At 44.6% G+C, this 71,697-nt stretch overlaps 3 protein-coding genes, 1 long non-coding RNA gene and 1 pseudogene across 8 annotated transcripts; 1 reads left to right on the top strand and 4 right to left on the bottom strand.

Annotated features, from left to right (window-relative positions):
* Window positions 1-2,673: 2,673 nt before the first annotated feature.
* Window positions 2,674-4,536, bottom strand: LOC117838595 (3-oxo-Delta(4,5)-steroid 5-beta-reductase). The gene has a single exon (XM_072290660.1). The coding sequence runs from the start codon at window positions 4,053-4,055 to the stop codon at window positions 2,853-2,855; it is 1,203 nt and encodes a 400-aa protein (XP_072146761.1). The 5' UTR covers window positions 4,056-4,536; the 3' UTR covers window positions 2,674-2,852.
* A 20,751-nt stretch (window positions 4,537-25,287) lies between these two features.
* On the bottom strand, window positions 25,288-26,845 carry LOC117838596 ((S)-8-oxocitronellyl enol synthase ISY1). Its single transcript, XM_034718679.2, has one exon. The coding sequence runs from the start codon at window positions 26,682-26,684 to the stop codon at window positions 25,494-25,496; it is 1,191 nt and encodes a 396-aa protein (XP_034574570.1). The 5' UTR covers window positions 26,685-26,845; the 3' UTR covers window positions 25,288-25,493.
* Window positions 26,846-48,362: 21,517 nt separating this feature from the next.
* Window positions 48,363-52,345, bottom strand: LOC117838717 (uncharacterized). 3 transcript variants are annotated; one of them, XR_011897059.1, is made up of 4 exons: window positions 51,840-52,345; window positions 51,596-51,684; window positions 50,630-50,958; window positions 48,363-50,558 (listed from the first exon to the last, which is right to left on the bottom strand). It is a non-coding gene; the product is annotated as an uncharacterized lncRNA (long non-coding RNA). The 3 variants fall into 3 exon arrangements; XR_004636686.2 differs by having other exon boundaries at window positions 48,363-48,677; window positions 50,482-50,958; window positions 51,840-52,344; XR_004636685.2 differs by having other exon boundaries at window positions 48,363-50,958; window positions 51,840-52,344.
* A 2,025-nt stretch (window positions 52,346-54,370) lies between these two features.
* On the bottom strand, window positions 54,371-54,502 carry LOC117841138 (small nucleolar RNA Z247; annotated as a pseudogene).
* A 10,607-nt stretch (window positions 54,503-65,109) lies between these two features.
* LOC117840847 (uncharacterized) lies at window positions 65,110-69,973 on the top strand. 3 transcript variants are annotated; one of them, XM_034721381.2, is made up of 16 exons: window positions 65,111-65,308; window positions 65,644-65,720; window positions 65,806-65,925; window positions 66,026-66,153; window positions 66,247-66,284; window positions 66,858-66,982; window positions 67,071-67,091; window positions 67,423-67,512; window positions 67,629-67,667; window positions 67,742-67,807; window positions 67,905-68,024; window positions 68,117-68,241; window positions 68,317-68,598; window positions 68,732-68,862; window positions 69,389-69,430; window positions 69,524-69,973. In XM_034721381.2, the coding sequence occupies exons 2-16, from the start codon at window positions 65,654-65,656 to the stop codon at window positions 69,600-69,602; spliced, it is 1,473 nt and encodes a 490-aa protein (XP_034577272.1). In that variant the 5' UTR covers window positions 65,111-65,308; window positions 65,644-65,653; the 3' UTR covers window positions 69,603-69,973. The 3 variants fall into 3 exon arrangements, with proteins under 3 accessions (XP_034577273.1, XP_034577272.1, XP_034577274.1); XM_034721382.2 differs by lacking the exon at window positions 67,071-67,091 and having other exon boundaries at window positions 65,110-65,308; XM_034721383.2 differs by lacking the exon at window positions 66,026-66,153 and having other exon boundaries at window positions 65,115-65,308; window positions 65,806-65,861.
* The last annotated feature ends 1,724 nt before the right edge of the window (window positions 69,974-71,697 follow it).

Raw genomic sequence — 71,697 nt, 5'->3', positions numbered from 1 at the left:
TCTACAGCGCTTGCAACATCCAAGAATCCCTACTGCAACATCGTAAGATACCTATTGCAACATGGCCGCCGCCCGATCCTTCCCCGCTCGGATCTCGCCAGGGTCGGGGAGAGGGCCACCGGATCCGGGGGCGTTGGGCGCTCCCAGTTGGTTGAGGACGCTGGAGTGGGGGGAGGGGCACCGCCAGGGTGGGGGACGAGGTTCCCGGAGTGGAGGAGCGCGCCGCCGTCAGGGTGGGGGACGAGCCTGCCGGGGTTGGGGAGCGTGCCGCCGCCAGGATGGATGAGGAATACGTCGGGATGGAAGGTTGAAGAAGAAAAGGGATGGGGAAGGAAAAAACGGTAGAAACAGATAAGGAACGGAGCGGTGGGGAGCGTCCGACCGTCCGGACATCCTGACCATAGCGTTTCTGAAAAAAATTCGGAGGGTTGCATTCTCAATCGCTGTCACTAGGAATCAATCATAGCATCTCCAGAGAGAAGTTGAAAGCAAACCAACCTTCGTACGACGTGGTGCGCGCATAGACTCCCATGCTGCAGAAATCGAGCCATATCGAGGAAAGGGATAACAATCTACTCCCTCCGTTCCAAATTACTATTTATTTTGACTTTTTAGATATATAGCACTTGACATGCACCTATATATATATTATGTCTAGATACATAGCAAAAATTATGTATCTAGAAAAGTCAAAATGAATAGTAATTTAGGATCGAGGGAGTATCTATTTATCTTAACTACTGCATCACCCCGTGTAGTTAAAAGCTATTATATTTGAAAATTATTTAGAAATTAAACTCTAACTAATAATCAAAATTTTTACCCACTACTCTCTCATTTTTTCAATACTTCGACATAATACTCATATAGATTTTTGTCCAATTATAATTGATTTTTAATAAATAATTACTCTATACACCTTTTCATCCATATTCACACTTTTTTCATTTTATATTGCACCTCCATAAATTGGTGTTTAGCATAAAAATCAATATTTTTCATCACTTCCTCACATAAATGTATAAATGGTACGGTCTACATGGTGACACTATTATACCTATATACCATAACTTAGTATTTTCATATTAACAATGACATAAATAGGTAATTTAGAATTATATATTGGTTTACTTTTGAACATTTCTGTATGATGCACATAAAGATAATTAGATTAAGATTTAGGTGTTTACTTTCGATTATTTTTAATAACAACATACATGGGTAACTTAGATATAAATTTAGATATAAATTTAGAATGGTATTTTAAATTATGCTTTATAATCATATGCATGAGTAAATGAGTGAAGATTATGGGGATTACTTTAGATTATTTTTTATAATAGCAGAGTTCGGTAATTTAGATATAAGCTTAGGGTTTATTTTAGAATATTTTCATAATGCTAGTGATGGATAACTTCTTGGAAACTATAATAGACCAATGTCTATGATTATTAGAGTTCATAGAATTGATGTATCTGATTTTTATAAGAATTTTTAAGATTTGTCTTTTTTTTTCTAATGTGTCTTGTGAGAACTAATACGGAATCTTTAATGGAAAAAAATGAAGCCACATTGCTACAAAACTATTACCTTGAGCAACTTCTCATTTGTTAAATATTCAAACACAATACTTATATAGATATATACTTAGTATCTTCATCTGATTGTGATAGATTTTAATTAGTAATTACTCTATAACGTTTTCAATCATATTTATAATATTTAACTTTTCACTTTGCATCGCAGATATGCACTTGAATTTGTTTAATGGACCCTAAGTTTGAGTTATAATTTTAACATACAAATTTATATTCCCATCACTTCCTTTATATCTTTATAAATGGTGACACACATCATTCCTATATACCTTAATTATTGTATCATACACCAATATTGTAAGAAATAGACGATTTAGAATCATATATTGGTGTATATTTTTAATTAAGGTGATTTGGATTCAAATGTAGGGTTACCTCATGCTATTTTTAATAATGACATATGTGGGTAATATGAGTACAAATTTAAGAGGTTATTTTAAGTTATTTTTTAAGTATTAGTGGTGGGCAATTTAGTTGCAAATTTAGGGGTTATTTTATTATTTTTTATAATGGCAGAGGTGGGTAATTTAGTTATAGATTTGGGATGTTACTTTATACTATTTTCATGAGGGTAATGGTAATGTGAATCTTTTGTAGGGCAATAAGGGTGGGACTCACTGCAGATGGTAGTAACTATGGTCAATCCTAGCATGGTTAAGGCTCCTGAGGAAATAAGGTGGGTCCGGCTGGTGTAAAAAAAGAAATTATTTTCTCCTCCTACGCGAACAGTGAATTGGCAAAAATATTTTTTTATTGTCTTGTTGCCCACGTTAAGCTTAAGGTTCATTCTTGCCTGACTTTGCTTGTGGTGTGGTCCCACAATGATAAAGGTACTGTAGCTGCATTAAATGCTTAATGCTACCTTTTTAATCATAGTGTGGCTACGGCAATGATATAGGTGGGTAATTTTTGAGAAAATGTAATAGATTTAATGGTTATTATGATTAGAATCTACCGATTGATGGTAAGATGTTTTGCTTTTTTTTTGAATTTCTAGTATTTCTCTATTTGTAAGTGTTTATGTTTATATTAGATCTTAAGTGGCTTTATTTGGAGGTTTCAAAAGGAGCTTCAATTAGTAATATCTTTTGACTTTATTTATTTGAAAAAAAAAAGTAGTACTAACAGCAAACAACGACAGCTAGCGCCCAACAGGTCATGACGAACTGCTGTTAGCAAAGGTAATTCACGAGATGCCAGTATGCCACAGCAGCATGACCAAAACCCAACGTGATAAACAGGTAGCTCGAGGCATCATGGAACAATCTTGTGAGCCTTTAACCTGTCGATGCATGTGTTGAAGGACCTGAACGTGTTCCGGAAGCCGAGGAATCCATGCTCCTTGCTCTTGTTCATGCTGTCAAGGATATCCCACTCGAGGCCATACCGATCAAGCGACTTGTCGACGACCCACCAGTTGGCGACCTCGGAGACGTGCGTCGCCACGAGCTCGTTCTCCTCGACGATCTCCGCCCACAGCGCCTCCTTCCCGGCCATGGCCTCCGCCAGCTTCAACCGCTTCTCCTCGCCCTCGTACCCGACCCACTCCAGCCCGAAGCGTCCTGCGAGTATCGGCCACAGCTTCTTCCACGTGCAGACATCGCCATTGCTGCAATTGAACGCCTCGTTCTTGGCCATGGGATCAAAGCCCGCCCAGATGTGATGCTCCGCGACGAGGTCGGCGTCGGAGGGGGTGATGAAGCCCTCCCAGCCGCCACGGGACCCCGGCCACCGCAGCGGGGTTCCCTCCTTGCAGCAGACTGCGGCGTAGACGCAGAGGCTGCAGACGAGGTTGATGGCGCAGCGTGGGGAGAAGCCGAATATGATGTTGGGGCGGTGCACAGACCAGCTAACGGCCCCGCCGCCGCGCCGCGCGACGGCGTCGATGAGGACGTCCTCCTGGTCGTAGTAGAAGACGGGCATGTCGAGTCTCGGCATGTCCTCGGTGTAGGGCGGGTAGTGGACGCAGTTCTCGGAGTCGAGGCGGCCGAAGTAGTGCCTGGTCCCCGTCTGAAGGCTGACGTGGACGAGCGCCGGGCAGTTGGGGACGACGACGGAGAGCACGTTGCGGAGCATGGCAGAGTTGGCCTCGCAGTTCTCCTCCTCCGTGGCGCGCCAGGTCCAGGCGACGTAGAAGACGTGGGTGATGTCGATGAGCGGCGTGAGGACCTCGGCGGCGGCGGCGGAGTCGGTGAGGTCAACGTGTATGTGAGTCACGGAGGAAGACGACGGCAGGGACCAAGGAGGGAGCGGACGGCGGGAGATTGCATATACCTTCCATGGCCCGCCTGGGGTGTCCGGCAGCAGGAGGATGTCGACGAGGGAGGCGCCCACGATGCCGGTGGAGCCGACGACGAGCGCCACGCTCTCGAAGGCCTGCTCGGACTGGGACACGGCGGCGAGGTCGTCCTGGCGCTTCCTGACCGTGCCGACAGCGCCCGCCCACCACCAGCTCATGCTTGCCTGCACGTGTAGTCACAATTCACAAAGAGCGCGTTCGGTTGCCTTGCTAGCTTGCCTAGCTTTGCCAGGCGAGGCGAGCGAATCCTTGCTCAGCCAGGCTAGCGAAAACCACTCTCCTGCATGAAAACTTGCTCGCACATGCACCGATACAACCTTGCCCACTTTTCAAACGTGTAGCTCTTCTCGTTATCCTCGGAGCAAGGCTACATAAGTAGCTGGTAAAGGTTCCAAACAGCCCCAAACTTTTGGGCTTGTTTGCTTGCTGCCTGCCAGGCAGCTCAGCACCCAGCAGCAACGACAGCCGCAAGCAGACGAAATCCAACGCCTGGGATGCTTGCCTGCACGAGGCAGCTTTCCCAGGATCGTAAGCAAACAAGCCCGAGTCAAGCCTTCAACCTACGGATAAGCAGGAACTGTAAACGCAGTTGCAGACGAGATATGAAGATTTGTTTGCTTGTTCGTAGAGAGAAATTGATTTGTTTGCTTGTTTCGTCGGGTCTGGCAACAAGGTGTTAAAGTTTAACACCTGTCACATCGGATGTTTGGATGCTAATTAGGAGTATTAAATATAGACTAATTACAAAACTAATTGCATAGATGGAGTGTAATTCGCGAGACGAATCTATTAAGCCTAATTAGTCCATAATTTGATAATGTGGTACTACAGTAACCATTTGCTAATGATGGATTAATTAGGCTTAATAGATTCGTCTCGCAAATTAGCACAGGGTTCTACAATTAGTTTTATAATTAGCTCATGTTTAGTTCTCCTAATAATTAGCATCCAAATATTCGATGTGAAACTGTTAAAGTTTAACACCTCGTATCCAAACAAGATGAGATTGATTTGGTTGCTTGTAACGAAGTTCGCTAAGAAGTCTCACTCCGTACGGTGACCTTTCAATTCAGCTTTGGAAAAACGAGGCCATTTTTGAAAAGAGACGGAGGGGGTGTTTGATACCGACCGCTAAAGTTTGGCACCTGTCATATCGGATGTTCGATACTAATTAGAAGTATTAAACATAAGGTAATTATAAAACTAATTGCACAGATGGAGTGTAATTCGCGAGACGAATCTATTAAACCTAATTAGTTCATGATTTGACAATGTGGTACTACAGTAACCATTTGCTAATGATGGATTAATTAGACTTAATAGATTCGTCTCGCGAATTAGCACAGGGGTTATGCAATTAGTTTTATAATTAGCTCATATTTAGTCTTTCTAATTAGTATCCGAACATCTGACATGACATTGCTAAAGTTTATACATATAGTATCAGCCACCCTCTGATTTTGGTTGCTTGTAACGCAGTTCGCGGAGAAGTCTCACTCCGTACGGTGACCTTTCAATTCAGCTTTGAAAAACGGGGCCGGGCTGCAAGAGCACATGGGAACGAGGGGGAAAAACGAATACATCCATCACTTTTCGTTTCGAAAAAAAAAAGGAAGTTTGGGTCACCTTGCAAAAATTTTCAAAGACCAAACTGGCTGCCAGTTCATATACACCGGGCATGATACACACAGGGATGCTTGGTTCCCTTTGCCTATCAGTCTATCACTGTGTTGCAATGCTCAGCTGCCTTGTTTAGTTGGCTAAATTGGAAGATACAAAATTACTGTGTTAGCACTGTAGCACACTGTAGCGTTTCGTTTGTATTTGTGAATTATTGTCCAAATATTGACTAATTAGGCTCAAAAGATTCGTCTCGCAAAGTACAACAAAACTGTGCAATTAGTTTTTAATTCCGTTTACATTTAGTACTCCATGCATGTCCCGCAAGTTTGATGTGACGGGGAATCTTCTTTTTGCATAGTGTCAAAGTTGGGAGTTGGGGGTAATTGGAGAGAAAAGTGAAGAGTTGGGAGTTTGGATGAGGTGCAAGACCACCTGGGAGCCTGTGCTGGCAAGTTTTGACCTTGCTTCCTTGAGACAGCTAACTGGCTCTCCTAGAGAGCTCATCGATGCTTGTGCTGACTAGGCTAGGCGAGGCAAGGCGAGGAAAGCTTCGCTTAGGAGCAGACCCACAAGTTCCATTCAGATAGGATTGGGCTGGTTTTGCTAACAAAAAAATATTCCGTGAAGTGACGGAAGAAAGCGCGAAGGGAGGGAAGAAAGTTTAACTGCATGCAGCATGCCGTAATTTCAGTCTCATCTTCGTATTTGGAAATTCATCGTTTCCGACAGCTTTTTACCGTGCGATCTTATTACAGTAATTTAAAAGAAGACCTACTAGAAATAAAATAGTTAAGTGAACGTGATCACTGCGCATTGCTAGAGTAGGTATGAAAAGAGAAACTGTATTTGTAGGTAGGATTGCAATGCCATTTTCATGATAAAGTTTCATGTTTATATTTCTAAGAGTACCACGTAAGCAAAAGTGCATTTAGTTCATAGATGAAATACCTCACACAATGAATTATTTCATCTTTTGTTGTTTTCAAGTGTGGCAGAATCGACCAATTTAAAGTGCGCCTAATCACTGCCGAAGTAGTAATTATTTAAATCCGGCAATCCGTCGAGTGTCCTCAGGATAACCCGAATCATCCACGAACAGCTTGAATCTTAGCCATACATCAGGATTGCTTTCGCGATGGGAAAGCCTCAACAAACATTCTTTTTTTTTGCATAAATAGCTCAAGGGAACGAATTATTACATACTATAGGTTGAAACAAACTTAAGTACATGTCAAACCATTCTAAAGAGTTTTAAACATAAACAAGTCAGGGATAGTACTGTTATAAACTTAAATATACATCTAAGGTTTTGTTCTAGAGCATTTGAGACTTATAAAATGCCCTAGTTCTTCTGGTTCTCCTCCTTAGCATACTGCTGCTAAGCTTCTGAAAACAAATAACAAGAATCCCCTGGGTACGAAGGTACTCAGCAAGACTGATCCATCTAACCAGTATAAAATAATTAAGACCTCAAGGAATATGAAAGCTTCTTGGTGGACTTGCTGACTCAACATTTTATGAAAAGCTTACTACTCGTGAATCCTTAGTTTTATTATTTTAACCACAATTAGTTCTTACCTAACAAGTCTAGGTGAATAAATCATTTGCTCAAATGAGTGGTACTAAACATCATACAACAATATTAATTCAAGGAAAATATAATATTCAACTTGTTTCATCTACGATGCTTAACAGTAATCAAGTGCATTTATAACCAAGAATTGCGGCAATCCGGACCGATTTACAACCTGCAGGAGATACCTAACCACACGCCACGCACAATCTAGTCGGACTGCACGCAACGACCTTTCAATTCGTTGTACCCAAAGACTGGAAATATAATTACCCAAAACCAGGAACACACCCTGTCTTACATACATCAATGGACCCACGAGAAGGTTTGGACAGTCCTAAATATAGAGCTGGACACTGAGACGTATCTGACAAGGATGCTATGGCGCAAGATGGCGTAGTCTATGTGGCAAGACAGGAACTAGTCAAGGATTATGAAAAGTACTCGTAGCAATCAGAGTAGGACTCGCCTAGTCGAATTCGACTAGTATTCTTGTAATTCAACCGACCTATAACCCTACCCCCGGCAATATAAGGTGAGGTAAGGACCTCCTCCAAAGCAATTCAATCCAACCAACATATAGGACGTAGGGTATTGTGCAATATAGCGGCCCGAACCTATCTAAATTGTGTGTCTATTTTTACCTTCGAGTTCCTCATCTCGGCGAGCCCTACTAACCAAAACACTACCTCGGGCACTCCCTCGGTAGGTTGCCAGGTCTAAACACAACACCTGGCGCGCCAGGTAGGGCCTCTCACTGAAAATCCACTAGAGAACTCGATGGTCCAAGTCGTCATCAAGCTGTTCATCTTCAGCTCCTGGGCTTGCATCGTAGACAGCACTGAAAATTTCCACCACCACATTGCGACAACCCTGAAGAAGAAGCATCACACCATGAAGCTCCAACGTCAAGCTCTGGAGGATCTCGTCAAGAATTTTAGCGAATTTTCAATTTCTGACTTAGTCACAGGCTGGGGGACAAGTCCGAGTACAACTCGACTTCTCCCCCTAGTCGGATTGACTTTCACAAGCCGGCACATAAGCCATCGTGCGAGACAAACTACAACCCGAGTCCATTCCCGTTAGGACTCCGCAACACGGCTACTATCTATCAGGCTACCCTGTCCAGATCGCAATCCGATACGGATACGATCGAGGACTTCAAGTACTACTCGGACCCAGACGAGGACACCCCTTTATCAGGTCCGCAGCAGGGCCTGGTGATCACAACGAGTCGCCAAGGTAGATTCATCTACTGGCTCAACATGAAGCCACCTGCTCTTGCTAAGAACGACGATTCATGCCTCAACGCCTACCTTGACACCCTCTCGTACCAGGATGGACCGCCTCTGTCACCCATCTGCGATGAAGGAGGCACCACATAGGTCATCACTTCAAGCTCGGGGAGCTACTCTCTAGAACGATAACTTTTTGCTCTCGTTGCTGGACAAGAGGGTGAAGAAAAAGAGCAGTCGGATAGAAATCCACGACACGAGAGTCACCCAGATGATGTTTCGCAGGATGAGCTCATAGCCAACGTTGCTGGAGAAGAGACCGAAGCTCAAAGAACTCAACGGCGAGCTAGAAACACCACAAGAGCAGAGCGCCGCCGCCGCCTTGCAGCAAACCTACCAATTATGAACCTGGATAACGCGTTTGAAGCAGTTCAATCGCATCACCATCGTAGTCCCCTCGCCACCATCATGTCCATTGATCTCATTACCCGTGCAATGCCACATGATAAGTACACTAGGCAATTGGCTGAACTGGCAGAGTGCACATATGAACAACTCGATCAGCAGAACCCGATACATTCAGTTAGTACACATGGCTGTAGCCGTAGAGGCCCTCCATCTAGATCAAGTCAAATTGGAGGCGCTAGATCAAGCCAAGCTGGAGCAGAGGGTAGTCGGTAGGACCATCAGGAGGCTGTGGCCACCATGGGGCCAACCCAGAGGTTGAACGCCTAGTAAAAGATCTTCACAATAAGATCAATGCTGGCTGCGATGCCCATACTATCATTGATGGATGGCGCCGCAAGCGTGAGTAAGAAGTCGAACACCTAGGGGATGATTCTAACGAGTTCCCCGCCTTCTCGAGACGTGTGAAGAGGACAATTCTTCCCGAAAACTTCAAACCTCTAGGTATCACCAAGTATGATGGTAAGACGGACCCAGTCCAATGGCTCCGGTGCTACTCGCTGTCAGTACAAGCAGCTAGGGGAAACGACTACACCAAAGTAATCTACTTCCCCATCTGCATGGAGGCGGCGCCACTCACATGGCTCGAATCGTGAGTAAGTGATAAAAATATTGATTTTTTATGCTAAACATAATGTATGGAGGTGCAATATAAAATGTATGGAGGCGCTACTTATCAACGAGCAATCCAAGAGTGCTTCAAGAAGCAGCTACATCGCAATGTGGAGGCGTACATGGATGACATGGTCGTAAAGACTAGAAATCCCAACGACCTAATTGCGGATTTGGAAGAAACCTTCGCAAGCTTGCGAGAATTCCGGTGGAAATTAAACCCAACAAAGTGCATTTTCGGCGTACCCTCTGGGAAACTACTCGGGTTCATCATTATTCAACGAGGAATTGAAGCTAACCCCAAGAAGATCTCTGCCATCGCTGACATGCATGCCCCATCATGCATCAAGGATGTCCAGAAGCTGACTGGATGCATGGTGGCCCTCAACAGATTCATCTCAAGGTATTGAAAATGGGGACTACCCTTCTTCAAACTACTCAGTGGATCGAGGAGGCAGATCAAACCCTGCAACAATTAAAGTACTTCCTATCAAAGCCACCGGTCCTCATGGTGCCAAACCCCAATGAAGACTTGCTACTTTACATCGCCGTGACTACCAATGTCGTTAGCACAACGATCGTGGTTGAAAGACCAGAATCCAGCCATGTATATAAAGTACAGAGGCCCGTTTACTTTGTTAGTGAGGTGTTATCAGAATTCCAAGGCCAGATACCCGCCAGTCCAGAAATTGCTATACGCAATACTACTTACCTCGCGGTAGCTACGACGCCACTTCCAGGAACACAACAACTCCGTCGTCACAGACTTCCCCCTGGGAGAAATCCTCCACAATGGGGATGCAACAAGAAAAATATCTAAGTGGGCGGTAGAACTCGAAGCATTGTCCCCGGAATTCAAGTCGAGGATTGGGATCAAATCCCAGGCACTAGTCGATTTCATGGCAGAATGGTGGGAGAATCAACTAGCAATGCCAGCAGAGTGTCAAGAGCATTAGGTCATGTATTTCGACGCATCACTCAAACTCGAGGGTGCCGGCGCAGGAGTACTCCTGATATCCCCAAAGGCGAACAACTCAAATATGTCTTACAAATCTTCTTGGAAGTATCCAACAACAAAGTTGAATACGAAGCGCTTCTACACGGGCTCTGCTTGGCAATCTCGTTGGGAATCAAGCGATTATTGGTCTACGGCGACTCACTGGTAGTAATCACTCAAGTCAACGATGAGTGGGACCGCCACAAGGAGAACATGGATGTGTACTACTTGGAAGTACGCAAGCTAGAGAACAAATTCTCCGGTCTTAGGTTCCACCACGTAGCTCGCGACAACAATGTTGCCGCGAACATCGTATCCAAGCTTGGATCTACTCGTGCCCAAGTTCCAGCAGGGGTTTTCATCTATGAACTACACAAGCCATCCATAACAGAGCTGGTACCATCAACAACCACCAATCAAGGTCATGACGCACCAGATCGAGAGGTTATGATGATCGATGTAGACTAGAGAAATCCCTTCATAGACTACATCAAAGAGCACAGGTTACCTCCATACTAGAAAGAAGCAGGACAAGTCTCAAGATGTTGCAAGAACTATGTTCTAGTCGGATACATGCTCTATAGAAGAGGCGCATCTTCAGGAGTACTCATGAAGTGCGTCCCATGGCAAGACGGTGAGGACATACTAGAGGAAATTTACAAAGGCATTTGCTGCAACTACGCATCCTCATGAACGATCTTAGGAAAAGCTTTCAGAGCAGGGTTCTATTGGTCTACAGCTCTCGCTGACACTGAGAAACTAGTCTGCAGATGCCAAGGATGCTAATTCTTCGTTAACCAATAGCACGTCCCTACCTACAAGTTGATCACCATACCACCCTCTTCGCCTTTCGCATGCTAAGGGCTCGACATGATTGGTCCACTGAGTACTAGTGGAAATTGATAAGTTTACTAAATGGATCAAGGTGAAGCCAATAACCTGCCTCAAGGCAGATAGAGTACTCGACTTCCTCAATGACATCATCCACTGCTACAGCTTCCCCAATCGCATTATCATAAACTTGGGCTGCAACTTTAATAATCACGAGTTCTGGGAATATTGTGAGAACAGCGGGATCGACGTCCGGTACATTTCTGTCACTCATCCGCAGGCCAATGGCCAGGTTGAGCGCGCCAATGGCGTGATACTAGAAGCTCTCAAGAAGAGGTTGCATGACATCAAAAATATGAAAGGGGGCAAGTGGCTCAAAGAACTACCCCATGTCCTTTGGGGCTCCGTACCTAGCCATGCAAGCCTACAGGGTGTTGGTGTTTAGACCCAGCAACCTACCGAGGGGGTACTCGAGGTAGTGTTTTATGCGTAGGGCTCGCCAAGATCAGGAACTCGAAAGTGAACTCGAACACACGATTTAGATAGGTTCGGGCCACTTATGTCGCGTAATACCCTACATCATGTGTGTTAGTTGTGTTGATTGAACTTGTTTGGAGGGGGTCCCTGCCTCGCCTTATATTGCTGGGGGTAGGGTTACAGGTCAGTTGTTTACAAGAATACTAGTTGGATTCGACTAGAGAGTCCTATTCTAATTTCTACGAGTAGTTTTCTAATCCTCGACTAGTTCTTGACCTCCATGTAGACCACGTCGTCCTGCACCGTAGTCTTCATGTCTGACACGTATCGTTGTGCAACCCCGTATCTAGGACTGTCCAAACCTTTTGGTGGGCCCATAGATGTATGGACAACATAGGGCAATCACCCTACTTCCTTGTCTACGAATATGAAGTTGTCCTCCCTGTCGATGTCATGTGGAAATCTCTAGTAGTCGAGTAGTACGAGGAGGGTGCAGCAGAGGAAACAAGGTATCTAGACTTAGACAACCATGAAGAAGCTCGTTATGCAGCACTCGTCCAGTCTGTAAGGTACCTTGAAGGAATATGCTGCTATCATGATCACAACGTCAAAGAACGTTCGTTGAATATAGGTGATATGATCCTCAAGTGTATCCAAAACACCAAGGGGCTGCACAAGCTAAATTCACCATGGGAGGGTTCGTTCATCGTCTCCAAGGTCACTGGACCTGGGTCGTATAGGCTCCAACACCTCTCTGGTGAAGACGTCAATAACTCATGGAATATCAAGCAACTCTGTCAATTTTATCCCTAACTTACATATTCATGTACACCGGCTGTCGGCCTTAGTTGTAGAAGTACAACTCAATAAAAGCAAACTTATTTTTTTTATCGTAATACGACTACTCATTTCTGCCAAATTATGGCTTGCAGAAGCAAGTTCACAAAGCTATTCAGCTCCCTGGGCAAAATCGCCCAACTTGCAGCTTGTTATAACAAGTTTGCACAACTACAGCAAGCTATTCAGCTCCTTGGGTAAAATTGCCCACATACGGCTTGTAATAACAAATCTGCAAAAATTTGAAGGAGTTTACTTGACCCACTGGACGAATCTATCCCTCAACGGTGTGCTACTTCGGGGCTTAACTAAACTACCTGAGATATTTTCTACTAGACAAGTCTGTCTAGTCACGACTTGTAATAACAAGTTTGTAGTTCCAGAGTTTTTAGGAGCACAACATCAATACAACCCAGAGAGGTTGTAAAGATAGTCTCTAGTCGAAGAAACCCTAAAGAGACTACTCGCCCAAGAGGTCTAAGTACCCAGATGCCTTGAGTACCCATACTCTGCCGAGAGGAGTCGCATCCTAAGGTACTCTACATCGCGTATCTGAAGAGGCTCATCAAAGAGGCCTTGTGCGTAGACACTTACATCTACCGTACGAGCAATTATCAGGGTAGACCGTAAGAGGCACTAAAAACACACAAGTCAAAAGCAACAAAATTTCAATAAGACTTAGAATTATTTACATTTCAGAGCATTCATATCATGTTTATAGTACAAGCACTAATGTTTGCTTTCTGCACAAGACTACTCAAGGTCTAAATGATTTGCTACTTCTTCCACGATAGGGTCCACCTCTTGCAGGTACTGCTAAAAGAGCTCATCCGAGCAGTCCTTCGCTATTCCTTCCGTAACAGGAGCTAGATCAGCCTGCGGGTAGAAAGACTTCATGAAGCTCAGCAGCTGCTTGGAGACAGACTTCTCTATCTTATGGACGTAGCCGGTGAACTTTGCTGCCACATTCTTGAGTATCTTGGACAAAGGGCGGGGCTCTACTATGTCAACTGGGGGCTCCACCATATCCGCTATCGGCTAGGCTGCTTTAGAGATTTCCTTCAAAGCAAGTCTTGCAGCTTCCAGCTCGGTTTCACGCTCCTAGAGGGTCTTCATGGCATTGACCAAGTTGACCTCCCCGTCTTCGCGCATCTTCTTCTCCATTTTCAGGTGATGGTCCAGGTTCTCATACAATGCAGTCAGCTTATCATGCTAATCCATCACCCGATAGTAGGAGTTCTTCCAATCAATGACTTAGCCCTAGAGATCTTCTTTCAATTTCTCAAGCACTGTAGGAATAATACACAAGAAGATCAGTATTATAGACAAAATCAGTACTTGAAGACCAAGGGAGAAAAGAAATTACCTTTCATCTACTAGATTAATGACTTGTTTTGACCTTTGAGACGGTCCTTCTCCTCCTCCAACTGATAGATACAATTCCGATACTCGGTGGCTTGTCCGTCGTACTTCATCAACAGTCGGGAGGAGTAATTCCTCTCCTTCGCTAGTTCCTTTGCAAGGGCCTTAGCACGGAGTACTGAGTCCGTATAGCCTTGCAACATTTGGGACTTCTGGTAGGAGCGTCTGATGACATCCTGCACCACAGGGTAAGTACTCAAATCAGTGCGCGGGTATTAATTAATGATTACAAAGTGATGGAAAGGAGTCAGATCAAAGCATACGTCTGCATATACACCAACGTGGCGGTACATCTCCATCATTCCAGCTACCATATCCATGTCTAGCAGCGGGTCGTCGATCAACTGAATGTCTTCAAGATTAAGTTCTCTAGTCGCCAGTAGGTCCTCATGTGTTTCAGAATCTGCCACGCTGAGTGGAATTATGGCACAACTTGTTGATGGACCCGGCTCAGAAGATGGGACGACCGCCATGACTTCCAACCCTTTCACTACTTCAATTTCTACCTCCGGCTCGGAGGCTACAAGAGTAGACTCGATACCAGAGGTAGTCACCACTGTGGCTTCAGGCACTGGTTGCTCAGGGACTAACACTACAGTGCCAGTCAACGAAGATATTAAATCCTGCATCAACACTGCTACAAGAGATATGCACTTGGGTTACTTATCGGCGCAGGATGTTCTTCTAGCTGCAGACTTGTTCACGCCGTGGCAATGTCCTGGACCAAGTGGCTACTGCCATCGATCACAAGCTTCAATCTCAGCCCTCCAAGTTCCACACTAGAAGATTTCCTACATAAGACAAGTTTTTCAGAGACATACAACAAGGTGATGACAAGCTGCAATTAGTACTCAAAAGAGTAGCAAGACTTACTTTGAAGATCTCCTCAACTTTAGAGAAGGCTTCCCTGTCAGCCATAGTGGCTTGACGGTCAGAGACGGCTTCTTTGGCGTGGCTTGTTGCATCGCAGTGTGCTCATTGCTAGCCTTTGTTACCACCTCTGTTCTCTGAGTACCCCTCGTGCTAGCAGGGTCCACCTCAGAGACAAGAGGCTCTGGATTGTCTTCGATCTCGATCACCTCCTCGATGACTGGCAGTTTATGTTGAGCGACCTCAACGACCACCTTCTCCGCCTCGGTCACCTCCCAGACTACCTGCAAACCACCAATGCCATATTGAGTAGACATGGTGGTATTGGATTTACTTACTGAGAGTACTCAATCCTTAGGATCTTGCCCTTTCTCATAAGTTATTACCGCTGGGGGTATGTCTTCTGTAGTGATAGGCTTCCTCACGACCCGCTTCGCAGCAACGAACCATTTCTTCCTCGGCGGTGGAGCAAGCGCAGCTTCAAGATCATCTTCAGCTACGTGTTTCGACGGTCCAGACGATGACCCAACTTTGTCAGATGGCCGGGCCTTAATTTCAAAGTCCCCCACAGCTTCAGAATCAGAGTTGCTAGAGGCCTCGACTACTTCTTCTTCCTCTTCCTCGACTTCACTCCCCACACTTTCTATTGTGTGGATGCAAGGAGCAGCTTCGCAAATGTCTTTTGATATGGGAAAAGGAGGAGCATAGCAGTACAAATGCACATCTTCCTACATGGACATACAAGTTAGTACACTCAAACATTAATAAAATAAGTACTCGGGGGTTGTGGTCATGGGTACTTACAGCTTTTGGCAGATTGGCAGCGCAGAACTCTCACACAATTGTGGGGCTTTCACTTGCGTTCTTGAATTTTTGGGTAGAATTGTCCTCCTCACATGTTTGTAGAAGGCGGGGAACCCGTCGGAATCATCCCCTGGGTATTCAACTTCTTCCTCGCGCTCGCGGTGCTGTCCATCAATGATGGTACGGGCGTCGCGGCCGGCGTTGATCTTGTTGTGAAGATCTTGAACTGGGCATTCAATCTCTGGGTTGGCCCCATGGTGGCCACAGCCTCCCGAGGGTCCTGCCCGACTACCCTCTGCTCCAGCTTGGTTTGGTCTGGCGCCTCCAATTTGACTTGGTCTGGATGGAGGGCCTCTATGGCTACAGCCATATTGACTATGCTAGGATGGGGAGCATTAAAATGAATGTATTGGGTTCTGCTCATCGAGTACGCGCGCTCTGCCAGTTCAGCCAATTGCCTAGTGTACTTGTCTTGTGGCATTGCGCGGGTAATGAGATCAATGGATGCGATGGTTGTGCGGGGAGTACGATGGTGACGTGATTGAACTACTTCAAAAGTGTTATCCAGGTTATTGGTAGGTTTGATGCAAGACGGCAATGGCGTTCTACTCTTGCGGCGTTTCTACCTCACCGTTGAGTTCTTTGAGCTTCGGTCTCTTCTCGAGCAACGTTGGCTGTGAGCTCATCCTGCAAAACATCATCTGGGTGACACTCATGTCATGTATTTTTGTTCGGCTGCTCTTTTTCTTTGCCCTCTTGTCTAGCAACGAGAGCGAAGAGTTCTCATTCTGAAGAGTAGCTCCCCGAGCTTGAAGTGATGACCTCTGTGGTGCCACCTTCCTCGTAGATGGGCGATAGAGGAGCTCCCTCCTAGTATAGGAGGGTGTTGAGATAGGCGATGAGGCATGAATCGTCGTCCTTGGCGAGAGCAGGTGGCTTCATGTTGGGCCAATAAACGAATCTGCCTTGGGGAGTCGATGTGATCACCAGACCCTGCTGTGGACCTGATAAAGCGATTCCTCATCCAGGTTCGAGTAGTAGTCGAAGTCCTCGATCGTATCCATATTTGATTGTGATCTGGACAGGGTAGCCTGATAGATAGTAGCTGTGTTGTAGAGTCCGAACGGGAATCAACTCGGGTTGTAGTTCGACTCACACGATGGCTTATGTGCCGGCTCGTGAAAGTCAATCCGACTGAGGGGAGAAGTCGAGTTGTACTCGGACTTATCCCCCAGCCTCTGACTAAGTCAAAAATTGAAAATTTGCTGAAATTCTCGATGAGATCCTCGAGAGCTCGACGTTGGAGCTTCATGGTTTGATGCTTCTTCTCCGAGGTTGTCACAATGTGGCGGTGGAAATTTCTAGCGCTGTTTGTGATACAAACCCAGGAGCCGAAGATGAACATCGCGCCTACTTCAAACGCGACGATCGGCTTGATGACGACTTGGGCCATCGAGTTCTCCAATAGATTCTCAGCCAGAGGTCCTACCTGGCGCGCCAGCTGTCGGTGTTTAGACCCGGCAACCTACTGAGGGGGGTGCCCGAGGTAGTGTTTTGGTTAGTGGGGCTCGCCGAGATCAAAAACTCGAAGGTAAACACAGACACACGATTTAGACAGGTTCGAGCCGCTAGATTGTGTAATACCGTACCTCCTGTGTGTTGGTTGGATTGAATTGCCTTGGAGGGGGTCCCCTACCTCACCTTGTATTGCCAGGGGTAGGGTTATAGGTTGGTTGATTTACAAGAATACTAGTCGGATCGACTAGGCGAGTCCGACTCTAATTGCTACGAGTTAGACCTCAGATGTTCGGATTGCATAGCTAGCTGGATGAAGCATTGTTTTTGTTAGGCATTGGAACTGAGTCCCTTAATCTAACAATATATACAATGCAACTTGTGCTAAACATACCAAATGCCTATTTTTTGCATACCAGATAAGTATGCACCGGAAAAATTATTCTTTGTGCCTTATCATCTTTTGCTCACCCTTTCATCTAGTAGATATAGGAGTATGCAGGAACCTCATCTCCCTAAGGAATCAACTCTCGCAAGTGATCTACGCTCTTCTACACAAAGGCTACTCACTTTCGACAATGGGGCCAACTAAGGCCCAACTAAGTGAAAGCCGCATGTTTTTTCTGTTGGCATCAAAATCTACGACTTTCTATTTAGTGGTGAGTCTCTCACCTAGGACTTTGAAATACTAAAGTTCCGTTGAACTATATTCATGCATCAAGTTACAAACCCTTCGGGTATCATGAATATGTCACTTATTCTTGAGCTGAGGCTCTAAAAATGCACTTCATGTGCAAGAAACTAACATTGCATGCCGAGAAATGGCACTTGGTCTCAGTTGCATTTCACATGCGCTAAGCTTCTCACTCTTTGCTTGTGGGCAAAGAGGCAATAATCATACTCCTTGTTTTTGCTTTTCTCACTAACATGCAGGTTCGACCAATCACTGTAAGTATCTCTACACCATCATAGCTAACCCTTCACATGAAGTATTTTGTTTCTTGATGCAGAACCAACTAGCGCATTTAAGTATCTTAATATCACCTCGGTTTTATTTATGCATAATCGGTTTTCATTCTTACCCTTCATTTTGGGAGCCTTTACTTAATCTAGCGCTCACACTAACCCTTCATATGGAAGGATATAACATCTCTTTTTTAGGATGACCCTTCTCACCAAGGTAAGGAATTCTAGCGTTTTTTGCCCTCTGTTTTCATATGTTCATATACCCTCATCTCAAATGCGCTACATGATATTCTTAATTCTACTTTGTATCCCATTCACATGGAGGGGATGCATGGAACTATCATGTTTTGCATGCGCACTTCGTCACATTTCTTGCAGGATATTGCTTTTGGGTAATCGGTTTTCTCCCCGAAGCTAATGGTTTCGTGGTTATCTTATTCCATTATTGATTTAAAAATGGTTGTGCCATTTCAATTATTTTTCTATATCCATTAGACTTCATCAATTGGTCTCCGGGCATTCTATTTGGACTTCGGTATCATTGGATTTTAGTTATCTCACGAAGCTTTCATCACACAAAGACGAGAGACTAAAGTTAAGGGTGTCCTTCACGTTAACTTTGTAACCCTTCATTCTAACCCTCACGCACAAGCATTCATTCATTCATACATTCATTTCATACATGCAAGCTTTGCATGGTATTGCATTACATTGCACCGAAGCGGGAAGCCTAGAGTGCTCACGGTAAATTAAGACACTATCGTGCAAGGTGCCAAAGAGCTGTAGAGCCGAGAGCGCCTACGTTGATACCCCTATTGAGCAGAAACGCCATAGATTAAACGCCAAGTGCGTATGAAGGGCTGTATATGCCAAAGAGCGGTTGTAAATGCCAAAGGGGGCCCCAAGAAATCGCAACGCCAAGGGCGATTACATCCTCACGAGTAGTTTTTATATAATTCATAACTTTCCTTAAGCAATGGAAGTTTTATTGATTCTTGCAAAACTTTCATGTCCTTCATTAACAAATTTTCCTTCACATTCTAGCCGAGGCTTGTGAAATTGTAATGAAAGAGGATTGAGTTCTTGTAATAAGAATGAGTTCTGAAATACTTAGTGTTGGGATACGAGGTAGGCTACACTAGCGTAAATCAAAATTTCTACCGCGTAAAACCAGGAAGAACTGCCGTATAAGGATCACGGGATTACCACTCGATGCACTACTGGTGCGGAAGATGTAGATATGCGTCGATGCAGTGAAGACGATCACGTAGTCGTACGTAGTCGATCAACGTAGTCGTACGTAGTCGATCACGTCAACGTCCAGCAGCTCCTCAGTAGCTCGTCCACGTGCAACAAGATCGCCTCCCGTGCCGCGGCTCGTCGTCGGCTCGTCGTGGCTCGGCGGCGGCTCGTCGGCGGCTCGTCCAAGTGTTGCAGCCGCAACACCTCCAAGGTATCCACACGTGCAGGGAGGAAGCGTCGCAAGCCGAACTGCTAGATCCGCGAGTTGCAACAGGCGAGGGCGTGGGAGGTGCGGCAGGTGTGTTTCGCCAAAAGGTGTAAACCCTAGGGCGCCCCCACCCCTCTATTTATAGAGGTTCCTAACAGGCCTCTGGGTCCGAGGCCCATTAGTACTTCTAAACCTAATCCAACTCGGATCAGATCCGAATTGGGCTTCCAGCCCCTTAAGTGTGTGACCCTATGGGTTCGGATACGTATAGACATGGCCCGAGTACTCCTACTCGGCCCAATAGTCGGTAGCGGCCTCTAGCAAGACGTGCCAACTCCTATACGCACACGAAGATCATATCAGATGAACCATCACAACATAATATACATGCTATTCCCTTTGCCTCACGATATTTGGTCTAGCTTCAAGACGACCGCTCTTTCTCGATCCTGTGATTCGGAATCCCTTTGTAGGTTAACTCTTAACCGTACGTAGCATGGCCATGCATTTTCGGATCCGATCACTCGAGGGGCCCAGAGATATCACTCTCAATCAGAGAGGGGAAAATCCCATCTTGATTGACCATGTCTCATAGCATACTTCTTGACAAACCCGAAAGCTACCTTTATAACTACCCTGTTACAACGTAGCGTTTGATAGCCCCTAAGTAGGTCGATCCACATCTAGAATACATGCGACAATCTCAGGTCTAAGGACAAAGCGTATATGTTGTTTAAAGACAGAACTACTTCTCGTATTGGGTCAGTCCTAGCACATGTCTCCACATGTGTCCACATTATTAGTTCAACATCTCCATGTCCATGACTTGTGAAACATAGTCATCAACTAATACATGTGCTAGTCTAATAGTTTCACATACAACTCACATAATTGCAAATCAATTCAAGTAGCCTTTAATGGATATTCAATGAACACAATATACAAATCATGGATACAAATGGAATATCATCATCTCTATGATTGCCTCTAGGGCATACCTCCAACACTTAGTTGAGTAGAAGAAGATGTAGGATGACTTCGCCTCCACCTTCGTCGTCGACGGTGTTTGGTGCGAGGGACTTCATCGACTACTTCGTCTTCGATTTCGCCTTCATCCTTGTTGTCGATGGTGTTCGGTGCGAGGGGCTTCGTCGTCGACTTCGTCTCCACCTTCGTCGTCAACGGTGTTCGGCGTGAGGGACTTCATCGTCAACTTCACCTCCACCTTTGTCGTCGATAGTGTTCGGCGCGAGGGACTTCATTGACTACTTCATCTTCGACTTTACCTCCACCTTCGTCGTCGACGGTGTTCGACACGAGGGGCTTCGTCGACTACTTCGTCATCGACTTCACCATAGAGGGTATTTGTCATCTATATCATCTTCTTCATCTGCTTCAACTTTGACATCGACCACCACTTCATCTCGGCTCTATGGCGGGAAGGATTGAACTTCGGATCTTCATTTTAGAACCTTCAACATGAACACCGGCCAAGAGGGGCTACGGTGGTATCGGGATGAACGGCGTCACCCCGAAGGATGAGGTCTTGGTCGGTGCTGTGACCGAAGAAGAGGGGTTTCGTCATCGTAGTCGTCGTCTTCTTCGTCGTCGACTCCGCCTTCATCGCCGCCCGCGCTCGGCTCGAGGGCCTTCATCGTCGACTCCACCTTCGTCATCGGCTCTACCTTCGTCGCTGACAGTGTTAGGCTCGAGGGACTTTGTCGTCGCCTCTGCCTTTGTCGCCAACAACATTTAGCTCGAGAAACTTTGTCGTCTACTTTGTCATCGACTCCGCCATCGTCACGAATGGTGCTCGGCTCAAGGGACTTCATCATCTACTTCGTCATCGATTCAACCTTCGTCGTCGGCTCAGCCTTCATCGCCGACAGTGTTAGGCTCGAGGGACTTCGTCGTTGACTCTACCTTCATCATCGATAGTGTTCGGCTCGAGGGACTTTGATGTCTACTTTGTCGTCGACTCCTCCTTCGTCGCCGATGGTGTTCGGCTCGAGGGGCTTCGTCGTCTAGTTCATCGTCAGATCCGCCATCGTCGTCGACGGTGTTCGGCTCGAGGGGCTTGTCGTCGACTTCGGCAGACTAAGATGACTGCGTTACTATTTCCTATACTTTGACTACATAGAACAGGAGTTTGCTACCTTGGTCGCGATGAAGATGAACGATTTACTTCGTCTGCATCAGCTACGATGAAGGGTGGTTCAGATTATCACGAGATGCAACTGACTTCGAAGATGCGAACACTTGAGTGCGTACCAAGGCTCCGAAGGCAAAGCCAAAGAGGGAAGAAAAGAAGCTTCAGGAACAAGGACCTCCTCAGCAACAACGAAGCTTTTGGCTATCACCATCATCGGAGATTCTCTTCATCATCAAAACCGAAGGCGACCATTAGCTAGGCTGGTAACTTAATGTATGTGTAGATCTGCCAGGCGTGCGTGCTCTTTTCTCCATTCTATTTTTCCCACTGGGTTTTCGGAATGGAGTTTTTAGTGAGGCGTATGGGTGGATGGTCATGAGGGTGTTCCTCAGGACCGAAGTTATAGGAAGGTCTGGGCCACTTCATATGTATTCATCTATTTTGCTTTGTTGTACCGACCAAACCAAAGTAGCTGAGGGGCTACTGTTGGGGGAATGGCCTAGCCCATGTAGGAAATGGGTCTTGTGTGAAAGCTCAAGGGCCTACTTGAAAATCGTGTACCCACCAGGGGCATGGTGGAAAATTGCCATCCCCTCCCTTCTCTATATAAAAGATCCAAAGGGTCATGAGAAGGGGACTCACTTGAGCTCATTCCATTTGCTCCTATGTTTTTGTGCCTTCATCCTTCTCATTTCCACCCTTCTACCCTCCTTCCTCTTTCTCTTCCCTGTTTGGAGGAGTAACATCCCCAAAAGAGACAACGACCATGAGCATCAATTGCGTACTTTCGGATCCAACAAGGAAACACCAATGAAGCTCATGAACAATATGCAATTGTGACCTCTGACTCGACAAATCTCGCAAAGAATCACCACAATCAAACTCCCACCACCTAATTCGAGCGGCACCGGCGGGCGAGAAGTGATGAGCGAGTAGCAGCGGCAGCAAGTGGGCAGAGCAGCGGCCGGCGAGCTCGACAGCCACGGCGCGAGGGTGCTCACATGCTGGTGAAGGATGCAATGGGCCCGCAGAAGTTGATGGGGAGGAAGACCGGGAGAGGCACATTGGGATCTCGCCAGCTAGCAGACACCGGCAAGGAGGAAGAATGATGTTAGCGGTGGGGATCTTGACGACCACGGCAGCGGGTATCTCGACGGCGACATCGTGGAGTGGAGGAGAGCGTCGGGTGAGCAAGTGGTGGGGGTGCAGGGAGCATTGAGCTATGGCGGCGGCATGGGGGAGCAGAGAGCTGCGGCGGCGCAAGCAGGCCGCGTGGGGATGCTCCCGATAGTTATCGTTTTCTTTTCCAGACCTCCTCACCCAATTATTTTTTTTACAACGGTATTGGATCAAAGCGTATGTAATTTTAGTGTGCCTCATCCAAGCAGATTTTTAGCTCACCGGTGGAAAATAATTAGAGAGTGTATTTTACTAGGGTTTAAGCTCTAAAACCTGCTATCCAAACAATCCCTAAGGAATTTTTTTATATGCCTCTTCATATAACATAAAAAAGGAAGGCATCATATGTAATTCCTATGAAATGGTTGATCATCTGATCCAATACGAATTTCAGAAATAGTAAGTTTCAAAAAATTCAGAAATGATTGATCCTAGGCACACGTTAGTAATACTTCTCTATCTAGGTCCAAACACTACCATTTTAAACATCCCTGGAACTCGAAATCCCGAAGTATGCACTGGCCACGACATCTCGTTACCTTCCTTCTTTCTTTCTTTCTTTCCTTTTGAAACGGGCATCTCATTAGCTACACACGTACAAAAACAAAAGCAGACGGCTGCCGCAGAACGACTTGGGCAAACATGTGGTGGGCCAGAGCAATCTACCCAGAGTAGACCCATCGGATTAATAGACCCAACCCAGTTGCTTATCTGGCCCGGAAGCAAGAACACGTTGCGATGTATCAGATCGAGCCTGCCTGGAAACACACGACACGGTGGGCCTAAAAGCAATCAATCATTAATAGACCCAGCCAAGTTGCCTATCTGGCCCGGAAGCAAGAACACTTTGCGGTGGTTCAGATTGAGCCTGGAAACACACACGACACAGCAATTCAAAGCGTTGCAAGTTTTTCTGCGGAAAATTGTTTCGATTTCAGCACCATGACACATGAGTGTATCTGTAGACTGTAGCTGCAATTCCTCTTCTCCAAGAGGCAACTTTAGAACAAGGGGAAATAATTGCCGTGGCAAATCAGCACTTCCCAGAAGCCCCCCTCCATCAGGATTGGTCATCCATCTCCATCCAGAAGGATAGAAAAAAGAAATGCAAACCAGGCAACGTGAGTTTCTGTTGCAGAATAGAATACTTGATCAGCAACAGACCGACGTCCATGATTGAATTGGAGAGAGAGCAGATCAGCCTAGCTGTTCCGTGTTTCTTTCTACTTTGTCTGACGCAGAACGCGATCCCATTTCAGATTTTCAATCAGGAGCCAATCAGTTGAGTTGTCAAATGCTAGCAACCACCAATGAGAATTAAGCACACAGAGAACAGAGAAGACGTGCCTTCCTTGAGCTCGAGGCAACAGAATTGAATCTCCCCACAATGTAAGCTGAAAGGCCACGTAAAAAACGAACCATGACAAAAATTGCTGAAATTAACAAGTTGCGCCCAAGGTTTTCCCATCCCGGCAAAAGAAAAACCGCACCAAAAAGATGGGGCTTCCGAGGCTATGTTGGCCTTGTATGACTCATCAGAAAAAGATACATCTTTGCTTGTAGAGGCCAAATTCCTGGAAATGTGTGGCAGAAGAAGACTTGCTGCCGCCAGTGTCATCAGCTAACTCCCATATTCGCCAAGAAAGCATAAAGATATGAAAGCGAGCAAGATATTGATTAATGCTTACTTGAAGTTTCTGTGACTTCCCAACATGTAGAAGTAGAACCATCTCTAGCATAATATTACTGACAAAAGGAACAGGTAAGCAATACCAGAAATCAAAGCACTAAGATTTTAGAGTTCAAGGGATGTACAGGTGGGGCCAAAATTGATACAGCAATTTCAAAGATAAACAATGATCTTAATAAAAACATTTTCAGCCAGTAATTCAATGCCAACACGATTTTGAGGAAACTACTGCTAAGTGCTAACAAAGAATAGCTTATCTGCAATGTGTTGATCTCTAATATCATATTTACTGACAAAAGGAACAGATTGACAGTTACAAACAAGGGACTAGCAATTCAGGGCTACAAGAATGCAAAGCAGGGAAAAAAACTGATGCCTCTATCAACCGATTCACAGATAAAGCACTGCTCATATTAAAAAAAATCAATTGGTGATTCAGTACCCACACAATTTCAATGAATTTATTTTTTATTGAACACGAATTCCAATGAATTTATTGTGAACAAGAATAACTTATTTGCAATGTGTTGATCTTTATTTGGTTCTAGCATACAACATGCAAACCTGCCATAGATAGCAAAATGTACGAAACGGAACTAAATTACAAGAATGCGCAGCAAGGAAAAACTGATGTCACTATCAACCGATTCACAGATAAAGCACTGCTCATAATGAAAGCTTGAGGCAGAACATGAATAAACTTATTTGCAATGTGTTGATCTTTATTTGGTCCTAGTATACAACAGTATACAACATGCAACCTGGCACAGATAGCAGAATGTATGAAATGGAACTATAAATTACAAATGAACCAGAACTTGATAAACGAGCAAGATAATAAGATGCTGATTGCTGAATGATGCAAAACAACAGTAGAGACCTAAATTGCAGTGAAGAATCACGGAACAATCTTGAAGACCTTGAGCTTCTCGATCCATGTGTTGAATGAGTTCACCGTGTTCCTGAAGCCGAGGAAGCCATGCTCCTTGCTCTTGTTCATGCTGTCCAAATGCTCGAACTCGACACCAAACACAGCATCGACGAACCACCAATTGGTGATCTCGTCGAGCTCCGTAGATATAAGCTCATTCTCCCTGACAATCTCCGCCCAGAGCGCCTCCTTCCCAGCCATGGCCTCCTCGAGCTTGAACCTGTTCTCCTCCCCTTCATAGCCAGCCCACTCCACCCCGAAATGGTCCGCCAGTATCGGCCAGAGGTACTTCCACTTGTAGAGATCCCCGTTGCTGCAATTGAAGGCCTCATTCTTGGCGAAGGGATCCACGGCGGCCCAGATCTCGTGCTCGGCGATAAGGTCCGCGTCGGAGGCGTCGCTGAAGCCCTCCCAGGCGATCCGCGACCCGGGCCATCGAAACGTGGCGCCCTCCTTCCTGCAGATGGCGGCGTAGACGCAGAGGCTTCCGACGACGTTCATGGCGCTCCGTGGGGAGTACCCGAAGACGGTGGTGGGTCGGTGCACGGACCAGCTGACGGCCCCCTCGCGCCGGTTGACCTCGTCGAAGAGGATGTCCTCCATGTCGTAGTAGAAGTTCGGGCAGTCGAGGCGCGGCATGTCCTCGGTGAAGGGCGGGTCCGGGAAGGAGACCCCGCCGAGGGCCTCGAAGGGCCCGACGTAGTGCTTCCGCCCGGTCTGGAGGCAGACGTGGACGAGGGCGGGGCAGTTGGGGACGACGACGGAGAGGACGTTGCGGAGCATGGCGGCGTTGGCCTCCCGGTTCTCCGCCTCGGTGGGGCGGGCGGTCCACGCGACGTAGAAGACGTGGGTGATGTCGGTGAGGGGCTTCAGGGCGTCGGCGACGGCGGCGGCGTCGGCGAGGTCGAGGTGGAGGTGCGTGACGGCGGGGGAGGGCGGAGGGGACCAGGGCGGGAGCGGGCGGCGCGAGAGCGCGTAGACCTTCCAGGGCCCCCCCGGGGTGTCGGCGAGCGGGAGGATGTCGAGGAGGGAGGTGCCGACGATGCCGGTGGATCCGACGACGAGGGCCACGCTCTGGTAGGTGGGCTCGGCCGCCGCCGCCTGCTCGTCCTGCCGCTTCTTGACGGCGCCGATCGCGCCCGTCCACCACCAGCTCATCGCGGGAGCCGGATGGATTCGGAAGGCGGCGTTCGCGGGCGGAAGGGAGGGGGAGGGGATCGGTCGGGAGGAGAAGAGCAGAGCGGGGGAGGAGGACTGGAGGTGCGTGCGGGGTCTCCTCGCCTGACTGCGGTCTGGTCTGGATATGTGCTGTGTGCTTGTCTCGCTGGCAGCTGGTGCCGGGTGAATAATTGGGTCTGGCCGTCTGGGTGTCCGCGTGTTGCTTGCGTGGGTTCGTTGCGCTGCCCCTGCCCGGCCGGGCCGGATGCGTGTGTGGCGTGCGCGGCGGCCGGCGGGTGTTTGGTTTTGTGTGCGCCGATTCGGATCTGATCCGGGTCCCTCTCTCGTCTCGTTCTCAACTCAGGCCACGTCTTCTCCCTTCAAAAAGAGGGAAAAAAAACACTCAGGCCACATCAGCGGACAGCGGACCCAGTGATCGATCGGCATCGGCACCCAGGCCCGGCAACCATGCGCCCGCGTGGGGTGGTGATTCCGCGCGATCATCAGGGCAATCTGTCCATCTCATAAGTTTGTCACCTGGCCTTGTGTGGCCGCACCGGTGGATGAATTTGAGGGCTGCTTCTGCGTCATCTCCCACACATGAGTGTGGAGGCGGCAGCGGTCATCTCGTGAATTGCTAAGCCCAGGCTCAGCTACGAGCTACCGATTGTTGTTCCTCTTCAGCGAACACCCACCTGTCCACTGTCGACTGTCGATGCGTCTGTGGAATCGAGGTTTCGCAACGTTTCGCACTTGTGCCAAGAGATGAAGACGTAGACGGCTGCCGAAGTGTGTTTAAAGAATCATGTCTTGCGGCGACAGACAGTTGTGGAATCGAAGTTATGCAATGTTTGGGCAAACGGGGATACAGGTGATCAGAAAGGTAAGAGCCATCAGGCACTGGGTAAACTGCATTAACCCATCAGAAGAAGGCAAAGAAATCCTGCTATCTGCAATCCCTCACCTGCCGGCTGGACAAAGGTGAATGCCGATGGATAGATCCTTTGTTGAGCAAACCACGATCCTTTGATGAGCAAACTAAGGCCCCGTTTGGATACCCTACACCTGTCACATTGGATGATTGATGGTAATTAGGAGTATTAAATATAGGCTAATTACAAAACTAATTGCACAGATGGAGTCTAATTCGCGAGACGAATCTATTAAGCCTAATTAGTCCATGATTTGACAATGTGGTGCTACAGTAACCATTTGCTAATGATGGATTAATTAGGCTTAATAGATTCGTCTCGCGAATTAGCACAGGGGTTCTGCAATTGGTTTTATAATTAGCTCATGTTTAATCCTCTTAATTAGTATTCGAACATTCAATGTGACACTGCTAGAGTTTAGCACATAGTATCCAAATGCTCCCTAAGTCAGTGGGATGGAGTTGTTGCACGGGATAGCAATGGCGTCATTCAGTTCTCGGCCTGTCGAGTTCTGTTCAGGTGTGCGAGTGCATCAGAAGCGGAAGGAAGGCCATGCTGGTGGGTTACGCCTATAGAGTCAGGTTCCAATAATCATTGAGTCGGATTGTGAGAGAATTGCCGAGGCATTACAGAACAAAGAGGAGGACAAATCACAAATCAATTTTGTCATTGCCAATTAAATTGCTTACTGACTGGAAGATGGTTTAGGTAAAGCAATTAAGCAAGAGTGTAATTTAGTTACAAATGAAATTAGTACAATTAACTAGACAAAATGCTTGCGCTGCAGTGTGATTGAGGCAAGCGCCTGCATTCCTTATTGACATCATCGACCACGATTGCTATCCGATTTATGTCTCTTTTACCCGAAAAGAAAATGCGCTCGGTCCAATCGATAACGGGCCAAAACAACGGAGTATTTGTGGTTTCTTTTCAGTTTGCCTTGAGCCTTCAGCCCATATATCTCCACGGACTCGGACGGAAGTCCGGACCATACGGATGGGCCTAAAGCGCAAAAAAGAAATATCATGTTTAACATATATCTCAATCACTGTTTTTTTACTGTTCGATTGCAAGTCAATGGCTCAGATCTGCTCTCTCTCCCTCCCCTTATCTTCTTCCCAGCCCCCTCCTTCCTCTTCTTCATCTCCCCTAGTACTGAATCCATCCTTCTCTCCTCCGATGCCACCGCCGCCAACCCACCCTCCACCTCGCTAGCGCTGACAAGGCCCGCCGTCGAGCCTCCGCCCCCATCGCTCTCCCTCCTCCTCCGTCGATGGTCGTTCGCCCCCACCGCCTCCACCGCCCAGCTCCCACGGTGCTTGCGCTGCCTCCGCTCTCCCGCCGTCTCGATCACCACCACCGCCGGCCGGCAAGCCGTCCCGAAAGCTCCTCTAGGCCCGAGGACCAGGTAACCCTATCCCCCAACCCAAAACCCGGAATCCGAACCCTAAGGCTCGTTGGCGCCATCGCCGGAGCCAGGGAGAAAAAAAAAGTGATTGAGACAAACTTAAAAATCAATATATCAAAAGTATATGAAAAAAATTTGCAGAAAAAATAAGTATATGGAAAATAAAGTTGTTACATACGACGGACACAATGTCTCTGTTTCTTGAGAAAATAAAATCATGTTATCAGTAAACCGTGGGAGTGCCACGTTTCTATTTCTCTACCACACCATTGCAACTTTTGGCTAGCGAGCCACTGGATGGAATGAACACGCCCGATTGGTGTCATTATGTGTGCACATGTGCTGCAAACTCGCACCGAATGATGCATCGCGACTATGGTGTTGTTGGATGCCCGATTGCACACAGATTTCTCTAGAGTATGTGGCTATAAGCATCATATCGTATTTTTGCTGAGAAGCTTCATATTTCATTGTTAACAGTTAACACAGGAATGCACCGGATAAACTTTTCCTACAGGCTTTCTTGCACTGTGCCCCTTAACTCATGGGCCACGCCTACGGCACTCGACTGGAAACGTAAAGGTACAAGTACAAGGCGGCTGCCGGCTGGGACGCCCGCGTTCTGCGCGGTCACACCGCCTTTGCCATCTCTCGGCAGGCCGGGCACGCGCAGATGACGATTCGCAAGCGCGGCCCGGAGTCCCGGACCCCTGCACTCTGCTCCGTCCGAGGTCTGGAGGATGTGGGCGTGCATGTTGCGAGTTGGCGACGCGATCGCCTACCAGGCGGCGTCGTCGTCCGTGCCAACGCAAAAGCCGGCTGGGCGGCCCGGTGCTGCACTGCACACGGGGACTCTACATGCTGAGCTGCGTACTGAATAGACCATTTTATACCTCAATTCTGAAAAGCATGGGCACGAGCACGACAACATGTTCGTCTACCACGGTCGAGCTGGCTACCTTCCCGACACCCATGGGCACGGTCGCGTGAAACACGATCTCATCCGAAAACCACCACCGCCCGGGGCATCCGGCGCGTTAGGGTGAGCCTGGTACATGAGCCAGTACCGAACGAGCCAGCCCATCCAGGTTGGTAAGGTGCAGAGATGTTGATGGATAAATCTACATCTTACGGGCTGGACTGGATCATGATTTAGTCAGTATGCTGCACAAATGGATGTGTTTACCATGGTTGAGGTACATGGTAGAGTTATCCCTTCTTTCTGCCCTCTGTGCTAGCACTAAGCTTGACAATTGCGGTGCCCACTCGTTGCAGCCCCGCGGCAGGCACGCCGGTGCGGTCACCGCCTGCCTGCTGCTCGCTTGACCTTCGTAGCCACTGTGAGTCACCACCTGCCCAGCCGCGCGCCGCCGCGACCTCCACGAACCGCCATGAACCCCTGCATCCCACCTCCTTTGCGCGCCGGCGCGGCCGCGGAGCGCCTACGACAGCCTCCACGCAGACCGCCTCCTCCGCACGTCGCCGTGGCCTCCACACCCTCGCCGGCCGCCTCCTAGGGCTCCCAATTTGGAATTGCCTAGAGAATCAAGGAATTGGCCGGTGCGTGTTCGGCCTTGCCGGACTGGGATTGTGACGAAGGTGAGTGGATCCAAGCGCTCGATGAGCAATATGATGAAGCCTGCAATTTGTTGCCAGCGAAAGAGGCGGCAAGAAGATGGCCGGCGAAGATAAGTGCGGGTTGCTGCTAAGTGAAGTGTTGGAAACAGAGGTTGGTTTCATTGACCCCGATCCTCAGGGTGATGATGCGGCCTCCGGAGTGTTCTTTAGCTGTAGGATTAACTGCTCCGTCAGTTGAGCAACAGGAAGATTGCTGTAGCAGTTCTTGGAGCAACCTGTCACAAAATTGAAATGTCAGCCATTTTTACTGCCAAATTATCTCCTCTTTTACTCCATCCTCTTTTCTACTTCAATTCATGCCGTGGCGGCGGCGGCGGGGCTGTCTTTCCCGCGCCCGGCGATGGCCGGCGGCGGCGATGGAGGGATGGCCCCGCCGGCGCACGGCCGCGGCAGCCCCCTCCCTTCTCTTTCTTGCTTTCCCTCCCCCTCTCCCTCTCCCTCGAAGCCTACTCCAAGATCCAGGAGGTGGCCATGGCGACCATGGAAGAGGGCTGGCGCCACCGCGGGTCCCCTCGCCGGCGCGCGCGTCCACCGCGAGGTTGGGCGCGCCGCCGTCGAGCGGTCCTTTGGTGGTGCTGTTGCCCCCCCCCCCCCCGAGTCCCGAGCGAGTGCTCCAGTGGCTCGGGTGGACCTTTTCCCCGGCGAGCCCGAGGCTCGGCCGGCCTTTGCCGCTCGCCGTCGGTGGACGTGCGGCGGTGAAGTCAGCGACAGGTAAGCCTCCGCTTTCATTCTTTAGATCTAGGGTTAGGGTTAGGGTTTTACTTTTTCTGTTTCTTTTCGATCTACTTCTTTTTCCCGATCTAGAAAAGCTTCTAGTGAGGTGTCTGATACCATTGTTAGACGCGTGCCTAGGATCTCTAGATGCACATCTAGTCGGGATCATAAACGACATGAGGGACTTGGTATTCCTGGTGTGTGTCGAGAGGGAGTGAGAGAGATAGGGGTACCTTCACCCCTAGGGGTGGGAGCAGCAGAGCTGCTGGCCATCGCTGGTTCGCTTGGTGGAGTCTGCGCAAGGCAGCGACGCGCAGTGCCGAGTCCGGTCGCCGGTGAGGTAGCGGTGGTATTTCCCGCCGCTACTGGGCAAAACCTAGATCGGTAGGTGTGTCGGTGGGGCGGCTGGCTGCGGTGAACCTCGTGAGCCGAGCCGGGTCCCCCACCCTGTTTATATAGCGCAGCGCGACAGGAGCCCACCACCCAATGCTAGGGTGAGCGCCCCCGATCAGGGCGCGGATCAGGGTCCCGATGGGCCTTTGGGCCCATTGGGGAGGAGATCAATCTAACAGATTATCCGATTCACATTGGTCTACTCGAGTGACGAACTGCCGCGAGTGCGATGAGACGATTCCAGAAACATTGTTCTAGAGCGATTCTAGAAAAATTGTGCTGAGCTCGCCACCGCCGTTCGCCGCTCGGACCAGTATCAATGGCTGGCGCGGGACCTCGCCGGCGTGGATCGACGCGCAGGCGCCGTGGTACAACACGAACGCGGCGCACCAGACGGAGAGCAAGGCCATGCAGGAGGCCATCGAGCGGCTACTCTTTGAGGCCGTGTCGACGTTGTCTTCTCTACTGGCTGTCTTTCCCGCGGCCTCCGCGGCCCCTGCAGGCTGCCCCCTCCGTGGCGGTCGTGCACCACTAGGGCCTCCGCCATTCCGAGCGTGCGTTGCGTGAGGTCTCCGAGGGTCACCACAACCATCCATTGGACCCTATATCACATGGAACCACCAATTTTGATGTTCCATGCGGCGAAGGTTGGCTGGCATACCATTTTTGCACCGCGTGGACCTGACCCGGAAGACTGACCAGGCTAGTAAACATAGCTGGTTAACCTCCATCCGGGCTACCAAACGGAGCACAAAATAAGGACGCTGCCTCTCACTATCTCTCTCGCGTGCCTCCATGATCCTTTCAGCAAATTAAGGTCCTATTTGGTTGGGTTGTGGTTTTTAGAAAAGCTGCTGTGAGATTTAGGTTGTAGAAAAACAGTTGTGAGAAAGCAGCTATGGGAAAAGTAGAAGGCCGTTTGGTTAGAACAGATGTGAAACTGTAGGTTGTGTAAGAAATACCTGTAATGCCCTTAAAGGTATGAGGGTCTGTTTATATGCAAATTGCTCGTAACAAAATAATGTGTTCACTAATTCGCATGTAAATGACTATTTTAGAAAAGAAAAAAAAAATAAATTTTCAATGTTTTTCATTCAACAAAGTGATTGGTCCACATAAATAGAACAATATCCATCTTAAGGCTTATACAATGATGCCATCCCTTAACATAACTATCCTCCTCTCGCACTAACAAAGCATCGGCTATCCTAGTACGAATGATATTCATGGTATCCTCATTCTCCACATCATCACTCTCATCTCTTGTGTTTGTGATGTGTCACTTGTATGTTGTACCAAATACTCCTCATCAACATCACATCTCTCAAACTCCTTATCACACAAATTGCTATCACGAATAAAATTATGCAATGCAAGACAAGCCATAATGATATGCTTCTGAGTACGAAGTGAGAAACTTGGCATGCCCTTCAAAATACACCACTTCTGCTTTTAAGACTCCAAAAGACCTTTCAATGCGAAGAGATGAATGTAAGAAATTGAACATCTCATACTTTCCTTGAGGAGGCCCCGAACGATGCTAAAATTCTGGTACAAGGTACGTCCTTCCTTTGAAAGGCACAAAATACCTAATTCGGTTTGGGTAACCCGAGTCCACGAGACAATATTTTCCTATAAAACCAAGTTAGTAAGGTATATAATAATACAATTATTGCTAACTTGATGAAGGAATCATGTATACCTTTAGGAGGCAAGGGAAAATAAGGAAAATTTGCGAATGCATGATTGAGGATACGTGTGTCATGTGCAGAACCCAACCAACCAGCAACCGCAAAGGTGAACCTCATGTCAAAGTCACAAATAGCTAGCACATTCTGAGATGTATATCCATGACGGCATGTGTGGTTAACCACTTTGTCCACTAGTACTACCACTGGTACTACCAGTAGAACATGTGAACCGTCTATTGCTCCAATTGCGCCTTTAAATATGGCAAAAAAGATCTTCTCTCACCCTTTCATGCTCCGTAGAAAAAGTAGAATCTCTCGGCTTAATGTTGTCCTTATGTAACTTGCGTAAACACTACAACATTTGGTGAATTGTCCAAAGTGACCGTGTGAAATGATTTTCAACTTGTGAAAAAGATTGTGGTCCTTCGACGATCCACAAGAATATCGCCAATGACTCAGTAGATGAAACATTGTTGGTTGAAGTCAATCCGTAGGTAGAGACTAACAAGTCATGAAGTTTCTCGAAAATCTCGGTGCTCATCTGAAATATCTTATAAAAATACCTCGGACGTAACATACCTCATCACCCATTGAATTTCAGTTTCTGGCATTTCCCTGTATTCACCTTTGTGCAAATACCACTCCGTATACAAGTTACCCATTTCTCCAATAGTATCAGCATGTTGTGCAAGTTCAGCTAGCAATGGTAGGCCTTTTTGCCCTTCTTTGGCTATATCTCCAAATCTATCATCCATCTACATATGAAACTAGTATATTAATAATTAAATACAACAACATTCTTGACAATACTGTATGAAGAAGCTCAACATAACACAATAATAGATTGAAAGGATCTTGATGTCGCCTAGAGGGGGTGAATAGGTGTAACCTGAAAACGTTGCCACTTAAAACAAATTTATCAATGACTTTCGGAATATTCCGAAAATATCTTCGGAGATTTCTAGAACTTACGGAATCTCCAAAGAACTCTCTAGAATTTTCCAAATATAGGAAATACATGCCTTAAATAGCGGAAGAAAATCTGACTGCCTGAAAACCAGAACCTCCGGTTTTGCCACTGGTAGAGACAACCCCCTAAACCTTATGTCGAGCAAGAGAGGTAAAGATCAAACCAGTCTTAGAGAATGCGCTCAGATGATGTAACTTAGTAGAAACACAAAGTTCCTGCACTTCACAAACACTAAAACCTGAGTTGATCAACCAATGTAATGAGATCAACAATGAAGTAGAAGTGCAAGCCAAATGTATGCAAACCAGCGAGGAGGCACAACGATTTGTTTCACCGAAATTCAGATTCACCACCAGGCGAATCCTACATCTCCATTAGGTGCTTCCAAGGAAGCCGAGTTGCACTCAACCCTTTCCTCACTTCACTAGTTAGCTTCTTCTGTTTCGGAGGCAAAGCTTGACCTGCACAAACTTTCCCATGACTCACCACACCTTGGGAGCTCTTGGACGATGCCTAGCCATCTAGGAGGAACACCTCCAAGAGTAACAAATGATTCAATTGTAACTTGACAAGGCAAACCAGTGCTCAAGCGTGTGAGTGCACTTCTAGTGCTCTCAAATAACTCCTCTCTACTACCCAACTCACAAGATCTTAGCTAAGATCACACTACCTCACAAAGAGGGGTTGGGGAGAGCTATTTGGCTTTGGTTCAAGTTAAAACAGCCAAAAAGCAAAGCAGCAACTGCAAAAACAGCAACCAATAACTGAGGGGGTCGTGGGGTATAAATACTCCACTCCCCAAAACTAGCCGTTAGCCTTGTCAAACCAAAACCGGAACTTCCGGTTTCCCAAAAACGGAACCTATAGTTTTCAAACCAACTAGCCGCTGCGAGATGAGTTCCGGATTTTTCCGAAACTTTCTTTAGAAACTCTGAAACTTTTAAAAATTTTCAAAAATATTTCCAGAAACTTCCGGAACTTTCTTGCCATTAGAGTGTACATGTGGCTTTCGTGTCTCTTCCCTCACATAGGATGCTTGAGCACTGAGACTATGTCAAATGACCATGTGATGCATCCCTCTTGATAGTACGGCACACCTATACTCAAGATTAAAATAAATATACCATGTTCATCTTCTTATGCTTCATTTCCTTTAAGCATGCCATACTTGACAAGCATATCTTCTTGAGAGCTGCATCTACCTTTGTCTCTTTGGTTTGAGCACTTCAACCTTGAGCTAGTGACTTGGATCAATATTCAATCACATATGAGTGAAAATCCAATTTTAGGTTACAAGTCACTTCTTCATATGACTCAATAAATGTTTGATGCACCATATTGCTATTATCGATAAGGCTTGACTTGATACCTCAAAATCCTCCAAGTACTAGCCCCTTCACCCTAGCAGAGCTCATGGCCCAAGTCACCACTTGATCAAACTTTGCCTAGTGCCTCGTTGCTAATCACTTGCTTGATTTCTTCATCCAATTGCTGTTGTATTTGAGTCTAACTATGTTTTTACATCATGAATGAAATCCGCTTGAGATCATGTCTTGTTTTGACTTCTATATCCCATTTATTTATAACAAGCTTCTCATTTAATTTAGAGACCAATTAATATATCAATGCCATCATGCCTCTATCTTTTATTCAATTTGCTTGTCACATATCGCATATAACTATCATGGGATTCACATAATATTCCTCTTTATGACATTCATCTTTAACTTCAAGCAATCTTACGACATAAGACTAACAACCAAGCCTTAACTTCTCTTTTACACCATTGTTTGCTTGGGTGAACAATGCCATATCACATATTTGTTCTTTTCATTGTATGAGCCTTTTGATACATTCTTTCCCACAAAGATTGTTCATCAATATAAACATCCTGCTCATAAACTTAACAAGTTCATTAGACCTTTAATCACGTTGTCATTCAACACATCAAAACCCACTAGGGGCCTAGGTGCTCTTTCAATCTCCCCATTTTTGATGGTTGATGACAACCTTGATTAAAGCTTATAAAAGATATAACATTAAAACTTTTGAGTACTGAGATTTAGATAGAGCTCCCCCTCAACATGTGCATATATTTCTTTTTCATCAAAATTTGGCTTAAAATGCCAATATGGACATTTTGCAAGACAAACATGGAGCTCCTTCTAAATATCAGCAACCGTGGGGTGCAAAACAAGTGTGTGAACTATAACACGTGATGCATGCAACAAATAATCACAAATCAAATGAAATGAGACAAAGTGGTGCTGTCTGCTAGACCAAAACCGAGGTTCCAGTTTTCCAAAATCGGAACTTCCGTTTTCTGTCTGACAGCAAAGACAATCATCAATCAATAATCTCACACTAGCATGCAAAAGGGCTTAACAAAGCTTAAACTGGTTCAACACACAGAGTAGCACACATTACAAGATCTCAAGTCCACAAGACCTAGGATAGAATATATTACAAGGGCCTGTTGCATCCAACAGCTAGAAACTGGAACATCCGGTTTTGGAAAACCGGAACCTTTGGTTTTGCCAGACTACTACTGACTGAAAACTGATTTCGAAGCTTTAATCTTTACTTCTTCTCCCCCTTTGTCATTCATCACCAGAAAGATTCCTAGGGGCTTTTTTGAGCTTCTAATCATCAACTGGAGGATCCCGATCATCATCATGTCCACTTGGGCCACTAAAAGGAGAAGGAGGAGGAGGATATGGTGCCATTCCAAAGAACATCGATGCAAACTATTGTGCTGCATCTTTTGGGATGTTAGGATCATCAGTGGAGGGCTGAGAAGTCCCTGTACCAAGTGTAGGAGCACCGGAGGATGAACCACCACCACTTGGCATAGATCCATAAGCGGGATCATGGTAACCAAAAGTACTTCCCCAATAATCAACGGCTTGAGCATTCTCCCATTGTTGTTCAGTAGTTTTCGACTCACTTTCTTGACCATCCGAGCCAATGGAAGAGGGAGGATTATGTGGCATGTTGAGTTCTTGCATTTGCTTGCACCAAATGGTGTCCTTCTTTCTCTTTTGCCTCTCTTTGTGCAATTTGATGTTCATAGAATTGCACATCCCCATGAAAAAGTTGAACATCTTGCGAAGAGGAGAGGGAGGCTTATACCTTTCTTATGAGCCACTTGCACCACCTCTTGTAGATGTGGTCTTTGCTGCCCTAGATGGTGCAGTGGCCCTAGGAGGAGAATCGTAAGGGACAACAACACTAGAAGGTCCCTCAGGTGCAATAGATGGACTAGGAACACCTCCGGGAGGATTAAAAAGGTGCTCAAGTGTCGGCCCAACAATGGCATTCTTCAAATGATAAGGCTTGTGAGGTTGATCATATTTAAACCGAAGCCTTGTTATATTCTCAATCACATGCATAAGATAGGAAGCATATCCACAACACTTTTGTGGAGAGGTAGCAATCTCCTTCATCTCCTCCTAAATGTAATCTACCACACTAAAATCACTCGCACTAGGTGGCATAGCCTCAAGCAAATTTCTACCATAGAATGTTATCTTGCTAGCATCATCTTCTCTTGGTGCGAGTGTGTAACACTTGGTGTTTTGGTGATCAAAGATGACAAAGAAAGGTTAAGGGTGAATTGTGGAGAAAAGGAAAGAAATTGACTGAAAGTCAAATTCAAGTTGAATTTGATCAAAATTTGACTTTTGGAATTTAAATTCGGAAAAAATTTGGCAAAAATATGAAATGAAGGCTTGAGAGTGTTTAGAACTTTAGGGATTAAAATTGGAGACTAATCCTAGGCCTAAACCCCTCAAGAAAAGCAATTGAAAAACAAAAACCAGTCAAGTACTGTTCACTATCCGAAAATAGAAATTCAGAAAAACAGTGCAAATATCCAACTTGGAAATTGATTTCTGCCAAACTTTCCAAGTAAGTGGACAAAGGAAACTACACAACAATGAAGTATGATCTTTGGACAAGTATAATAGGGTGTTGTTGATCAGGAATAGTGAAGGAATCAAATTCAAATTGAGGCTCAAAGTCAGCACTCTGGCAATATCGGCTTAACTGCTGAAACTGCATTTTTCTCTAAGTCTGAAACAACAATAAGTAGCTATGTTTGGAGCGAAATTCAGAAGAATGGAGTGCAAAAGGTATAGGTGTTCATGTGCAAAATAGAATCCTTATTAGTTATAGAGCATGATTGGTCAGTGGTTGGACTATATGGAATGAGTTTATGCCACTAAAATTGGATTAAAAGAAGGATACATGACTCTGAATAAGAGCCTGACGAACTGCAATTGAAGTTGAGAACAATTTCATGTCACCCGAGAGAAAAACTCAAAAATGTGGACCTTGGGATGTTTATCTTGGGTGAAAGTTTATATATGAATTAAAGAGCTCAAGTTTATCTCCAACTTTGCTTAAGGGGCTCTTGGACCGTTTGATGCAAAATCGACCGTGGCTAAAGTCTGAACTTTCGGGTGAAAGAAAGAAAGGGGAGGAGAAAAATAGAGCGGCAGAAACGTGTCACCGCCGGCAGCTCGCCCGTTCGCCAGCTCAACGCCTAAGGCCACCTCCTCACCACGCAAGCCTACCGCTAGGCCACGGTGTCGCCCATGCGCGCGGTGAATCTTTCATATAATTACCGCTCCCGCCGCTGCTTCTTACCGTGCTGCCTTTTTACCACCGCCCGTAGTTCTCTGTCAAGCTGCTGCTGCCGATCAAATTCCACCGCCACGTCGCCTCCCCCGTTGATTCCTTTCGCCCACACCTCCACTCACACCTTACCAACAGCCGTGCATACTTGTTTTCCTGCTTCTCCGCCGGCGAGCTTCTAGCCGTTGCCGTTTTCGCCCGCCGCCGCCAGACCTCCTGCTCACGGTGAGCTTCACCTTGCCGCCACTCTCCTTCCTTGTGGTAAGCTTGGGGTAAGTCCAGGGATCACTAGGAAGTTGTAGGGGTAGTTGGAGAGACGAGTTATGCCATTGCCGTGCTTGGCCACGGCCGGCCGTTGGTCACGCCACCCGCCGCCGTGGAGAGGCTAGCTCCGGCCATCTCCCGGGGAGCCGTCGCCGCCCACGGGTGCGTTGTGGCTTGGGGATGCCTCCTCAGCCCAGCCGCGTCGCCGGTTGGTCGCCGGCCGTCGAGCCGCTCGACCCCCTGCCGCGCTCTGTTTTGGCGCGAGGAGGAAGAAGGTGCTGGCGTCGGGGGGGGGGGGGCGTCAGAAGGAGAAGGGGAAAGAAGAAGGGCCAGCCAGGCGAAGGAGTAAGGTCGGCCGAGTCCAGCAGGCCCAGGCGCCGGTGCGGAGGCCGGTAAAGAAAAAGGCCGATGGGCTGGTTTGGTAGGCCGGGTGCCGCGGAAAAGAAAGGAAAAGAAAGGTGGGCCGGCGGAGAAATAAAGAAAGAAGGAGAGGGGAAATCGGCCCAGTGGGCCCAGTGGCCGGCGGGTAAAGGAGAAAGGGGGAGAAAGTGGACCCGAGCTGCGGGTCACGCGCGAGTGAGAGAGGGTAGAGTAGGTGCGGGTGAGAAAAGTTGGGCTGGGGGTTTTGGGATAAAATTTAGATTTTCCTTTAGTAGAATAATAGATTAAATTCGTGAATCACCATTTAAATCATATAAATTTCTAGGAGTGTCCAAAATTAGTGAAACCAATTTTGTTAGGATTGTTTTATTTTCCTTTATGCATTAAAATTCTTATACCTTAGGAGAAAAATAATAAAAACTTAGGTATTTGTTTAATGCCTTTCCATTAAGGTATTTAAATAAATACTTAACCTTTTTTAAATGCATAAAACATGGAATAATGTTTTCATATTCACAAATTACTATTAACCCATAGGAGCTAGGTTTTGAGACTAGCAAATATTTATAATATTTTCTAAAAATAAAAGAAAAAGCCTAAGATAGGATTAGTAAAGAAAATAAACATGATGGGTTAATCTTTTCCGGTTTTTATGTGTTGGCTTGCAACTTTATCATGATAAATGTGTAGTCACTTGTTGGCTTGCAACTTTATCATGAAGGAAAGTTGTATAGTCTTGTTTTCAAAAAGTTGCATCACTAACCCATGCATATGCTATATCGTAGACACCAAAGCACCTGAAGAGGAATTCTTGGAATTATCAGAAAGACCTTCGGAATTTGAGGAGATCGTTGAATTGATCCCCTGTAAAGCCAATCCGTCGGACAGTGCTAACATTTTTATAGATCAAGGCAAGCCCTGGTGCATTTATACCTGTCTACTTTGGAATTATTATTTCATGTGTCCAATTATTGGCTAATTTCTATATGAATGCATTAAGTCTAGGAGTTGATTGAAACCCATTCCTGTGCATAATCTTATCTTGTTTTAAGGACATCTTTGCCACTTGTTCAACAATTAGTAAGTAACCCAAGCTTAGAAATGCTTAGATGCTTAAAGAACTTGGTTACCAAACCTTAAGGTGAAATGTTGGGTCATACATGCTAAATATGGAAAGATAGCTTGGAATCTGGAAAGCCGACAAAAGCTAGAGATGTTAGTTTTGTCTGCTAGTTTAATTTGGTTAAGGCCCGATCGTTGTCTTAAACCTTTGATCAAGTGATTGTCACCTGGTTACTTACTGGGTATGGGACCAGTAAAGCCCGGTAGGTTAGTAGACTCTCTGATCGGGAATATTTCGTACCCATGCTTGACGTGCTGGAGATTGGCAGGGGCGTAGCCTGAAACTCACATGGAGATCAGGCCAGACGTGGGGTCCCATGTGGGGGTGCGTCCCTGGGTTCGGGTAGTCTTATTCCCAATCTTTGGGTCTGCTAATCGAAAGGTCGTTACGTATGACCCGGACAGTCGTACATAGCTGGTGATCAGGGTGCTCTCCTGCAGGATGTAAATTGATCCGGATCGCCGCAATTCTCGGTTATGAATGCACTTGATCACTGTTGAGCATCGAAGTGTAATCTCACGAATGCAACGTCTTTCCGAAATTAATTTGTTGTATGGCTTAATTTCTTACTACTTGCAAAGGTATCTCTCTATTATCACCTAGATTGGTTAGGTAATAACTTAATTGAGTTAAAAGATAAAGTTAAGGCCTCACTTTTTAGTAAGCTCTTTTGGCAAAAGGTGAGTCAGTCAGTACACTAAACAGCTATCATGTAGTTCCAGAAAAGCTATTATATTTGGTTAGTTGGGTAAGCCTTGCTGAGTACCCCGTACTCAAGGTTATCCCTTGTTGCTGTTTCAGAATCACAGCAAGAGTCCGCAGAAGAGGAAGCCCCGAAAAACTAGGGTATTGTTACGAGTCTCATAATACCATATAAGTAAAACTTAAATGTTTATCTCTCACCCGGACCAGTTTATGTTTTAAACTCCTAGAATCCCTCTAACCTGCACTGTTAAGTTTATTTCAAACTATGTTTTGTAATAATTCGTACCCCTTGTATGTATGTAAAAATGTAATATTTGTTGATGCTTTCCCATCGTGGAAGCGATCCTAGTGTATGGCTATGAGACATGACGTGGATCTTTCGAGGAGTCCTAGGGACACTCGACGGACTACCGGACTTATACTGTTTTAAGTGCGTTTCGGATAATTGTTGTTCCGACAGCGATTATGCGCATTTAAACCAGTTTAAGTTGGGCGGTTCCGCCACAGAGTGTCTTTCTAAACAACCGGTTGAGATAGCCATAGAATGGAATCATGTTGTGTGTCCCTCCATAGTAAACTGGTTGAGGTGTGAGATACATTCTGGACATATCGCCTTTTGAGAGTGTGTTACCAATGTGTATCCTCACAAGGTCAAGATCATCCATGTGAAAATCAAGGAGTGTAGCAAAATCCCTTATGGATATACCATACCAATTTCCTTCAGTCATCCAATACACATGCTTCACATGGTTCTTCACTGTAAAGTAGCAAGTGGCATAGAATTGAGCAATGATTTCTTTATTCTAACTATACTCAAATCCCATGATGTGATAAACATTCTTGTCCTTGCAAGCTTGTATGACTTCATTTACAATGGGGTCTCTCAAATTTGTCAAGTGAGACCAATCAATGAATTGAGAGCGAGCAATGGGAATACCTTTTGCAAGAATCGCATTCTCATAGAAATTTTGATGAAAATCCGTGTAGAATCTATAATCCACAATTGCCTTTCCAACTTTCTAGGGATTCTTTGCTCTTTCTTTCTAGAAAATATCGGTCATTCCTGCAGCCTTATAGTGAGTCACTGTGACTCTATAAATGGCTGCTTGAGGCTCTCTCATCCTTGCCTCTCCAAGGGTATCTGTTTCAGAGGGTTGAAAGTGAGATGTAGGTACATCAAAATCATCAGCTTCTTCTCCATTGTTACCACTACCTGTACCTTGACTGCTCTCATGGCTACTGGTTTTGATTTCTTTGCCCTTTCTCTTCAAACTCTCCCTAGGTGGCTCAACATGGGTCTCATCCTCGGTCTCCTCATCATCACTAGAAGTGTCACTGCCATTATTGCCTTGAGTTTCTATGCGGATGGTCCCTCTAGACAGTTCCCGTGTGACAGTGGTCCTCTAAGATCTCCTAATTGGCACGGGTGGATCATTTGCTTTCTCTTTTACCCTTCTTCAAAAAACAACGTCCTTGCTCCCCCTTGGAGTCAAACAGGTGCAATAGGCTTAGAAAAGATTCTCTGACAGATAATGCAAGCTATTCCTTAGGTTAGGAACATGAGACGAACACATAGGAGGGATGAACTGGGATCTCCCTACCAAAAATGGAACTTCCGATTTTTTAAAATCGAAACTTCCAGTTTCAGCCGGGAAACCCTAGTTCATGGATCCATCCGTTCGACCATGAAAAGTTGAAACTACTATTAGGAATAGCATCTAGGGTCCTAATGTACATGATTTGACCAAAGAAAACATAGAGATGAACCCTAGAAAAGTAGATCGGGGAAGAACTCGATTTAGGGTACCTTGAAACATGTTTCTGAGTTCCTAAGGATGGAAAAACGGAGAAAGAAGTGGATCCTCCGGTCTTGAATTGCAAGAATCAACCACCAAACCTCAAATCCCTCGGTTGAATCCTTTGATCCCGTTGAATCACCCCCTTTTTGCCCCTTCTCTGTGTTCTGGTCAGGCTGTGTGTGTTAGGGTGAATGGGAGAGAGATAGGGGCTAAGTCACGGGCCCATAGGAATGTAACCGTTGGCGGCCCGACCAAAACCGAAGCTTCCGATTTTGGAAAACCGGAACTTCCGGTTTTGTCTTAACCCATAGAGAAAATCTAAGAAGCCTCATCTTAGGTAGATTTGCTGGTTCCAGAGACTCAGATTGGGATCTATATGTCAATTTGTTCCTTATGAGATAAATCTCGAACACAGAGGATGACATTTCCTATGGACACGAGATTTGGGAAAGAATGTCCTATAGCCCTTGAGATAAGATAGAGAGATGATCCTATGGACTTGAGAAGGTTTCACCATTTGTAGTTAGCCAGCAAACAAGCAAGGATAACCATAACTGCAAATAGGTCAACATGGCCACAAAGACCAAGGTCCAAGATTTTGCAAAAAGGCACACTTCCTATCATGCTAGTCAAATTTTGAAAATCGATCCTATCTCACTCAGAGCATACAATGGTCATGTAGACAAGATGAGGATTGGTATGTTTAACTCATGCCCTCTTTCACCTTTCAAAAGAACATAGAAAACATTCTAGTCAACAAAGATAGAGACATCGATTAAATATCCAAAACCCATCACAACCACAAAGGCGAGTCTACTGATCTTTGCATGCCAAACACACTAGCATGTGTAAGCCTAGATACATAAGCTAAAACAAGGAGTTTGTAAAATTTCATACCTTAGCCCTAGAACAAGACTTCTTCACTTATAATAATGATGGCATCATTTCTTTGCATAGGATATTTCTTTTGAACCAAAGCACTAGCTCCATTAGATGCCCATCAAGCCCTCAAGTTAAATTATTTATCCTTGTGTTTATAGCAAATATAACACAATATTGCTTCTAATTGAAGATGTGATATTTTAAGCATATGACAAAGATATTTCCTACACACATGAGAGCTTGAAAATCAAGTTAGTAGCTAGGACACAAAATATGAGACAAGCTCTCCCTTAATATGTGCATCAAGGATGGAATTCTTGAAGCATGCACTCAACTTAGTTAAAGCTCGAAGGGAGACTCATTTCATATCTTGGTCTTAATCACATAAACATGCCATGGTGAAATTTAGCAAAGGATTTCTTACTGTCTCTTTGGATGCTTATACCAACAGAATGAGTGAATGTGATGTATATGACAACTTAACCATTTTAATCAATCAGAAAAGATCAATGATGACATAAGTTCTGGAGAATCCGTAGAAACTTGCGGAATTTCTACACTTTCCAGAAATTTCCGAAGCTAGTTGTGGAATTTTCTGCATATTCCTCTTTCTCAAAAACCGGAACCTCCAGTTTTCTACTGAATCATCATTGAGGTTCTGGTGTCATCCTGGACTTCTTTTCTTGAATATAATCTTTTCATTTATGGTCTGTAGGTACATTTATAACAAGAGCTTCCAAAGAAGCGGTTAAGAGCATCTAATGGTATGAGAGATAAATATTGCTTAACTAGACCAAGAATGCTATCTAGTTGTTGTAAGTGATTAGCACATGAGCATATTCATATACAACCAGCTAGAAGGCTTGGAGCAAGGTACTTGTTACCAAGAATGCATTGAAGAATAGAGTGGTTCATAGATTTCATTTTGGCATTGTTTCTTGAATAGACATGAAGTTCCCACTTGAGCCAAAGATTATGGATAAATTTCTTCTCAAGTTTGCCAAGCTCCAATGCACCTACAAGTACCTGCAGAGACCTTTCAAGCACACTTTGGTACCCAAACCATGTTGGGTCCACTAAGGTTAGTCAACAAAGTCTTAGGTACCCAAATGGCTTTTGTGGTAGCCTTAGGTGAGTGAGTCACTTGGGCAGCACAAGAGTTAGTTAAGTTCTTCCTAATCTCCTTGGAATCATTATGAATGGACTTAGGCTTAGAAATGTTATCATTTGGGCAATCCTTACCAAGATGACCCTTCTTTCGACAAGCGTAGCAAGTTTTGTGTTTGATGTTTCCTATAGCTTTCTTGTCTTGACTTCTAACAGCATTACCTTCCATGTATTTTTCTTGAGCCTTTAAGAAACCCCTGTTCAGCTTGATCTGGGGTTTTACTAACAAAACTGGAACCTCCAGTTTTTCCAATCCAGAACCTCCGGTTTTCCCAGAGTGAGACTTACTGCTTGTACATGAGGCAATCTTGTGTCCCTTCTCATGATAGTTGAAACATCTTTTCTTTGCTAGGGTTTTTTGTCTCTTGGAGAGTTCTGGTGTGTCTTCTTTCTTCTTTGGACACATAGAAGCAAAGTGTTCCATCTTTGAGCACTCGAAGCACTTAATGTGATCAAGTCTTTTCTTCTTCTTATCTTGCTTCTGCTTTATGATGGGCTTATCAGCATTGTTGCAGGAGCTTTGCAAGGTTGATCCCTTCTCAAGCTTCTTCACCATGACATCACAGTTATCTTGAGAAGGTTGTGCAATACTCTTACCCTTTAACCCAAACAAGTCCATCTTGAGCTTCTTAACCTCTTGCTTCAAATTTTCATTCTCTTGTGCAATGAGGTCATCACACGATTCTACAAGAACTTGATCATACCAAGAAATTTTTCCTTGTGAGTTGCAAGGGTTAGCACAAGATATACTATTTCTAGACATTGAGGATGTACACTTGTGCGATTGAGATTCTAAGGATTTTAGCGTGGCAATCACAGCCTCATGAGTTATTTCAAGCATAGTATGTGAATCCACAAGCTTCTCATGGGAACACTCTAGTTCCTCGTGAGTAGCTTGCAAGTTCACATACTTGCTAGTGAGCTCTTCAAGTTGAACCTTAAGCTTTTGGTTTGCTTCCTCCAATGGTTTAGTAGCAGTTGCAGTAGCAAAAGCATGTCCCATGCCGAGCTAGCCACTGCCATGTAGAGTTAGTCGCTGTGGTCCGCTGCAAGCCATGTAACTACCATGCATTGGGTCCGCTTGCGCCTCCTTGCGAAGATGGCCTACACCGGACTAACACCCGCAAAAACAGGGCTAGTCGCCATAGGTTGCTGCAAGCTGTCAAATCGACACAAGAACAACTGCATCTGGATATCAACTTTTAACCGCGTGTACCGAGCTCAGGATGAAAAATGAAGTACCAAGCAACCCAATCACCTCGTCAAAGGAACAGAATGCCGCATGGGGGCTCTAGCATCTAACAGAGGATCACCACCTCGCACCGAAGCAGTCACCGCTCTGCGGGACCGCCCAATGCCTCAACACCCAGATCCCTTTAGGGAAGCAAATATGCCGGCCACCTCCTACCATACCAGCCTCATGCCAACTTCGTGGTCACCACTGGTGCACGGCCCCTCCAAACCATCGCCCTCAAACGCCAAGGAGAAGTCTTGCCCTCTGGATATTGCACCAACATCCACTGCATGGTCGCCAACCACCACCATGGACATTCGTACCCCCCGAGTCTGCAACTAGGTCTCCATCCACTTCGCCGCAAGACCCAAAACCACCATGGCAAAAGCAAAGCACCAACACAGCCGCCACCAAACGTGACCGGTCGCCACCAAGCAAAACAGAGAATCAATCGGCGCACCACCCACCGCCGTCAATACTGAGCAAAAAGTTTACTGAAATGATGCTCTTTTGTGAGCCACCTAATTGATGTTCACAAGTAAGCAATATTCATAACTGTCATAAATAATCCTTTTCTTTAGGTAGTCACAAATAAATTCTTTGGCATTGTTGCCAAAGCATAAATGTTGGGAGCGAGAATTCATTCACAACGTGAAGTAGGGCCTGCGCTTTAGAAAAAAAAAACATCTTCACTCCACTAACTCCATATTTTTTTTAGCTCCACTAACTCTAACAGTGTGACTCCAACTCCAGAAATTGTAGAAATTGGTGGGAATTGTCTCTCCTGCCCTTGATTGTTTTCCTTTTTCTTTTTGAGAAATTAGAAATTGCCATATTGGAGAGCCTAGAAAGAATGTTTCCAATAAATAAAATGCAAAGAAAATTACAAGAAAAAAAAGGCAGTTTACTGGAATGAAAAAAACATGAAGAAAATACAAAAATCATTGCCGGTAACCCATTGAGACATTTTGTCGAACGAGTCGTGCACATCGCCTACGCACATTCGTCCTCGCATTTGAGCCAACAATAATCCGCATTCCAGCACCAGCAACATCGGTGGTGATGGGACTGCGGGGTGGCTAGCACCATACCGCATGGCAGCGGCAGCAGGACGCCGCGGCCCATGACCGCGGAGCTGCGCGCTTGCCCACGTGACCAAGGCCGGGAACGCATCGCTGGGGAGCCGTCCGCCGAGGCCGAGCGCGCGTGCGTCGAGGCTCGAGGTGGAAAGCCGGTGGACGTCGTGAGCACCTTGACTGGAGGCGAAGGTGCCGCCGCGGGCGGGAGCACCGCCGTCGACGACGCGGACGAGGGAGGTGTCGCCGGCGGGGGCTCGGCCGGTAGGACCGGGTTGGCTGCGGGCGCGGGCCTCGCCGGGGTCAGCGGCGGGTTCGCTGGCACCGGAGAGGTGGCGGGGGGCGTGGGCGTCGCCGGTGTGGCGGTGTCGACGATGTAGCCGGGGTCCTTACGACAGCGACGGCATAAGGAGATAGGGACGCGTGAGGGAGAAGAAAGACTCAATTCTTTTTTTCTTTCACGCGAAGCGGTACGAAGAGGATGTTTGAATAGGGGGAAAATCCAGTTGCCATTGACATATGACAGACCAACAGTCAACTTACCGCAGAAACAGACCACTGTTTAGAAATAGGTGAAGACTAGAATTGTGACCGGCTACCTTGCTACGGACTTACAACATAATTAAATAAAATAAACCACCTTAACAAGAAAGACCTATAAGATGGACCTAGAAGCAAAATAATTAGCATAACAATTTAGATGCACAAAGCTTTTTGTTCACTAAGATTCATCAACAAAACAATTTTTCTACTTCGCAAATGGCACATCCTTGTCCATATGCCCAAATTTATTACAACTTTGGTTTTTCGTCTTGACAGAAGAAATAATCCCAACTCCAATTAATCCTTCCTCTTTGTACTTCCAAATCAGCCAGCACATGCCTTGCAAGTGGGTGTTCATCTCTTGTGCAAGGCGCGGTGTGCATCTAAGTAGTGTGGTTCCTAGATTTTGCATCCCTCCAGAGCTCATTTACATGTCTGCTGAATGGGACATGTTTTAGATTTGAAGCTAAAATCACATTAATCAAGCTTCACTTATGGAAAAGGGCTTATCATTTAAGAATCTAATAAATCACACTGATGATTATAGCTTCCAAACATAACTGTTTGCTAGACAAATTAGTAGCATGAAAGATCGCAAACAGATTTAGAGTTTGGAGCACGATCAGTAGACTGCTGAAGAGACATAGATACAAGCAGGATTTTGCATTTGGAAAAAAATAATAATGATTCAAAACAATGTACTTTATGGTCATTTATCCTTAAAAAACAACCATAAACTTCATATAATTGGCAGGGTTAAAAAACCATTCTAGTATATAAGCTACCTTAACAACGTAAGTCCCCTGGAACAAGCATTGATAAGCATGTACCTTATCAATCTTTGATTATTCTTTTGTGCTTTCACAGAAAAATAGGTACTCAATACAAATTTCAACATTTAACAAGTAACATCTTATCTCCTAGCCCGGTAGGTGCTCCCAAATACAATTTAGACTTTAACAAGTAACATCATATCTCCTACCAATTAATGCAAGGATGGACATATACTATTAATACCAATATTCACCTAATTGTTAAGAGATTAAATAGTATGGGAAATTCAGCAACTGATCATGGCAACATTGTTTATTTACCAAAATTAGTATTTGTTACCAGACAGCCAGGCATTCTCTAGTATATTTATCCATCAACATATAGCCTATAGGCCATTGTTCCTTATAAGCACAACAAAGCAAATGAGAACAGCTCAGGCCTCAAGAGCAACTAATCAAGTTCCAACATCACTGCAATATCATACTGAAACATCTTTGGTCCAAGAAAGAACTCATGTACATATCACAAAATAGCAAAAGTTCAATTACCGAGAGCCCTTGGCAATTATGTTGCCCGTTAGATGGGAAAAATAAATATGATCAATAATTACTGAGTTTAGCATAGTAAATAAAAAAAGAATTTCGCAAACCATTTATAACACTTTGAACTTACCCGTTTAGCTTTACCTTCACATGAGCATTAAAAAAATTAGAAAAATCAAAATACATCTCGGGTGTTGAGCATTCTATAATACAGAACAATATCAGCAATCACGCAAAGGTATCTCAACTCCAAGAAACAAGAATAGTGCAATTTCTATTCAATAGTATAGATATGGCTATGCTACTTTAAAAACAAGAATAGTGCAATTTTCTATTCAATATTATAGATATGGCTATGCTGCTTTAAATAAGTAACGTGTGCAAACAACATTATAGCAAGTTACCCTGTCGTTCACTCACAATATTTAAGGCACATCATGGCATTAGGCCATGATTTCATTAGCACCTGTAAAAACACTACTACTTGCATGAGAACTGGGAAATCAAAGGTTGTATATGAAATCTTGCCCACGGCTGAGTTTATAGATACATCTAGTAAGCTATGAGTTAGAACATTCAGTAAGCACACACTATGTTGTAACTGACAGAATGAGGATGGCAGCTTATATTAGTGACATTTAAATTTTCAGAAAGATGCCATTATAGTGTAGCAGCTGCATTTTTAGAACAATTTCAGGACTATCCATAGCAGCTGCAATTTCAGAATATTTGGTTTCTAAACTATATCTACACATCAACAGTGGCAATTGTTTTACATGCTAAGCACTAAGCAGGCAATACAAAATCGATTGTCAAACCAAGACAGGTGGGATCAATCAAAGAGCTGTGCTGACAGTGAAAGGATATTCAGTCTTGTAAGGTCCAGCTACTCATTTATGTAAAGCAAGAATCAAACTTCTTACATGAGATGATCAAGAACAGGCTGAGTTTCCCCTCACGCTCCTAGATTGTTCAAAAAAATCAGTTGCTCCTCTGAAGCCTGCACATGACAAATTAGTAACTATCAATTTATATCAGTTGCTCCTCTGAAAGTAGCAAAAAAAAATGAACCTGCAAATTAAGAACTTCTAAAGCCCTTCTCCTCCACCTTCTCCCATCACTTCCAGGCACATGAAACAAAATGGCATCAGGATTATAGAAAAGAAAGTGCAGCAGGACAGACTACTTGGGAGGGTTTTAATCACTTTTCTATTTTTGCAGTATGAAACCAGAATATTAATAACTGGACAGACCATTTATTTTTTGGGTTGTAGTTCTAACTCAAATGATCATGAAGCCTCTTCTTGTTTGTTGTTGTAATATCCCCTTATCCTTCCACACTTCTACAATAATTTCCAATGAGGCAGTTATTCCTTGTAGGAATTCTTAAGAAATTACTCCTGACAGGAAGGCAAGGCAAAATCAAAATTATTAGCACAAAATTATTGATTAAAATCGAAAAAACTCTTGTGTGAGCACCTTGTTTGCAAGCATCTAATGCAATGTGTGCTTAGGGCTGATGAATGAGCCCCTTAAAAAAATATATACACGTGCTTAAAATTTTCTAAAGAAAGAAGAACAACCAGCTACTGTATTGATATTAGTGAAGTTAAACTACAGAATGGTATGATCAAATGAGACATTCTCCAAGTGAGAGAAGGAATTGCTCATACCCAAACTGGTGCCCAGAAGATCTGCTAACCGGAATAGGAAATTTTTATTACTCAATATTGTTGTAGTAACAAGACCATTAGAGTGCCAAGTCCATTTATGAGAACACCACACAATTGAAAAAATAGGTCCAGATACTATAAAGAGTAAACCAGCATCTTACAAAAATAAATTACCAGGAGAATTCAATATGAGTTGTTCTTTGATATGCCAAATTGAAAAAGATTCCTATGGTTTCCAATTTATATAGTAAAGAATTAGTATTACACATGTGCAGTATTACTACATGGCTGAATCTTATAATAAGCGTACCTCTTTGCTTAAATTCAAATTAAAAAAATGTGCACATGGAGCTAATCTCAATACCTTTAGGAGTGTCAAAACAAGTTCCGCAAGAATCCAAAAGACGAGATTTGTGACAGATTTCAGCCTGCAATGCTTGGCAAAATGTTTCCCTGTCAAACAGACAAATTTCACAAATGATCAGAAACGCTTACTTGCCCAATCTAGATGTCGTCTTTAGAGTAATACACTGCTATACTGAGTATGGAGATAAATGTCTGGAGGATTGCATCAATTAGATCGGCCAGAAAAATTGATTGGCCAGAACCTTAGATCGTGGCAGCCCTCACAGCGACGGCGGTAAATATCCCATCCATAGCACCGCTGGAGCCCGCTTGACTCGCCTCCACGGCGCTCGCCTGAGTCTCAGTCGACAGCTTGAAGGGGGCGGCAGATTGGGGCAGCTCCACGGACGGAGGTCAGGGGCGCCTCGATCTGGGGCCAACCTCTTGGTTTGGGGCCGGTATGTGCACTTGGAGGGCTCGGGGCGGCCGGGGTTGGAGAGGGGAGAGCACGATGGAGGGCAGTGCTGGCAGACGGGGAGTGAGATGCACTCCTCCTCGCCCGGTCCTCATCCCACCTCCTCTTGTCCTCGCCATCGTCGCAAGAGGGGAACTGGACTATCGCTGAGGTCCTCGTCACCGGGGGCGGCGGCAGGCTTGGCGCAGGGGAGGAAAGAGGGGCGGCGGCAGCAGGCGCGGGGGGAAGGGGGAAGATGGGGTGGCGAGGCGGCGGAGACGGCGGGCATGGGTGGGATTGGGGGCGGGGGCTGAAGAAATGGACGGAGGGAGAGGGTGCGGGACTGCGGAAGGAGATCGGAGGGTCTACCGTGACCCGACGGACCGGAGTACCCGGACGTACGGAATTTTTTTCCGCCTCTTTGGTTTTTTAAGGTTCTGTTTGGTACACAATGCTAAACTTTAGCACAGTGTTAAATTTTAGCACCCTCAAATGGAGTGCTAAAGTTTAGCACTTGAGGTTGTTTGGATACAGTGCTAAAGTTTAGCACATTGGGTGAGAAATGACTACATTGCCCTCATTTATGACTGGCTTGGGGAAAAGTGGAGAGGAGAGAGAGGGGGCAACTAGGGAAAAAGTGAGCTTCGGGACCACTTTTAGCACCCATTAGCACCTTTTAGTACCCCTTGGGTGTGCTAAAGAAAACAAGGGTGCTAAACTTTAGCACTCATCTTTTAGCACCCCTGTTTGGGAGTTCGAGTGTTAAAAGTGAGGTGCTAAAGTTTAGCACCCCTTTCCAAACACCCTCTAAGTAGAATAAGAAAGTGACGGGTGTAAAACTAAAATCAAGTATGTAGTAAATTTTAGTTGGGGCTGCCTTCAAAATTGCGTATGTCTCAAAAGATGACTTAATTATTAAGTGATCATTAGCATTAAAAATATATTCTAATGGACTAAATGATCAAATATGAGCTTTTAATACTGTACGAATGCACTAAAGTTTTACTTTTAGTGCACGAAGTACCAGTACCACATAACACTAGCTAATCCATGTAAAGGCTAATTGGAGGTGCCCAGTGTAAAAATATAAGGCAAACTAGTAAACATGGTTAGCAAACTCTCATCCCACGATTCCATATTATATATGCAATAAGGCTGTCAAGATTACATAGAGATAAGTTACAACTTGATTCATAAGAATATGATGCAAACTAGGTCTATCTCTAGCCTATCTCTATCCAAAACAACCTTCTGTTACATCAATGAAGCATGGAACACATTGAACACATCGGATTTATTTTTAAGAAGGTAAATCCACGAGTGTTTACTGAAGTCATCAATTAAGCTAACATAGTAGGTAAACCTTCCAACAGACATAGGTGTCGGTCCCAAGACATCAGAGTGAATCAAAGCAAGCGGAGTGGAGGAAACATTTTCTGATATGGAATAAGAAAGCTGATGGATTTTAGCCCTTTGGCAAGAATCACATACAGACTCAATATTTTTATTACTGACAAAAGGTAGATTATGATCTCTAATGACATGAGACACTATAGGAAAAGCTGGATGACCTAGGCGGCTATGCCACTGTTTTATGGATGGTCTGACTGTAGCTAGCACCTCTTTATTCGAACTTCCTTCTACTGGACATAGCACCAAAGGATAGAGACCCCTCTCACATCTTCCTTGATGGAGAATTTTCTTCGTTGCCCGATCCTTGATAAAGAGAAAATTACGATGAAAATCAAATATAACATTGTTATCTAAGATTAATCGATGAACAGAAGCAAGGCTTTATGTGTACTTGGAACATGTAAGATATCTTTTAGGAATAGATTGCGAGTAGGGGTTTGCAAAATAGCATGACCGACATTATTAATCCTCATACCTTGGCCACTTGCAGAATAAACTTGATCTCGGCCGCCATACTTCTCCTTAACAGTCATCTTCTCCAAGTTCCTAGTGATGTGATCTGAAGCCCCACTGTCAGCATACCAATTTGTATCAATGCCATAAGCTGCTGCTGGACCAGAGTTAGATGCCTTGTTACTGTATGCTTGATTGTCTTCGTCATATCTATACCAACAATCTATTGCTGTATGATTGGCCTATCACAAATCTGACATCTTGCTTGGAATTGGTTTGGCCACCGGTCCTGAACTGGTGACGACTGTCACCTCCACCAGTGCTTCGTCCTCCTTGGGAATTTGCTCCACGGCAACGATAGCTACCACGGCCATGGCTTTTGTAGCCACCTCCACATCCTCTTGCTGCTACATTGGCGGACGATTGAAATTGGCCAATGGAACCCTCACGAAGCATCTCCAGTCTTGTCTCATACGCCATAACTTGGGCATACAATTCGCTGAGCGTGATCTGATCTGTAGGTCCCATAAGAGATGTGACAATGGGGTTGTACTCGCTATCCAAACCAGTGAGGATAAAAGATATCATCTCGTCATCCTCAACTTTCTTTCCAGCGCCCGCAAGATCATCAGTGATAGCCTTCATCTTGTTGAAGTAAACTGAAGTTGCCATGTTTCCCTTCTTGAGGGTCAACAGCTGCATTCGTAGATGAGTTACCCTCACGCGAGACTAGGCAGAGAACATATTTCCAAAGCTGCCTAGACTTCTGCAGACGAAGATAAGGTCGCTACTTGTCCCAACACATCTTTTGTGACCAAGTTGAACAAGAAAGCGAGGACTTGCTGATCTTGCACCAGCCATGTGGAGTACGCCGGATTGCTAACAGTCTCCTTGGACTTGTCTTCCGCGAGGATCTCCAGAACTTCGGATGGAGCCTTGATGAATCCCTCAACAGCTGAGCTCTCCTAATGGGTGGAAGGACTTGGGCCTTCCATAGGACAATAAGCTTCTCGGTGACTTGAGGGCTGAGTGGAGCAAGGGCCGGCGCAGAGGAAGAAGATGACACCATAGGCAATAGACGCTCTCTAGATGAAGAGTGCTCTGATTACCATGTAAAAATATAAGGCAGACTAGTAAACGTGGTTAGCAACCTCACATTCCACAGTTCCGTGTTATATATGCACAAGAATATGATTCAAACTAGGTCTATCTCTAGTCTATCTCTATCCAAAACCATCTTCTATTACATCAGGTTCGGACTCTAGTTTCTAAAGACAGAAACTCTAGCTTGCGCCATAGCATATCTAGCTCAATCCGAATCCAAGTCAGCAGCATGAAATCATGGTTCGTTAACAGCCAGAGCTCGACGAAGAGCACTCTGATTACAGTAATACATTATATCAGCATAAAGACATCCCTATAGAGACACATGGTATAATTCCTCATGCGCAGTCCAGGCCACCCTCAGATCCCTGCTCTTTCTTCTTTTTGTGGCCACCCTCAGATCCCCTGCTCTTTCTTCTTTTTGGTTCTACTGCTGGTTCTTCTTTGAGAATGTTCATCCTGTTTCCGTTTACTCCAACATTCTGTTTTGCTTTGTTTAATAAATTCTATAATTTCATGAAGATCCTATACATGAAAAGACAAGATAAGCATTGAAAGAATTGGTATATAAATTTACCGTACAAGAAAAATCATTACCTTGTTTTCCATTCCTTGATGAAAAAGTGAAATCCCTTTGGTTATACTACTCACATCCATAACACGTGTGGCACCTATATTTTTACAGCTAATACCAACCATATCAAATGCATCATTAAAAATCGGTTCTCCACCTGCAGTATTTAGGCGGGGAGGGCAGTCATGGTTAAAATAACCCTTAGAATGTCGTGTTTCTGCAGCCCTGCAAACATTTATTTGTATGTTAAGAATAAATATGGGACCAAACACTAGAGAATTCTTTGTCATTTCAATATTCTCACATCCGAAGTCTGCCATCAAATAATTTATCCTATATATGCCATCCAACTGTAAAATTTAACCTTTCTAGATCATTGTTAACTCTGTAATATAGGCGTAAAAGGACCAAATCACCCTTTTAATCTTCCTCTATTCTAATTTTCCTCTCCTTTCCTGTTCTTAGCCAAGCTGCCGATGCTATCATCAACTGCCAGCAGGCTGCAACCCTTGGAGGACAGATAAGGGTTTTTATCCAGTTCAAGGGCCATATGCTCTACATGGCACTAGCTAAGGCTGCCATAGTTTTCCCTGACTTTTCTTCAATTCCAAAGGTTGAAAATGCTGCTTTGGATATTTTGAAATGAAAAAATTGATATGGGGTGTTAGATCTCACCAAGGCAAAAAATGGAATCTTTATCGGTTATAATCATGTGTCATTTTAAATTGTCAACAATCTCACACATCGAATCCTTTCCCTCTCAATATATGACCAGGCTTCATCTCCACCAACAAAGTTAATTTTGTCTCCAAGATGCACAAACTCTCCCTCCAAATGAAATCTCACTGGTAGAAACCAAGATTATCCATCCAACCTGCAAACCAAAATTACAAAGCATCAATCACACATATTACTATTATGTGCTTGTGTGTGTATAATTAGTTAGTTTTATCAGCATGTTCTAGCAAGAAAAAACACAGACATTATGTATATTTTTTGTGACATGAAGATTCCAAGAATATATACTATTGGATCCTATTATCTTTTAGGAATATATAGAACAGATAGAACTAATGTGCTACACTAGCAGTCCCTTTTCTTTTTGCAGGTTATTGTATGGAGTATATTAACACATGAATCCTAGTATCTTTTGCAGGTATTTTCATGGAGTATATCATTCACGATGGCATCAGACAAATTTGTTTATGGCCCTACCAGTCCTACAGCATGGCTCCCATACTCTTCATTAGCCTACAGGAAAAGGAATCATCCACCACCGATTAATTGAACCACCAATCCCATTCCCATGTACAAGCGCGCGCGCACAGAGGGGCAGATCGGCTTAAATCTAGTAAACAATAATTGGGTTTTGTAACTGTTCCAACGGAAGAACAGTGCCATCGTACTACCCAAGCTAATTAAGGACCAAGGAGATAATGACTGATGCCTCCACTTTCTACTAATAATGAATGGAGCCATAACGAGGATAAATCCACATAATGCAAGAAGAGGCCATCCATCGCACGGACAAACTGATCTCACGGAGAAATTGGTAGAAGATTCAAACCAATCTTTTGGGAGAAATTGGTAGAAGATTCAGACCAATCTCTAGGAGAAATTGGTAGTCTAGGGTTCGGATTACTCACCTCGATCAATCTGCTCGTACTCCAGTATCCACCGGCGTCGTTCCGATCATCCAATTCATGCGGCGGCAAAGAGGGGTGGAAGAGTCTGCGCGATGCGGTGTGGAAGTCTTGGCAGCTCGCCTATTCTGGTATCGTAGGAGATAGGTGGCTTGGCTAAATTTTAGTGGCTCGCTCTAGCAGTCTATGTCATTCGGCTTAAGTAGGTCTAAACACATGTTGACTTGTCAAAACCATTCCACGTAGGCAAATTCGGGGACAAATCCTGCTTAGGGGTTGATTTAAGCCTGTATCAATACAATGAGGCATTAAATTGAGCTGATATTTTTGTTAGGGGGTGGGACGGATAAAGTGAATAGGTGAGGTGAGTAAAATGGACTTTTTTCAAATAAATAGTAATTTTGGACGAACGGTATGTTCTATGAAAAGATTTCAAGATGAATTCAGCAACTCATTGATATATTGTCAATCTAAGTAAAAAATTTTACATAAAAAATCATGAAACGACCGACACAATAAGCAAATAAGAGGGAGTAACTAGTTGCAACAAATTTTAGAGCCGGAGGTAAATATTAAAAATTTGTTGTCCCTTAGTTGCATTCCTCATGTTGGCACGATTTAGATCATTTGCTTAGACCATGTAGTTTTTTTTTTTTTGAGCAAGCTCGGGCAGGTGCTCTGCCGTTTCATTATAGTAGGAAGCAATAGTTTTGTACAGGATCCCCATGGGCCAATATTTACAAAGACCTAATCAGTTTGAAAAGGAAAACATGTAACAACAGGACCGCGCTGGGAAGCAGCAGTTAGACTACATTTGACTTCGCCAGCTTGTAGGCGGCGATGTCCTGGTTGATTTTGGTCACATAGATGATTAGCTTCGATGGACTTGTTGTCGAATATTCTTCTGCATGTTTCCTTCCATATGTTCCAAGCATTAGACCATGTAGTATACTTGAACCACGTCTACATGTTGCCATGTTATGTAAGCAGAGCGTGTCAGTGCGTGTTAAGATGCGGGTCCTGGATTGTACTTTGTTCAAGAGAATTGGTCGTGGCCGGATGTCGGCTCCGTAAGCATTTAACACAGAACGGATCGAGCACAAACTTGCATCTATGTAGCAGTCTAGTCTAGAACATGTGGTCGTGGAAAAGCGCGCGCACGCTGGTGCCATCGCGCCGGACATGGTGGTCCACGATTCAGACCAGTCCACAACCGACAGCTAGCTCTTTTCCCTGCATAGCTTCGCCCTCCAAGTTCTCCATGAAAGCACCACACCAAGCAATCGCCGACTATGATTTAAATGATGGGAGCAAAATGGATTATTTTTCTATTTAAAATGTGTATAGGGAACTCGCTCATTAGAGCATCCGGAGTGTGCTAAGGGGGTGTTTGGGTACCCCTTGCTAAACTTTAGCAGCTAAAGTTTAGCAACTAAAAGTTGCTAAACTACCAAAAATCCTTGCTAAAAGTTGCTAAAGTTGAGTTACTAAAGTTTAAGCACTTTAGCAAGTTTTTGGTTGCTAAAACTTGCTAAAAGGTGGGGTGGACACCCTTTGCCCCTCTTTTATTGCCCAGTTTTCTCTGTCCCCAGCGGCACCCGCACCCGCACACTCAGCTTCTTTCCCAGCCGCACCCGCACCCCTCCTCAAGAATCCGCTGCCACCGTCGGCTCTTTCAGGCCACCCCCGCTGCCGGTACGTGCTCCCATCCCCGCCGCACCACCCCCATGTGCCATCCCCGCCGCTGTTCTTCCCCCGGATCCGCCATCACCACCGCCTCCCACCGGATCCGCCGTCCCCGCCGCTGTTCTTCCCCCGGATCCACCATCACCACCGCCTCCCACCGGATCCGCCGTCCCCGCCGCCTTCCCCATCGGATCCGCCATCCCCGCCACCTTCACCACCGGATCCGCTCCGTCAACCCGTCCAGCTAAATCGCAAAGGGCGGGAGGGGCGGTGGGCGGCACCGCCGCGCGATGTAGCTTCGGCCGTCAACACCGTCGCCGCGGCCAGGTTCAGCAGCCTCATCCTCACCGGCTCCACCGACGGCACCGTCAAGGTTTGGCGTCGGGAGGCGGCGAGGCGAGGCGGCGGGGGTGCCGGCGACCAGGTGGTGGACGACAACCGGTGGGCGGAGTCTGCGACGGGGGCGACGGACTTGTGAGGTTAGTGGAGGGCGGGATAGAGGAGGAAGGGGTGGGAGGTGGGTGGCTGGCAAGGCGGCGCGGTAGCCACCGTCCGGGGCTGTGGTCGGAGGGGACGGGGTAGAGGCTGGTGGTGTTCTCAATGACTCCAGCAAAGGTGTTCAAGTCAAAAAGAAGGTTCAACACCCGGTCTACTACGTCAGCGAAGTCCTTAACGACTCCAAGGTTTGCTACTCACTGGTCCAGAAGCTGCTCTACACGCTCCTGATTACCTCTCGCAAGCTACAACACTACTTCCAAGCACACAAGATCCAAGCAGTCTCCAACTCCCCACTCGGCGAGATCCTGTGCAACCGCGATATCAACGGCAGGGTCGTCAAGTGGTCAATGGAGCTTGGCGAATTTGACATCACCTTCTTCCAAAATAGGATGGGTCGGACCTAGGGCACCCCCAAGGACACACCTCATTCTAGCCCCTAAACTCGCCATTGCTCCTTAAGCTTTGTCCAACAAATCAAAACAAGCATCATCGAGCATAGGACGTAGGGTATTATATCTTTAGATAGCTCGAACATGTATAAACCTTGCGCCTCCTGTGTCACCTCGAGCTCCCTAGTCTCGCGATTGCCTAGCCTACAAATCAACCACTCAGGTACCCCTTTAGACTGCCAGATCCAAAATCCGACACCTATGACGATGAATGCTTGGCTCCTGAACTCCGCCATGGCACAACCGCACAGGGAGGACATGGAGGCTAGGGTTTGGCCTAAGATATCTTCTAGACAACTTCAAAGACTTGCGGCGGCTCTCAACTCCCTTTAGTGTTTGCCCTAGGTTTTGCTAACTTCTGGTGAATGGATGCCCATAACGATGGAGAATGGAGATATTTACAGTCAAGAGGTACCGTAGGGCAAAATGCACGTCAATCGGAGCCTAAAAAGGGCCTGACCGATCGGCCTGGGCTTGTTGGGCCGATCAGCCTAGTCAATTTCTCCACCTTGCCGGCCTCAAACGCCCGAACTTTCTATACAAAGTTGTACATCTTCTTTAGCTATGCAATTTAGATACCAAATTCGTCCCAACTAGTGTTCGGATGAGGGAGATATTCCTTGTGCAAGATTTGCTGCTTTTCTGCGGGCCTTTTGACCTTTTAATCTTGAGTTTTCTTTAGCTTCACCACAAGATTGGCTTGCCAAATCACCACATACTTCGCCTCTAAGTCATCTGGAATGATGATTCGTCTAATGTGGATGCATTTGGAGGGCGAAATAAGCAAGGCTGATCAACCTATGGGCCTTGGGCTGATCGACCATCCCTCTTTTGGGCTTCGCTAGTGCTCGTCTTTCTCGAACAGGCCCCTTGTGTTATCCAAAGTCCAAGTCCAGCTCGTACAAAACTCGCATGTTATATCTTCTTGCCATTTTGCAATATAGTCAAAAATACAACACATATGAGAATATAGGGTTATTTCACATGCCGGGTTAGTATAAGATTTAGTTCAAAAACACCACTTAAATAGCACTAAAAAAGTGGCAATAACGAGCACCAACAATCCCCCATGCTTAAACCTTACTCGCCCTTGAGCAAATCCAGGATACTTGCTTAATCAGAAAATCAGCATTGCCCTTCAATGTCATACCTACACTCAGTTATACATAACAAGACACATTGCTCTCTCAAGTATTTAACATTTAAAGTTCAAATTATAACTAGCTATTTTTCATCATGGAAGATAGACTAGCAATAAAAAAATATGCCACTAGTAAAATAAATGCAATGCTCTTGAACTTTAGTGAGCTTTAGACTTTTACCTTATTCCATTATGGAGAGTTTTCTAAAAAGATACAAATCCAACATAAGTGAGATTCTCTTGCAACAGTTCATGGAAACACTCATCTCATCAAGTCACTCAAGTTTATACTAGATTATTTTCGACCTACTCTACTCATATACGAAAGCGGAAGGCTTTTGTGGAGCTTGGTAGGTAAAAACAATCCTAGCAAAATATTATATATAAAATATTGTTAAACCAAGAAAGATCTATTGAAATTACCGAGACTTATCAAAAAGTCCATGAAAAATAAGTGTTGGAGAGGGAGTGGGATAAGACACACACATTTAGATAAGTGGACATGTGCAAGTGGCAAAAAGACGATCCCAAGACACATATGAAGTTCTTGTTATCGGATTGCACATGGTTGGAACAATGAGTATGATATCAATGGGCACGGGTAATCATAAACTTTCAAGTACTGAGGAGTATTTTATTTTTCTCTCTTTTTTCCTTTTTCTACTTTTTTTTTCTTTCCTTTTCTTTTTCTTCTCTTTTTTTCTTTTGCTCCTCAGACTTTGTCCAACACAATCAAATTGCACTTACTTCAGCAGTAGTTAGGGATATGGTTGACGCACCAACTCCCCCATGCTTGAACGATACTCGGCCACGAGCATAAAAAGTGAAATCTAATAGCTGCTCGAGTAAGTTTGAAATCATTAGGAAATTTCATGAAAGGTTTTGAATCTTCTCAGAGATGCTTCATGCCAAAAGTTAGAGCGAATAGGGGCAGCAACCCCTAGGCCGATCGGCCTACCACCTTTGGATGTTCATTTCTTCTTAATTTTTTTCCATGAGCTTATAGTTATTTTCTTTGATGATTTGCACTGGTTTGGCATAGAGAAATCCAATGGATCTTCGTCAAAAATATTTCATACTCATATAATGGGTTGTGGTCAAGGAGGTGTCACAAAAAGATGATTTTTGTTTAGGGTGGATGCCCAGCGAAGTTTGTAAAATTTCCAGTGTAGAAACTCACAACGCATGGACAGAAAGGCTAGCAAGAAAATAGTTTACATAAAGGAGATGGCTAGCTTCTAAGTCTTAAACCACAAAAAATCAATCTTAATCCAACTCATACAGATATAAGTTTGCAATCTAAAGATTTCATCATGAAAGAATTGCATGTATATAGGCTATGGTAGTTAGAACTTTGCAAGAGATTCACAAATTTAGACAGTATAAGAATTAAATTTTAAACAATACAAGTTATTAGGTCATCAGTAAACTTAAATCAAAGAGTAACATAAAGTATGTGGGTCTAGATTTAGTCATTTAACCTAACCTCTATAAATAAAAGAACCGGTATTTATATTAATTTAACTCATTAAATACAGAGCAATTAGACAAGCCATATACAATATTGTATAGGTAAAAGCAAAGCGACAACTTTAATCATTTTTCTATAAGAAAGAGTGTACAAAAATTATATCATCGTGGTGAGCACAAAGTGATGGTGATTATTATTTATTGAAAACAAAAATAAAACTAGGTTGTCCTCATAGTAGCCATATTATTAGTGGTAGAGATATACAAATGTTGCATCGAGTCTATGGTTGAAGGCTTATACACAGGCATTTATAAAGAGATGAAAAAGAGAAGGTGCAAGAGAAATTTACCGTTGCTTTGGTTCTTTGTAATGAAGCGTAGCGCAACCTCTCCCATGCTTAAGCATTGTGCTTAGCATCCAAGTAGAAAAATAAGCATATTGTGGCGGCCGTGATCCTTGTACCCCATATAGCATTTTTTACTTTTTGTCCAATAATTCCTCCCCCTTGCTTAGCATTGTGCTAGGTATAGAAGAAGAAAATGAAGCATTCTAAGATCATTGAAATTCTTGTGCTCCACGTCCGGAGTTTTTCTTCATGCTTCTTCACTCTTGTCGCCTTTATTGTCCTTCATTCTCTTCACTCTTTTTTTCTTTGATGAGGGCGCTTCACCATGCCTGCAAAACAATTCAACTGCACATACTACCCTAGGGTGACGATCGGGAGTGGAAGCAATTGCCAGCAAACCAACAACATCCCTAAGACTTTAACTTGTGACATAGCTAATCTAGTAAAATAAAAATAAAGACCTAGTGAGTGTACGATGTGTGCAAGTGTGAATGCATGAAGTTAGTAACATGAAAGGTGGGGACGAAATTTGATAAAGATTACACAAAGTTTCAAACACCATGTTTACTACTAGGTTGCTGAAATTCTCGGATCAAACACCATGTTAAAGCCATAGAATTCAAGGGCTCCAAAAAATTTAGAAAACCAAACATGTCAACTTAACAAAAGTGTGGATGTTGAAGAAATGCAAAATGCAAATGCAAAGAGTTAGCATAAACAAGTGTTAGCAAGGTTTGAAAAGATTTTCGATGTTGTTATGCAATTAATCGATTCAAAAAGAATTGCTTCGAATGACAAAGTAAGACTGTAATTTCATAAGAAGACAAACATTATCAACAATAAAATTATTAATCGAAAAGACCCAATTCAACTTGCTCCATGGACATCGGATCTAGGTGTCAGAGCCATGGAGCTCAAGTGCCATCACTCTCCTCCTTTCCATGGGTGCTGCATCCCGTGCTGGATTTGGATGGAGGAAGGGGTACGCTGTTGCTTGATAGCGCACCAATTGGTGAGGTGGGTGGTGGGGTAGAGGAGAAATCAATGTTGTAGTAGGGAGGAGTCGTACTTACGCCTTGAGGAGTGGTGGTTGTTGCCTGATCGGCTGGGTGGAGAACAAATACCAATGCCATGCTTTTGTACATCCAAACAAGAATTGAATTGCGCAGCTTTCTAGATTCCAAAAGCTAGTTTAAGTGTCATCCAAACAATATAATTTGAATTGTTGCTTTTTTAAAAACCATGACTGATTTGGTATTAAACCCAATGCAACTCCATACACTCCCATGTGTTTTTGATTGGAGAGCCGAGCTCATCTCAGCTGTTGTCGGCCTCTGTCTGGTCCAGAACTTTTTTTATTTTTATATTTTTTATTTTAGTATTTTGCAAAAATATATAGTCGGATGAAAAAATTGCAAAACAAGGCTATTGTCGCCGGCTGGGCCTCACCGCTAGCCCAGCCGGCGACAAGGGGTATACCTCTCCGTATCACACTTTCAAAAAATCATAACTAATTCATATCAACTTGGATGGAGATAAATTTTATATAAAACTTGTAGATCTCGACGAGATCTACAACTTTGTAGTTAAAACTTTTTTCATTTGATGTCATATTGGTGCTCAAATAATCGACACAAGTTTCAGATCTAAAATTCAATTTTTAGATCTGAAACTTCTGTCGATTATTTCAGCAAATAAATGGCTCCAAATGAAAACAGTTTGAACTACGAAGTTGTAAATCTCGTCGAGGGATAGAATTTTTATATAAAGATTATTTCTATCTGAGCTCGTATGATATAGTTATCATTTTTTAGAAGTGTGCTGCCCAATTTCAGATCTAAAAATTGAATTTTAAATCTGAAACTTGTATCGATTATTTGAGCACCAATATGACATCAAATGAAAAACGTTTTAACTACGCGTCAAGATATACAAGTTTTATATAAAATTTATCTGCATCCGAGTTAATATGAATTAGTTATGATTTTTTAAAAGTACGGTGCAAAGGGGTGTACCCCTTGTCGCCCAGCTGGCGGTAAGCCCTTCCACCGGCCCAACCGCCCCTTACCGCCGCCTGGGCTGGCGGAAGGACCTTGTCACCAACCGGCGATAATAGCCTAGTTTTACGTTTTTTTCATCTGACTATATATTTTTGCAAAATGCTAAAATAAAAAATATAAAAAGAAAAAAAGTTCGTCTGGTCCACTCGCCACACGAACCTTGGTATAACAGTAGAACCAGAGGTCCATCTACGTACATTCGGCCCAAGCCCACCAAGAACCTTCATTGTCCACTAACACCCCTCCGCCAGGCGCCACCGCGACAGCGCCTCGCGCCCTCGCCGCGGTGCCGCCGCCTCCTCCTTCCACTCGGACCCTCCTCCTTCCCTTCCTAGCGCAGGACGCCGGCTCTGAGGCCCAGGGGCTAGGGCAAGGACGCCGGCTCCCGCAGTCGCCCGGTGGCTATTCCGACCTTGCCAGCTCGCCTCCTTCCAACGACGGTACTCCACCACTCCCCTTCAATTCCTACCTTTCTTGAATGCTTGATTTGTAGTTCGTGGTATTAAATCTTCTGTCCATGCATTATAATCATCTGTACCTAATGATTAGTGTTGAATCGTTTGCAATTGATGTTCAAGTATTTGTTTGCAACTATTAAAATGAATTATTCTCTGTTATATTTTCTGTTTTCTTGGAACATTTGTTTTCTGAAGCTAGAATAATTTCCTCCTTAACTTATAATATTTTTATTGTTTCATAAAAGTTTCGTTCTAAGTGAAAAGGTGGAATTGATACTGATGGCTTAGTATTTGGATTTTGTTCCTTTTTGCTTCAGGGTTGAAAGTATGTCAAAGCGAAGAGGTGATTACTCATCTAGCTCAAATGAGAAGCAGAAAGCTAACAAAAGTCATGGTATGATAAGTGTGTTGTTGTTTCACCCTTTTATTTCATGTATTTACACAACTCTGTTATATCACAACGGCCTCTCCTTTACTAGGAAATTTTGATCTGGATGATTCATCTCACAAGGAATTTGACAGCCTTGATGCCGAGGTAGAACTGCATACAGAAGTTGTGCAAAAATTATCTGAAAGTGTTGTCTCACTGTCATTCATTGGTAATAATACAAACTGGCTTCCTATATTTGCATTTGATCATCAGTTTTAACTTTCTATAATAATGATCATTTCCAAAACTGAAATTAAAATCTTGTGCAGGAAAAAATGAACATTATCAATACACAGGCCTTGTTATCAAAAGTAACAAATACTCTAGTTGTTTTTTGACTTCAGCAACTGCGATTAGATGTAAGCAAGGTGGCAGAAACCGTAATATGGATCTGTTGGTTGGTGCTCCCAATTTTTCTGTACTGCATTGCTAGCCTGTTTAAGGTATTGGTGATAATTCTGTAACCTGTTGTCTTGGTTTATCATTGCAGATTCATGTGAACCTTCCAGATGGGCAAATGATGAGGGGGTACTTGATGACAATTCATTTTGACTACAATATTGCTGTTATCGGCTTGGGCCCTGTCCATGTTTTTAAAGAAGCAAGTCTGGATCAGCCCGGGGAAGTTGGATATATTAACACTGTAACAGCTATATGTTGCAACAGTACAGGAAAAATAACGTCCTTAACTGGGGTAGTGACTAAGAAATCAAGTGAACATAAGTCAAGAGTCAAGACGGATGCTGTTGCACTGTCTATGAGTATTGCTGCAAGCTGGGCTGTTTGAGGGACTGAACATGGTTCTGGCACCTGTTTTCTCCCCTTAGTAATTCTTCTTACATGCAGTATTCGGAGCATTGTTTTCGCTGAAACCTGTTGGGTGGTGAGTCGGGCCCATAATCCCCTAAACAGTTTAGCATTCAAGTTTGATTAGACTGTCGTGTTGGATTCTAGTGAAAATGGTACCAGTGTTTACTGGCTTTATCGGTAATCTCGTGAGAAAGAAAATATGTAGAACTGTATCATTTTTTTTTAGAATTAGAACTGTATCATTTTGCCTAGCTTAGATATGTTCCATGATCTATTTTCCTTTGGAAACAGTACCTTTGTGGTGGGGCAAGCATCCTGCTGCAGGGCTAGTATCAAGCAAGGAAGTGATAACCAAATTGAAAGAAGCACGAGTGAGATATGTAAATCTTCAACTCTTGTTGTTCTTAATTCAGAAGGTGAGAATAGTAGTTACTCGTGTAGACTGCTAATGTGTACTGTTGTGAAATTCACTTTTATTAAGTTTAATTTAATGAACGTTTGTAGATTCTTCACCAGTGGCGCAAGGTGCGTTTCGTGGTGCCCTCTGTCCATAAACGTATTCTGTATTTTAACTTATACATAGACCAAGAAGACATTCAAATGATTAAACCACCCTCAGTTATTATCTCTTTATGCAATATGTATACATGTGAACAAAAGTAAAAAGGTGGATAAGTATTAGTGATTAAGAGTTTAAGAAATAATGTTTTGCAGTATGGAATACCAAAACTATTAAAAAATACCAGTACTTATATTGCTATAGTAACAAATATCGTATGTGCCAACTGCCCACTATGTTGACAAGCTGTATGAGAATGTACTTATTAAGCTTATGTCTCCCCTCACCATCAAAAAGAAAAAGGTAGAGGAAGTGACAAGAGCCCAGAAACGAATCAGAAGTCTTCTGTATCCTCTACAAGTGATTCAGAAAGCGAATCATCACAAGGTGAATCAAAGCTGGGTCACTTCTGATGCTGTTAGATTATCATTGCTGATATCGTGTTCTACTGTTATTGAGTATTACTAATACATGGTCATTACTGATTGACCTTGTTGCACCAGACACCAGTGAATTATCGAATTCACCCTTGCCGGATAATGGTGAGTAATTTGCCTTCAGTTTTGCAAGCCATTAGTTAACCATAGTCATTAATCACTTCACCTTGTTGCACCAGAATTCATGAAGGCTTTTACTAACGATCTACTATCCCGTGGTTATCCCCTGCCAAAAATGCTTGAAGGTGAGTTATTGCTTTTGCTTCTGCTGACCGTTCTTCTGTTGCACATTTTTAGTCTTTTCTAGCACACTCAATTGTTGTTCTATGATTCTTCAACCAGGAGGCATGGAGTTGCGTAAAAATTTTGAGGAGGAATTTGCGGGAGACATATGGAACAGGCTCACAAAAAAAGTTGCTTTAGACACATCTTTAAGTGTTGTCTCACTTGCTTCATTCCGTGGTGATTTTGCTGTTATAAGATCATATTACTTTCCCATATTTACTTCTTTTATTTTAATTTCAATACCATGATTGCAACAATGATCTTTGTAGGAGAAACTAGGTTTTTTGCTTGCACTGGTGTACTTATAGGCCGCCACAAATCCATCACAAGAATCCTGACATCAGCGAGTTTGGTTAGATTTGCTAATAAAAACGAGATTGATGGCAGCTTGAAGGTTTGTACTGCAAATCATTCTATACCCCTGCTTGTTTATTTCATATTTTAATTCTAACTTTGTCATTCATTGCAGATTCGTGTGTTACTTCCAAATAAGAAACATGCCACAGGGAAACTGCAGCATCATAATTTACATTATAATATTGCTGTTGTCAGCATCAGGAATTTCCATTGTCGTCGAATAGCAAAACTCCACATTGAGAAGCCAGTTTATCCTCTCAATGATAATCAGGTAGTAGCTATAGGGCGTACCTTTGATACAGGAAAACTCATGGCAACAAGTGGGGTGCTGACTGACAATTCAAGCAATCTTGTCAGCGAAGAACATGGAATCTGTACTTGTAAGATCACCAAGGTACACTGCATTGGTTTCTCTTGTGGTGGAATTAGTTGTTGCATCTAGAATTTGAGTAATTTAATACATTACATCTTTATTGCACTAAAAATGTCATCCTCACGTGTGTTAATTTCTATTCTTTTTGTTTAAGGCTGGGATTGGAGGCCCCCTTATTGATTTTTGTGGGAATTTCATTGGCATGAACTTCTATGATGCGAAAAGAACTCCTTATCTACCAAGACATATAATTCTGGAGCAATTGAAGGACTTTGATAGAAAAGGGTATGCCTTTCATTTATGTAGTTTTTCTTGTGGTATATTCATGTACATAATATTATGGTTTAAGGGAATTGCGCTAGTGCACTATACTTATCGACGACTTGTGACCGTTCCCATATTTTCTACTTGAATTTTTGGCATTAGTACCATGAACTGGAAATCGTTTTCTAGGTCAGTTTGGCTGTTCTATCTTGGTTGTTATTACTTAGTTTGATGCTCATGTGCAATGTCAAGCATTTTCTTCAATATACCACTCAGTGCTGTTTGCACATAAAGCATTTGATTTGAAGTGATGTTGCATGATTTCGATCCTCTTCATAAAGGGGGTTTGTTGATATCCATAGTCTTGCTGTAAATTCTCCCAAGCCTATGATGTTGGCTTAATAACTGAGCATCTTCAGCCACATTAGCCATATCCTTCTAGTTAAGTTGAAATGCTAAGCTGCTTCATTGAGTGACCAAATCTATATGTTTTGGTTAAGCAAGTATCTGAATTATTTGATGGCAACTATTTTTTGTTTATTCGTAGGTCTGCTGCTGCTAAGATTAACGAAGACGGTGATCCAAATAGGTAGGTATTATTTGACAAGTCAATACCATTTTCTTGGTTTGTTTCACACAAATAATTCAGTGATTTTCATTAATACATTTTATTCGACATCAGATTTTCTGTGCCTGGGCCATATTGGTGGTATCCTTCCCTTGCCCCGCGCTTTATTTATGAACGCAGGAGAAAGCATTGAATTATCATCGATGCACAAGTCCTGATCCTCCTTGAGCTGGTTGTCAGGGTCCTAGCGTGGAGTATTGAATTGCTTGTTAAACTTCAACTCCCTTGTGAAAGATGTAACATGGTTCGACCTCTACCATATTTCAACTGGCCTGCGTGAATTGCATGTGACATACATCCTGAGTCAGCACATACTTTCTGGGAAAGGGATGCGACCTGAATGTTTTTGTCCTGTGGTTATCATATGAGGACTTCAATCGCCTTATTTGTGGTTCTATTATTAGTTCGTTTGTCAGTAAATATAAATCTGAGAATGGCGTGAGAACCCACTACTGGTGGTAGTCCTAATTGATTGATTCTGAGAACTCTGAAAAAGATTATTTATGCCTTGTGTTTGTTACTGTATGCACAATATTCGCTGATCATTTTTTTAATGATGCCGTGAAATAGATTGGTCGTACAAGACCACGTTTGTTTCCACGTGCAATTTTTCTCTCTCACCATTTCCGGGCTAATCGCGCTCTCAGACCCTCACATCCCCAGCCCGCCCCTCTCGCTCCGTAGTCCCAGCATGGGACGGACGTTGGGGAGGCTGCGGGGGACGGCATGGTGCCAAATTAGCACTCTTTAATGAAAACTATATCATATAACATTAGTTTTGAAAGACACCATAATCCCGTGAACATCATATAATAAAGTACAAGATTGGTAAAATCGTAAACAAGATATCATTGGTTTAATAAGTGGATTAGAAATAGTACCCAATGGTTTCTCCAACTACAAACAATTTTATTTAACCTTAGACACTTTCAGCTTGTGCACGGTCTATCACCACGTCAACAGCAGCAAATCTAGCAGAGATAGTTTCTACCAAAGTTTACTTTTTTTATGAACGAACAACACTCGACGAGTGCGTTTCTATTGATATGGCTCGAGAACCAGGCAACAAAAAAGAAAAAAGCACAAAAACAACACCGGCGGGCTGGATTGGGACATCAATACGCGCCGAACTCAACTCAACTCAAACAACTTAGGCCGGACGGATTGGGACATCGACGCAAGCCTCACAACTCATCTCCACAAGACAACTCTGCCCGGTCGGATTGGGACATCAACATGAGCCTCCATAACTCTACCCCCGGCAGGTTGGATTGGGTCATCAACGCACGCTGAACTAAACACTCCTCCAAAACTTAGGTTGGTCGAGTGGGGGTAGAGACACCACCTACACACCACAAACCCACTGCTCAAGAACCAATAGCAGCACTGTCGCTCGGACACAAGGCCCTCAGAGGAAACCCATCGTCACCGCCAACGCCATCGGTAACGACGATGTCCCGCGCCGAGCTAGCAACTACCATGCAGAGTTAGTCGTTGTGGTCCGCTGCAAGCCGTGTAACTGCCATGTATTGGGTCCGCTTGCGCCTCCTTGCGAAGATGGCCTACACCGGACTAACACCCGCAAAAACAGGGCTAGTCGCCATAGGTTGCTGCAAGCCATTGAATCGACACAAGAACAATTGCATCTGGATATCAACTTTTAACTGCGTGTACCGAGCTCAGGATGAAAAATGAAGTACCAAGCAACCCAATCACCTCGTCGAAGGAACAGAACGCCGAATGGGGGCTCTAGCATCCAACAGAGGATCACCACCTCGCACTGAAGCAGTCACTGCTCTGCGGAACCGCCCAATGCCTCAACACCCAGATCCCTTTAGGGAAGCAAATCTGACGGCCACCTCCTACCATGCCAGCCTCATGCCAACTTCGTGGTCACCACTGGTGCACGGCCCCTCCAAACCATCGCCCTCAAACGCCAAGGAGAAGTCTTGCCCTATGGACACTGCACCAACATCCACTGCATGGTCGCCAACCACCACCATGGACATTCGCACCCCCGAGTCTGCAACTAGGTCTCCATCCACTTCGCCGCAAGACCCAAAACCACCATAGCAAAAGCAAAGCACCGACATAGCCGCCACCAAACATGACCGGTCACCACCAAGCAAAACAAAGAATCAATCGGCGCACCACCCACCGCTGTCAATACCGAGCAAAAAGTTTACTGAAATGATGCTCTTTTGTGAGTCACCTAATTGATGTTCACA

The sequence above is a fragment of the Setaria viridis genome, chromosome 9, assembly GCF_005286985.2.
Source record: "Setaria viridis chromosome 9, Setaria_viridis_v4.0, whole genome shotgun sequence".
Classification (NCBI taxonomy): domain Eukaryota; kingdom Viridiplantae; phylum Streptophyta; class Magnoliopsida; order Poales; family Poaceae; genus Setaria; species Setaria viridis.
The sequence above is the reverse complement of the archived record's forward strand: the minus strand, read 5'-3'. Positions and strand labels throughout refer to the sequence as shown.

What these genes read in the sequence shown, in the direction of transcription:
- LOC117838595 (XM_072290660.1), bottom strand. Translation starts at nt 4,055, where the DNA reads ATGAGCTGGTGGTGGGCGGGCGCTGTCGGCACGGTCAGGAAGCGCCAG.
- LOC117838596 (XM_034718679.2), bottom strand. Translation starts at nt 26,684, where the DNA reads ATGAGCTGGTGGTGGACGGGCGCGATCGGCGCCGTCAAGAAGCGGCAG.
- LOC117840847 (XM_034721381.2), top strand. Translation starts at nt 65,654, where the DNA reads ATGTCAAAGCGAAGAGGTGATTACTCATCTAGCTCAAATGAGAAGCAG. An exon ending in TGTCTCACTGTCATTCATTG is followed by an intron (nt 65,926 to 66,025) that starts GTAATAATACAA and finishes AATCTTGTGCAG; the next exon opens with GAAAAAATGAACATTATCAA. An exon ending in ACCGTAATATGGATCTGTTG is followed by an intron (nt 66,154 to 66,246) that starts GTTGGTGCTCCC and finishes TTATCATTGCAG; the next exon opens with ATTCATGTGAACCTTCCAGA.